Source organism: Petromyzon marinus, chromosome 77 (genome assembly GCF_048934315.1).
Source record: "Petromyzon marinus isolate PM22_M1 ecotype Great Lakes invasive population chromosome 77, UKy_Petmar_22M1.pri1.0, whole genome shotgun sequence".
In the NCBI taxonomy this organism is placed as follows: Eukaryota; Metazoa; Chordata; class Hyperoartia; order Petromyzontiformes; family Petromyzontidae; genus Petromyzon; species Petromyzon marinus.
The window spans coordinates 4,668,764-4,740,852 of NC_133743.1; the positions used below are offsets into that span (position 1 = coordinate 4,668,764).

At 52.7% G+C, this 72,089-nt stretch overlaps 1 protein-coding gene and 2 long non-coding RNA genes across 4 annotated transcripts in view; all 3 read right to left on the reverse strand.

The window, feature by feature from the left end:
* Positions 1-9,735, reverse strand: part of LOC142907320 (uncharacterized) — a 13,276-nt gene extending 3,541 nt beyond the window's left edge. Inside the window, exons 1-2 of the long non-coding RNA XR_012930945.1 lie at positions 9,639-9,735; positions 3,113-3,245 (exon numbers count right to left, since the gene is read on the reverse strand). This is a non-coding gene — a long non-coding RNA (uncharacterized LOC142907320). The remainder of the gene's footprint in view (positions 1-3,112; positions 3,246-9,638) is intronic.
* Positions 9,736-15,811: 6,076 nt separating this feature from the next.
* Positions 15,812-25,682, reverse strand: LOC142907321 (uncharacterized). Its single transcript, XR_012930946.1, has 2 exons — positions 23,593-25,682; positions 15,812-16,533 (listed from the first exon to the last, which is right to left on the reverse strand). It is a non-coding gene; the product is annotated as an uncharacterized LOC142907321 (long non-coding RNA).
* Positions 25,683-64,370: 38,688 nt separating this feature from the next.
* Positions 64,371-72,089, reverse strand: part of LOC142907322 (E3 ubiquitin-protein ligase TRIM47-like) — a 14,032-nt gene continuing 6,313 nt past the window's right edge. Inside the window, exon 6 of one of the 2 annotated variants that reach the window (XM_076056718.1) lies at positions 64,371-70,346. In XM_076056718.1, the coding sequence (XP_075912833.1) occupies positions 70,222-70,346 (125 nt within the window). In that variant the 3' untranslated portion in view covers positions 64,371-70,221. The remainder of the gene's footprint in view (positions 70,347-72,089) is intronic. The other variant, XR_012930947.1, reaches the window with a different exon arrangement.

Sequence of the window (72,089 nt, forward strand, 5' to 3'; positions counted from 1 at the left end):
AAGAGATCCTACCCACAGCCTGGTTACCAAAACGAACAAAATCATCTCTGATTCAACAGCATTAATTGATCAGACCAAACAGTTTTCGTTGAAACCCTCTGCTGCCAGACCACCAAGATTATATGTCCTTCAAAAGATACACAAAGAAGATATACTCCTTCGTCCCATCGTCTCTACTATCAACTCCCCCACCTATTAACTGGCACGTTTTCTTGCTGATATACTGCGACTTTTCACTGGAAAAAACACCTCTGCGGTACTAAATTCTACTCACCTGGTATTGACAATCAAGGGTATTTCCCTGTCCCCAGACGACCTGCTTGTCAGTTTTGATGTGGTGTCCTTGTTCACCAAAGTCCCGGTACCTGACACCATCGCTATCATTGAAGACCTGGTTCATCAGGGACTGCATACTGATGTACCCCCCCTGGTAAGACATTGCTTAATCAACACATACTTCACCTGGAATGGAACTTTCTACAAACAAACTGAGGGCACCCCAATGGGCTCCCCCCTATCTCCGGTTGTAGCCAACGTATTCATGGAAAATTTTGAAACTGACGCCATCCAGTCTGCCACTCTATGCCCGACCTTGTGGAAGAGGTACGTGGATGACACTTTTGTCATCTGGCCACATGGCCAGCCTGCTCTAGACCAATTCCGCGACCACATCAATTCCATACACCCAGCCATCAGATTTACCATGGAGGTCGAAAAAGATGGCAAACTACCCTTTTTAAATGTCTTAATTAAATGGAGACATGATGGTTCAATGAGCCACTCTGTCTACACCCAGCCAAGGTTCCTGTACCTGACACCATTGCAATCATTGAAGACTTGGTTCATCAAGGACTAAACACTGAGGTACCCCCCCCTGGTGAGACACTGTTTAACCAATACATACTTCACTTGGAATGGAACTTTCTACAAACAAACTGAGGGCACCCCAATGGGCTCCCCCCTTTCTCCAGTTATAGCTAACATTTTCATGGAGAAATTTGAGACTGACGCCATCCAGACTGCCACTCTGCGCCCAACCTTATGGAAGAGGTACGTGGATGACACTTTTGTCATCTGGCCACATGGCCGGCCTGCTCTAGACCAATTCTTCGACCACATCAATTCCATACACCCAGCCATCAGATTTACCATGGAAGTCGAAATAGATGGCAAGATACCTTTTTTGGATGTCCTAATTAAAAAGAGACCTGATGGTTCAATGAGCCACTCTGTCTACAGGAAAGCTACCCATACGGATGCTTATCTGAAACCGGATTCCCACCACCATCCATCACAGAAGAATTCTCTCATCAAGACTCTGTATCATAGAGCCCAATGCATATCCGACCAGGAACACATAAGCAGTGAACTCAAGCACGTACACCAAGCTCTTAGGGCTAATGGTTACTCCGACTATACAATCCGCAAAGCTATCACTCAAACCATGAAGAAGAACCCTCTTGAGGAGCCTTTCAAAACCATCACTTTACCCTACATTGCTGGGATCACAAAAAAGATCTCCAAAATCTTGAATAAACACAAGATCCAGGTCCGTTTCAACACATTACATAAAATCCGTGATCTGGTTCCGTCTGTAAAAGATGTGATTCCGGACATACAATACCCTGGTGTCTACAAACTAAGTTGCCTCTGTGGTAGTAGTTACATTGGAGAAACCAAACGCCATGTCTCGGACCGCATTCGTGAACATAAAGCAGACCTTAAACACGGTAGGACCAACACCTCGGCCGTAGCAGATCATTGTTCTAATTCAGTAGGCTCACATGCCATTGACTTTTCCAAGACGGAGGTTCTTTGTAAGCCATCTGGCTTCCATGAGAGATTCGTTCATGAGGCTATCCACATATACAAGCACAGAGACAATTTCAACCGAGAAGATGGATTCTATCTTAGCAATCATTGGAAAGATTTGATAAATCATTTCAGTTCTTGATTGATTGTTCATGCTTACAGTGGCTTTCAGACAGCATACATTATAAAAAAATTTCGTCTCCCCCCCTCCTCTTTTCAAAAAAATAGATGGACTAGTCCTGGGCAAACTGCCAATCGCTGCGCGTGACGCCAACGTTTTTTTTTATTTTTATAAATAAATAAATGTGCCGTTTAAAAATAAATTTATGCAAACCAACACACCTGATGATGACCGTTTGAGTTATGGTCGAAACGTCGTGAGAATTTTTTATTGTTTTATATATATTTTGTTATTTTGTTGTTTCTCTTCAATGTGACTTTACCGAAAAAACTAAGAATATGAATTACTGCAGTCACGAAAGCTTTAAATCAAAATTTTATACTGGGCATGTTTATTGGGTTAAATTTTACCTGTAAAAAATGTAGGGGGCCCAGACATTTTGGTTTCCATAGGGCCCAGAATTTCTGGCGGCACCTCTGGCTACGACAACCAAGAAAACAAATACATCCCTCTTATGCTCACAGAGACACCCACAGAGACCCAGAGAGACACCCATACAGATCTACAGAGATACCCATAGACTCACAAAGGCACCAATCGAGACCCACAGCTACATCCCAGTGAGATGCACAGACACAGAGACACCCACAGAGACCCACAACTATATCCCTGTGAGACTCGCACAGACAGTCACACACAGGACCAGCACCAATACCGCTTCGAGGTGCAAGAGAAGATTGGCGAGGGAGGGCAGGGAGTGGTGCTGCGGTGCGTGGAGCACAATACGGGATTCCTGGTGGCTGTCAAGATGCTGGCACTGCCCATCAAGTGGGTTGGGGCAGGGGTGATGGGGTTGGTGGTGGTGGTGTGGGTGGGTGCTGGTGGTGTTGTTGGTGGTGGTCTTAACACAGCGGCCACAGTCATAATTAGAAATGAATACAATAATAGATAATAAATGGAAGTAAATACATAGTTACAAAATAATGAGTATAATAGTAAACAATAATGATAATAACCTCCGAAAAACTCTCTAACTATAAACTGAAACTATCTCACTAAGATAATTACCGCTGTAAAACTACTATGACCCACAGACACACATAGAGATTCATGGACACCCATAGACACCCATAGATACCCACAGAGACCCACAGACTTGCTGTGTGCACGCAGCCCTACCAAGATGGAGATGCAGAGGATGGAGCTGAAGGTGATCACGGAGCTGCAGGGGGAGGGCAGTGCTGAGCTGCATGGCGTCATCCGCGTCCTGCTCTCGTTCCACTTCCGCGGACACAACTGTATCGTGCTGGAGCTGTTGAAGAATGCATCATCACCATTGTTATTATCGTCATCATTATCGTCATTATCATCGTCATTGTGATCGTCATTGTCATCGTCATTGTCATCGTCATTGTCATCATCATTGTCATCATCATCTTCATTATCGTCATCATCGTTATCGTCGTCATTGCTGCAGCTGCCGCCGTCGGGATAGCCTCTACGACTTGAGCAAGCGAGCGGTGATCTGGCGCATCGACGACGCCGCGTTGAGGTCGTACACCAGGGGCATCGTCCACTTCCTGGCCCACGCCAAGTCCCACGGCATCGTCCACGCGGTCATCCAAGCCGGTGAGAGCGGAGGGCACTCTGGGGGCGCGCACGCTCCCCACGACGCTCTCACGCTCGCTCCTGGTGTAGCGGTGGTGTAGTAAACATCGCCCAGTGGGGGAGACAAAGGCGGCCGGGCGTGGTACTGGCCACCCACCCCCTCTGTGTGTGCAACAGTGACAGCCTTCATAGGCAGTGCTGCTACTCGCTACTAACAGCACTTGGCCCTACAGCCTGCTAGCAGCTGCACGAGGGGACCTTTGCCTTTGTCGTTGTTCGTGGTCGTGCTGTGGTTCGATCCACTGCTGGCTGACCGCTCTCAGGGCAACCTCTGAGCGTGACCTCCCCTCGCCTCCCTGTGTGCGTCCAGGACAACGTGATGCTCTCTCAGGCCGGCCACATGAGAGTCACCGATTTTGGTTGCAGCTTCTATGTGGACAATCAATGTGAGTGGCCTGACATGTGTGTGTGTGTGTGGGTGCCTGTCCGGCAAAACAACCCCTACCTCCTCACGGTGCCGGACGGGCAACTCTATCGTGGACAGTGCTTTGGGGGGAGGGCTAATTCCGAATGGCTCCTCCCCTCATGGCGTCTGTGACCACCGCAGGGGTTAAACGGGGGCTCTGGACAGGTGTGAGGGGCTGGTAACCCCTCCACCTTCAAAAGATTACCACGAAACTACGACTTAAATATGTAACTAATAAGCTTGTGCTGGAGGCCCCGGGGGGACAGGCGTCTATGACGTCTCCTGGCCAAACCCCAATTGGCGGAGCGAGGAGATTGAATGTCTACCCTCGGGGTTCCTCCAGAAACAATGAAAAGCCACTTCGTTTGGCCACGTGGAATATTCGAACGTTCACTGCGGAGGAGGGGCTGCCACTCCTCTGTCAGGAGCTGGACCGGTACCGCCTGAATATCTGTGGCATTCAGGAGGTCCGGTGGACCAGTTCTGGCTCCTGTCACCATGAGGGGTGGACAGTCCTCTACTCGGGGCAGCAGACTGCCAAACAACAGGGCGTGGCTCTTCTTTTGAACAGAAGAATGAAGGGGGCGTGGGAGCGTGGCGGTGAGGTGTGGGGAAGCTGTAAGCCCCAGGCTACTTTGGGCTCGCCTTCCCATCAATCGGAGGCGAGGATTGGTGGTCGTGGTTACTTATGCCCCCACCGAAGACGAACATCCGTGGAGGGATACAGGCAAAGCCGATGAGTCAGATGCCTGCTATTACCTCCTGTCACAGGTGCTAGCTAAAGTGGCCCCTCGGGATAGAGTCATCTTGTTGGGTGACTTCAATGCCCGAGTTGGTCATGATGCTGGCACCTGGTCTGGAGTGATTGGAGGGCATGGGCCAGATCAGCTAAATAACGCTAGGAGGCTGCTAGATTTTTGTGCAGCCCATGGGCTTGTAATTACCTACACATTGTTCTGGCATTGGCGCATCCACACAACATCATGGATGCATGCCGGGTCCAGGCAAGAACATCTGCTGGACTACATAGTGACGGACCAGTGGATGCCCATGTACTTGACACCAGGACCTACCGTGGAGCTGATCTGCCCTCTGACCATCGACTAGTCATCTGTAAGATGCACCTGCCATTCTTCCACTCCGGTGGTGGGTGTATACCCAGGACCCCATTCCAACCTAAAGTGGCCTGGTCTCAGCTGATGAAAGTTGCAAGTGAGAATTTCATCACCGCGTGCGGCTGGGGTTGGCATCGTCCCCTACTCCTCCTGATGTCGAGGATAAATCGGCGAGGTTTAGGACTGTGACTCATGCAGCTGCAATGGCTGCTTTGGGTACGCGGTCCAGACCTCCCCAGAGACCCTGGCTGACAAAAGAGGTGTTCAGGATGGTTGAGAAAAAGCGACAGGCCCACTCTCATCGGCTACAGCATTCCACGTCTGAGAATGATGAGGCTTACCGCTTTCGCTCGGAGGTTCGGAGAGCCGTGAGGCGCTGCAAGGATGGGTGGTGGTCGCGGGTTGCTACGGAGATGGAGTCTGCCTCAGTGGCCCGCGATCACAACTCCCTATTTAACTCCATCAAAAAAGTAACCTGCAGCGCCACACCAAATTACCATCATTAGGGGAAGAAATGGTGATCCAATCTCCGACCCCCAGGAACAGGTTTGCAGATTTGCTGAGCATTTCTGTGAGGCCCCCCCACGCATCAACGGGGTTTTCACCTTTTTTCTTATGTATGGCCGTGACAACGAACCCCCTGTTGAGGCCCAATTGGGCTTGGTCCCCTCCAAAGATGCTAATAGAATCGAGGAATCGCTCTGGTTCAACCTCGATAGGCTCCGGGAAGCACGGGAGGCTGCATTGACGAACACGACCAAGAGGCAGCTCGCCAATGAATGATTGACGGGCCGACATACCTCCAACCACAAATGGACCGTGCGTCACAAGGCATGGCTCCACTGTGGGCTGCGGCTGCACTTGCCTACAACGACAGGCAACCCAGAAGCGGGGGGGGGGGGCCTGTGGGGTGGTTCTAGAATCCCCCGCAGCCCCTCTCAACGGGTGGGGGCTGTGGGGTGTTCTACAATCCCACAGAGCCCTGCCCCTCGGCTGAGAACCGTATATAAGGCGGACCTCTGCAGAGGTTCGTGGCAGTTGAAGACTGAAGCCTGAAGACCTGCTAGAGTAGGACCTTGGACCCCTAACCCCGCTGTCCTTGAAAGAGCCGGGGCTCTGTGAGGCCAGTGGTGGACCCTGGGACTCTCTTACCTGATGTCCTTGTAAGGGCCAGGTCTGAGGAGCCAGTGGTTGGACCTGTACCTTGGCTGGGTCAGGTTAGACTGCCTCCCGTAAGGTATCATAGCCGGAGGACCTGGAGCGTAGTCGGAATAGGCATGCTACGTAGGCGGCATATGATAGGCTGTGTGGAAGAAATACGTGAGATAGGCTGTACGAGTAGTTAGTGTACAGTAGTTAGTGGGGTGTGTGTAATAAATACGTGGAGTCTACAAGTGTCTCCGGAACTCACTACACAAGTACATTATCTCAGATTTTTCAAAAACGCTGATGTGAATGGGGTGCAATATGTGCAATAGCTATGAGAGCCCCAGTTTTTCATGTCCAAAGGGGTGGAAGCCATTTGGAGGATGTTACATTTTGACCTTCTCCTTTGGCTGTACAGTCTGAACTAAACATTGTTATTGCTATTTCAGGATGCTGATGAAGACTGTGTCGCAGGACCTTGCTCTACAAAGGATGAAAATCTACAACATCAAGACTAATACTTCAGAAGGTCCCGAAGACATCGGTATCGTGGTAGAGGGCATGAAAGTTCTGACTGCTCTGGGTAACTTTCCAAGGACTTGCTTCATGCTCGTTGGGTTGGCTTATGCATTGAATCTTGCCTATCACAAGGAGCTCAGCTACACATTGGAAGTCTTCCAGAAACTCCTCCTCGAGCTGGATTGTTCAAAGCTGTCCCCAAAAGTGAACAGCCTCAAGAATAAACTACTAGCTTTAGAAAAGCGACCCTTGCAAAATGAAAGGGAATTGTTAAGTCACTGTTCTAACTGTTCAGGTCGCTGTTTTTACGGGCCTATTCAAGCAAAGGAGCGAGAGGTCAGTGCAGTAGTAGACAGCGCTTAAAAGCTTGTTATGCAGAGGTAGCTTATAGTTTCTAATAACCGAGTCTGACTGTCAAAGTTTTGCGTTATAGGCCTATACATCTGATAGGCTATCAGAGAATGCACCGATTTGTCATTTAAAGCCATCTTTATTTTTGTTCAATGTTTGCGTAAATTTTTTGGCTGTTTCTTTGGTGTTCTAACATTGTGCTTTCTTCTGATGTGACGCTGACCTAGGCCATTGCAAGTGTTTGTTCGAAAGGAATAGATGTAAGATGCAAGGAACATCTGTAGGCTGTGCTAGTTTACTTGTTAGGAAGCCATGCTTGTAATTGTGCATGTTAAAAAAGATAGGTCCACCTGGATTGTGGATCAATTCACGTGATGTTTTAATCTCTTTTAGCTGTTTTATAAACACATTGGCCCTTAGGATTTCAATTTGCGCACATAAGAAAGAAATATTATGAAAGTATCTTTACAGATTTTTTTTAAAGATTGTCATAATTTAAGTGCACTAACAAGACTAAAACCTTGAATCACATCCAAAAAAGTAATCTGTGCCTGTAATGCCCACAAATCATTAATAGACTTCAGGTATTGTATCCCTATTGTACAGATACATGATTTCTGTCTGTTTTTTCATAGCCCCTCTTTATTTTGTACTTGTAATATGTTGGATAAACATGTTGAGACACAATTGCACAAATAAATGTTAACCTGCTGTTCCTTTTCATAGTTCTTATCTTTTTCATGGTGCTCGGTTGACTTAACGTAAGTGAATTGTGGCACCATGAAGGCATGCTAATGGGTGGATTAGAAATATAAATGTTATGGCAACAGACAATAAGTATTTTATTTAATAAATCCAAATCATTGATCCAGATATTTAGTAAGCTTATATCAATTTCACCCAGACAATTAGTACATGTAAATCAATTTCACCCAGATCATTAATAAATATTAATCAGATTCCACCAAATATTTAGTAAATCTAAATTACCATTGCTCAGATATTTAGTAAATATAAATCACTTTTCCTTGTAAAATCTATTTGTATTTACCATATTTTTCAGGCTATATAACTCATCATTTGGCATGCCATTACTAAATCCAACACATTTTAACTGTTGCTTTTATTACCATGTGTCACTTCGTTGCCACAATTTTTTTAAGTAACAATGGGTCACTCATTATAGACACCCAGAGAGACCTACAGATTTGCACGGTTGGCTACGTACGGCGCTAAAGAGGTTCAACATACAGGTTGGTGCTGATGAATTCTGACTAACCAATAAGTTGTATTTGTATTCTTGGGTCTTTCAGTAAAGTCACCACGTAGATAGGTTCAAAGAAAGTAGCAAAAAATAACAAAAAACTACGACGTTTCGATCGCAACAAAAGCGGTCGTCAAAGACTTTAAAAACGGCCTGCATCAGCAGCTTTCCCCCTCCTTGTTTCCTCCTGATGACGATTGCTTGTGTTTTGATCGAAACGTCGTAGTTTGTTTGTTATTTTTCTTCACCTATCTACGTGACTTTACCAAAAGCCCCAAGAATATTAATTCCTGCAGTCACGAAAGCTTCAAGTAAAGATGTAAGTTGTGTGTAGAGACAGTCCCCCGGGCTACGGAAGGGTGAGGAGGTGCCCCAGATCCGTAACCCTAATGAGAGACGCAGACTCCAAATATACAGCAGCAGGCGTCAGGGTCGGCATCGCACCTACGACCTCCTGGATACCAGGTGAGGTAGTTAACATCTCATCGACGAGGTGAGGTGATGGGTGAGGTGAGACGAGGTGAGGTGATGGGTGAGGTGGGAGACGAGGCGATGGGTGAGGAGAGAGACGAGGTGAGGTGATGGGTGAGGAGTGACGAGGTGAGGTGATGGGTGAGGTGAGACGAGGTGAGGTGATGGGTGAGGTGGGAGACGAGGCGATGGGTGAGGAGAGAGACGAGGTGAGGTGATGGGTGAGGAGAGACGAGGTGAGGTGATGGGTGAGGTGAGACGAGGTGATGGGTGAGGAGACAGACGAGGTGATGGGTGAGGAGAGACGAGGTGAGGTGATGGGTGAGGAGAGACGAGGTGGGGTGATGGGTGAGGAGAGACGAGTTGAGGTGATGGGTGAGGAGAGACGAGGTGATGGGTGAGGAGAGACGAGGTGAGGTGATGGGTGACGAGAGACGAGGTGGGGTGATGGGTGAGGAGAGACGAGTTGAGGTGATGGGTGAGGAGAGACGATGTGAGGTGATGGGTGAGGAGAGACGAGATGAGGTGATGGGTGAGGAGAGACGAGGTGAGGTGATGGGTGAGGAGAGACGAGGTGGGGTGATGGGTGAGGAGAGACGAGGTGAGGTGCTACGTTAGGAGAGACGAGTTGAGGTGATGGGTGAGGAGAGACGAGGTGAGGTGATGGGTGAGGAGGGGGACGAGGTGCTGGGTGAGGAGGGGGACGAGGTAAGGTGGAGGTTGACGAGGTGGTGAGGAGCAGCGAGACGCGCAGATCCCCCTCACCGATGTCGATCCGCGTGGCCCCGCGGTGCCCGAGGCGCCATCGCGGGCGGAGGAGGCCGCGAGGACGACTCAGAGACAGCCGCCATTGCTGGGGCGAGACGGGGATGGGGGGTTTCCCGCGCTTTTGAAGACGCGTGACGTCACCCCCCTTGCCCCCCCCCTCACCCCCTCTCGTCACGAAGCCACGGTGACGTCACCACGGCGCGTGCTGTGCCGGGCGAGGTGCAGCAGGTCACGTGACAGACCCAGCAGGTGACATGGGTTGACTGCTGCTGCTGCTGCTGTGCCAGGCTATGTGCAGGAGGAGGTCACGGGACAGACCCAGCAGGTGACATGGGTTGACTGCTGCTGTGCCAGGCTAGGTGCCGGTGCCGCTGGTGGTGGCCTCCTTCCCTAGGTCGACTCGGCCTCAAATGAGCCACCAGGTGCCGTGATGCGTAGCGGTGGACGTCGTCGCTAAGGGGAGAGAGACAAAGGCGGCCGTGGCGCGGTGGTGGTGACGACCACCCTCACCCACCTCGTGTGCCCACAGTGGCGGCCTTCATAGGAAGCGCTGCTCGCTACTGACAGCACTTTCCCCGACAGTCTGTGCAGGCTGTCCTGTGGGAACCTTTGTCTTTGGGTGGGTGAGTGAATGAGTGGGTGGGTGAGTGAATGAGTGGATGGCTGAATGAGTGAGTGAGTGGGTGGGTGAATGAGTAGTTAGGTAAGTGAATGAATGGGTGGGTGAATGAGTGAGTGGATGAGTGGTTGGGTGAGTGAATGGGTGGGTGAGTGAGTTAATGAGTAGATGTGATAGTGAATGAGTAGATGGGTGTGTGAGTGAAAGGGTGGGTGAGTGAATGGGTGGGTGAGTGAATGAGTGGATTGGGTGGGTTAGTGAACAGAAGGATAGTTGTGTGAATGAGTGGATGGGTTGGTGAATAAGTGAGTGGGTGGGTGAGTGAATGAGTGGGTGGGTGAGTGGTTGAGTTAGTGAATGAGTGGGTAGGTGAGTGAATGAATAGTTGGGTGAGTGAATGTGTGGGTGGGTGGGTGAGCGAATGAGTGGGGGGGGGGGGGGGGGGCGGTGAATGAGTGGGTGGGTGAGTTAATGATTAATGGGTGAGTGATCGAGTTGGTGGGTGAGTGGATGAGTAGTGGGTGAGTGAAATAGTAGGTGGGTAAGTTGATGAGTGTATGGGTGAGTGAATGAGTGAGTGGATGGGTGAGTGAATGAGTGGGTGGGTGAGTTAATGAGTGGGTGATTTAGTGAATGAGTGCGTGGGCGAGTGAATGAGTGGGTCTGTAAGTTGATGAGTGTATGGGTGAGTGAATGAGTGGGTGTGTACCTTGATGAGTGCGTGGGCGAGTGAATGAGTCTAATTGCGGTTTGGGGAAGGCTCCTGAAATCTAGGCGGGGGTTGTTGGATCACCACACACAAGATGAGTGGATGAGTTGGTGAGTGACCCCACCCTACCTGGCCATTATATACTCATTCTACCGGCCAATTATGAACCCAACCTTTCATTATCACCAGCACCAATAATAATAATCATCATCATCACCAGCACCAATCATCATCACCAGCACCAATAATCATCACCAGCACCAGCACGAACCATTATCATCATAATCAGCACCAATAATCATCATCATGGCCAGCACCAATCATCATCATCATCATCCCCAGCACCAGGACCAATCATCATCATCACCATGACCAGCACGAACCATCATCATCATCATGACCAGCACCAATAATCATCATCACCAGCACCAATCATGATCATCTTCACCAGCACGAATTATCATCATCATCATCATAACCAGCACCAGCACTCATCATCATGCTCATCATCATCACCAATCATCATCACCAGCACCAATCATCATCACCAGCAACAATCATCATCTTCATTACCAATCATCATCACCAGCATCAGCAATAATCATCATTGTCATCACCAATCATCAGTCGTCATCACCAGCACCAATAATCATCATTATCACCAGCACCAGCACGAATCATCAGCGTTATGACCAGCTCCAGCATCAATCATCATCATCATCACCAGCACCAATCATCATCATCACCAGCAGCAATCATCATCATCACCAGCACCAATCATCATTATCATCAACAGCACCAATTATAAATCATCATCACCAACCACCCACCACCACCCACCACCACTCACCTCCACCACTCACCACCAACCACCACCACCACCCACTACCCACCAACCACTAGCCACCACCACCAACCACGAGCCACAACAACCCACTACAAACCACGCACCTCCACCACCACCCGCCACCCACCACCACCAACCACCACCCACGACCAGCCACCACCAACCACCCACCACCACCCACCACCCACCACCCCCCACCACCATCCACCACCACCTAGCACCACGCACCACCCATCACCACCCATCACCACCCATCACCACCCACCACCACCACCACCCACCATCACCCACCACCCACCATCACCCACCACCCATCTCCACCAACCACCCACCACCACCAAACCACCAACCACCTACCACCCACATCCACCAACCACCCACCACCACCCACTACCACCTCCACCACCCACCAACCACCACAACCACCCACCAACCACTACCATCCACCAACCACCACCCACAAACCACCACCACCACCACCCTCCAACCATCTCCATCACCCACCAACCACCACCACCACCCACCAACCACTACCATCCACCAACCATCGCCCACAAACCACCACTCACCAACCACCATAACCACCACTACCCACAAACACCCACCAACTACCACCTACCACCAACCACCACCACCCACCAAACACTACCACCACCCACCAACCACCACCACCCACCACCACCCATCCCCACCCACCAACCACAACAACCCACCACCACCCACCACCACCCATCCCCACCACCAATAACCCCCACCCACAACCAATCACCACCAACCACCACCATCCACAACCAACGACCAACTCATCCAACCACAACCACCAGCAACTACAACCACCACCAACCACAACCACCACCTCCCCTCATCATCACATAATCATCATCCATCATCATCATCGCCACACAACATCACCGTCACACATCACCACCCATCATGACCACCATCCTTCATCACAACCACCCATCACCTATCATCACCACCACAGACCCATCATCACCACCACCCATCATGATCAATCACCCAATATCACCAACCACCACCATCCACCAACCACCACCACCAACCACCACCACCCACAACCACCCACCCACAACCACCCACCCACCACCACCCTCCAACCACCACCACCCACCACCACCCCCAAGCAACCACAACTGCCACCCAAGAACCACCAATCACCACTAATCGCCAAATACCACAAATTACCAATCACCGTTAATCACCAATCACAACCAATAACCACCAACCGCCAAACACCAATCACCACCAATCACTGTTAATCACCAATCACCACCAAACAACACCAATCTCCAAACACCAATAACAACCATTCACCACGAATCACCAATCACCAACAATCACCAATCACCACCACTCACCATGAATCACCAATCACTATCAATCACCACCAATCACCATGAATCACCATGAATCACCAATCACCACCAAACACCATCCATAACCACCAATCTCCAATCACCTTTCACCACCAATCACCAATCACCACCAATCACAAATCACCACCAATCACCAATCATCACCAATCACCACCAATCACCACTAATCACCACCAATCTCCAATCACCACCAATCTCCAATCACCACCAATCACCACCAATCATCATCATCACCCATCATCACCACCCATCATGATCACCACCCTTCATCACTACCACCCTTCATCACTTCCAACTATCAAAACCACCACCAATCAACCATCATTATCACCATGACCAATCATCAGCACCACCCATCATCACTTTTACCTATCATAACCACCACCCATCAACCATGATCATCACTATGACTAATCATCACCACCACCCATTATCAGGGACCACCATCATCATCATTGCCACCAACCACCCAACATCACCATCACCCATCATTATCCTCACCACAAATCAGCATCATCACCCATCATAATCACCACCCATCGTGATCACCACCTTACATCATTAACACCAATTATCAGCATGAACACCCACCATCATCACCAACCATCATTATCACCATCTATCACAATCATCACCACCGATCATCATCAACCACCTATCAACACCACCACCACCGACCATCATCAACACACATCATCACCCATCAACCATCATCATCAACAGCCATCAGCACCAATCAAAATCACCACCCATCACCATCTATAACCATCATCACCACCCACCATCATCAACCACCACCACCCATCATCATCACCCATCATCATCACCACCCACGGCCACCACCCGCACTGCACCACGTGGTGCGGCAGCTGTGCGCGTGGGGGCGAGGCCTCGCGGAATTGACGTCATTTCTGGTACGTCATAGCCACGCCTCCACCGCCAGTCGAGAGGAATGCGCACGAGGGAGCAGCTGCAGACGACGTTGGAGAGCGAATCCTCAACGAGGTGAGCGTCCCTGTTGACGATGAGTGTTGTTTATCTTTATTTTACATTTTGACCGCAAACTAAAGCCTCATTATTGTTGATATGTTGGTATTTTTATTTTCTGCAATCAAATTAGGACTGCTAGATAGGTTACTTGGCATTCCCTGATATGTTGCTTTTACTGTCACTGTTTAGACATAAGCGAGTCAGCATTTTAAAATTAATAACTAACTTGTTTAAATCTCAGAGTATGAATAACATGTCTACAATTATTGTTTTCTGATTGCTGGCACAATTGTGCCCTACATTTTATGCATTGAATGTTATTCAACATTGGGGAGGAGTCTGCCTTCATGTTCAGACCCCAGCTGCTGCCATAGTTGTCTCTAATCTGTGATGTCACAGCCACATGGGTGGTGTCTCTGACATCACGTGACCCACGACGTCATGCTCGGGTTATAACAAATAATTTAAGTAAGGTCATATGACCCTCATGACCTACAAGGCATAGTGGGGGGGGGGGGTTATCAAGAATTCGATTAATGCAAATGGGGTGTACATTAACATGCATGTGTGGATTAAATATCATTAAGTTTGGCGATTATGTTTAATGTAATAGGCTGGTGGAATAAACATGTTTGTGTGGATCGATGAGTGAGTGATCAGAAGTACGTATGAGTGGCAAACAAGTGCGGGCGTTGGCTTGAAAGCAACAGGCATGGAAGTGATGGGATTGGTGCAGTGAGTGGCCAAATATGTAATATTTGAGAGGATGAGTGATTCAAATTGTTGCTAAATCTTAGCGTTGTTCCAAACTCCACAGGCCATCCAACTTCACGCAGAATCTACTCTTTCCCAACAACATGGATAGCCAAATCAAGTGGGCTGAGATCGTGGATGACTATGAGGGTAAGTCCCAGATACCTGCATCACGTGGCTTATATACAGAGGAGGCTCGTTTATCAATTACTTTGAGAAGACATGGCTTGGTGGTGATGGGAAGACGTAATGATCGAGTGTTCCAGAAACGATGGGTTTATATCTGAATTTCAGTCATTTTTGTTTAAACTGGGGTCTCAAGCTTATGGAATTAATGGTCTCAGCATGCCCACAAAAACATGACTTGGAAAGTTTTACTGCCATGTGATGAATATTTCTCAATAGCAGCTCCTGTTGTGTAGAAAGAGCTAATTACAGGGATCTTAAAATTCGTTCTGTGAAACTCCATGTTCTTCGTTCTCTAATTCATTACTCGTCCTTTGAATTACCTGTCTGCTCTTCGCAGGCCGGGAATCGTCGCGCCAGTCGACCACCTGGGGTGACATTATGGATAAAGTGGACCCTTTCCCTGGCCAAGGTTACAAGCATCGCTCCCCAAAGGTGTGTATGGGGTCTGTGGGGGTCAAATACACAACATTCTCTACAAAACTAGCACACCATCTCTCCACATCACCTTTCTCACCACACCACCACCAATTAAATAGACCATCATAGAGCCTCATCATGTATCTATACCATCACAAGACACCATCTCTCTAGAACATTCCACGACCTCACCTCTCCATATATCAACACCAGCTCCAGACACCATCAACCAATCTCTCCACCATCCCACTCATGCATTGGTCATTTATTACCAATGAGGACAGAATGATATAAATCAGTCACATTAATTACGTCTGCTAGTTCAGTTGATTGGAAGTAGCCATTCCAGTTGCCCACTATGGGCACTGCGTGAAATTTGTCGAGATTATGGGCTACCAGATCTTTATAATGTAACATTCTGTGGAAACTATTGCCAGTGATGATTGTTGCCAACAATTGCTATGAAATATTCCCAGTCGATCACAGACTTAAGTGCATGTATGGGGTGTGTGAGGATATATGAGGATGTAACATGTATTTTGATTATGTAGGGGTTGGGATAATTAAGGGTTAGGGCTACACGTACAATGTGATAAAAGTATTGATGGATAAGGTGTTGTGTTATCAGGTGATTTTATATATTCAATCTTGATTTGAAATTTTCTTGACTGTGTATATTCATGCGAGTGTTAAAAGCGAGTTTGAATGAGTGAACGTGGATGTCTGCATCTGTAAAAAGATGTGTGAGTATGCATTTGTGTTGGGTTTATGTGCACGTTTATGTTTGCGTGCATGTGGGTATTAATTTTTGATTGCATGTGCATGTCTGAATGTTAATGTGGTGATCTTTGCTTGAACAGAGGATAATTGGGGAGTTGAAAGACTTCAGCGGGGTGAAGCGTCTCCAGGAGAAGGACCTTGGGACGGTGAAACGCCTCATGGTAGAGGAGCGCCTCTTTGAGGTGCAGCGCCTGGCAAGGGTGAAGTGCCGCACAGAGGAGACGTGCTTTAGAGACTATCTACTCAAGAAGGGACTCGTTAAAGTGAAGTGTTTCACGGATGAGAAGCGACTTCGTGAAATGAAGCTTTTTGATAAGAACTGTCTGGAGGAGGATGAGGAGAAGCACCTCATGGAGAAGAAGTACCTTGAGGAGGAGCAGTGCCCCGTCAGGACTGCTACCATCACCACCACTGCCAGCAACGCTGCCACCACCACCACCGCCACCACCGCCACCACCGCCAGTGACACCAACGCCACTGCCACCGCCACCGCCACCACTGCCACCCCCGCCACGACCGCCACCACCGCCGCCGGCACCGCCACCGTCACCGCCACCACCGCGGCAACCACCACCTCTGCCACCACCACCACAACTTACTCCACCGACAACGCCACCACCACCGCTGTCACCTCAGCCACCGCCAGCACCACCACCACTGCTGCCACCGACACCACCGACACCCTTGACGCTACCGCCACCACCCCCATCACCTCCACCACCAACGACCCCCCTGCCGCTAACGCCACCACCACCGCCACCGCCGCCACCTCCACCACCACCACCGCCATGGCAACCACCACCAACGCAACCAACACCACCACTACCGCCACCACCACCACCGACACCACCGCCACCACCTCCGAGGACGAGGAGGTTGCGGAGGATGAGGAGGAGAGAACGGAGAAAACAGAGAAGGGGGAGAAGATGGTGGTGGAGGATGAAGATGAAATGGAGGACGAGACAAAGGAGCAGGAGATGGAGGAGGTGCAGGTGGTGGAGGAGGTGATGCAGGGAAAGAAGAGGAAGCGAGGGGGCCTCGCTCACATGGCAAGAGCGATCACCTCATTCCTCCGCCGCGTGCTGCTTTGTGGTGGCATGTCCACCACTCAGTAGGGGTGATGGTGGTGGTCGTGGATTGGTGCCAACCATGACCACTATCACCATACTACCCACCCACCCCGTGATACATGCCACACACTTACCACACGGTTCCCCAAAGAGACGTTGCCACTGGGACCACAGCTGTTCAAGTGGAGAACGATTGCTACCAAGACACCACACACACACGGGACTAGCCCAAAAGCATAGCTGGCCCCACCCTGGGCCCCTTCCATGCTGGTTTTTATCCAGGCAGTCCTCATGGGATGACCTTGCCATGGTTTCCAGGACATGGAAGGGGCAGCTGACCCAGGGTGAGAGAGCTGGAGGGGTCTGGATCGGACAATGGAAGACACCTGCCACATGGCAAGCCCCAGGGCCACCCTGTAAATAATACGGTTAAATACCATTGTTGTTGTTTGAACTAGAAACTCTGTAAAATAAACCCATGATGACAAAATCTCGTTGAATTGCTTGCAAGCGCTGCCTGCGTTGGTTAAATGTGCCTTGGCTCGGGTGTGCGGTTTTCCAGCTGTGTGGAGGTACAAGGACAAATATATAATGAGAGCCGTTTTGAGAGATGGTCCTTCTTTAGAGCACATACAAATGTCGGTGGGAAAAGATATTCAGGTGATTCGCCTCCTTCACAACACTGCCACTCTACTCCACTGCCCCACTGATCCACTGCTCCACTGCCCCACTGTCCCACTGCTCAATTGATCCATTGCCCCTCTGCCCAACTGTCCCTTTGCTCCACTACTCCACTGCCCTACTACCCACTTGGCCCACTGCTCTTCTGCTCCGCTGTCCCAGTGCCCCACTGCCCATCTGCTCAATTGCCCTACTGCTCCACTACTCCAATGCTCCACTGCCCTTCTACTCCACTGCCCCTCTACCTCCCTGCTCCACTGCCCATCTGTTCCCCTTCTGTAACAGCAGTTGAAACAAACGTTTGAGTTTCTTACCCCCCCTGCCTCTGTCCACCAATCAGTAGAAATGGGCATGCCACAATCGAGCAGCAAGGTGCGTGTGGTGTGTTAAAGTGTGGGTACTCCTTCATCTTTTAAAATATCTGCTCAGTGTGGAAGAGTAGAACAAAACATCGTGTAAAGGGGCTCTCTAGAACTCGGTCTTGTAGAAATTATTCCTGCAACCAGAGGTATGATAAAGCAATTGCGAAATTGTGTCAGCACTCCACAATTCAAATTGTTTTGGCAGAGTATTCAAAGAATGCTGCTGCTCACGATACAGGTTGCTACTTATGTATTTAACATGGGGGGTGTTTAGAGGCGGCCCAGTGACCGAGAGGTCAGAGCACTGAAGTGGGACCACGGAGTAACTGGATTTGAATCCAGGCACCTGCCTGTGATCAAAGTGGGTTGTCAAGTCTAGCGAGTTCATGATCTCAGCCTGGTCGTCAATGACTGCGAAACATAAACCATCATATGGCAGTAATGTGGTTCTCTACTTAATTTGCGTGAGGAGGCCCTCGTAAAACCATGTTTTTACAAGGAGGTCTGCATTGTGCACACAGAATCGCCCCTTGGATACGGAGAATCGGAGCGACCGCCCAGGTCCGCGGGCATTGTGGGGGGCCCTGCGCTTCAATGTCACGGGGGTGTCAGATGTAATACTTGCGGTGGAATTTGAAGGCGTCGGAGGCCCACATGCTGGGATTTTCCCCTGGCCTAGCACCCCTATGGACGGTCCTGTGTGTACATTGTTCAAAGTCTCGCACAGGCTTTTGCCAAACTGAATTAGGGCAATAATAATAAAACGCATTACAGGACTGTGAAGGACATGGCATGTGAGCCCTGTAGCTCTCCCAAGTGCTTGTGGGTTGAACCGCGTGTTGTTCAGCAGGAATTCAGTGTTTTTGAAGGGAGGTGAGACAGTGAGACCCAGGTTAGTGTGGGTAGAGTGGTGAGTGTGACAGTAAGACAGACCCAAGTGAGTGAGTGTAGGAAGACAAATGAGTGAGACAGTGAAACAGACTCAGGTGAGTGTGTGTGGGTAGAGATGAGTGTGACATTGAGACAGACCAATGTAAGTGTCTTTGGAATGTGGTGTTAAAGTAAGACAGACCCAGGTGAGTGTGGTAGAGAGGTGAGTGTAACAGTGAGACAGACCCAGGTGGGTGAGTGTGACTAGTGATGTGAGTGTGACAGTGAGACAGACCTAGGTCAGTGCATGTGGATGAGGTGAGTGTGACAGTGAGACAGACCGAGATGAGTGAGTGTACGAATAGAGGTGAGTGTGACAGTGAGACAGACCAAGGTGAGCCCGGTCGTCCTTGACAGCACAAAGAAGTAAGAACATTGTTACGACCAACGTTACAGGAGGGAGGATCCTGCTCTTTATTACGTGGATGAGAGGGCACTTGAAAGGTACTCAGAAGTAGCTCCGTGATTACAGCTTCAGTGGGCCATTCTCTAACACAAGGCTTGCAATCTTCTGCTCGAGACACGAATGATTCGTTGTTTCCACGACAGGATGGCAACATCCAACCCAGGTTAAAATTTGGGTAAAATTAGAAACTGCAGGTTTACTAATAAAAGACGTCGCAGTTTGGTTACCAAAGCAGTGGCTTGTCGGCATGTAGCATGGAGGTAGGGTAGATGTGAAGTTTAACGTCATTGAGTATAAACTCAGAGTGAGCGTACATCCACTGTCGTTATGATCCACGTCTAGCGATACACGCAGAGACACGAGGAGCAGGAGGAACTCTATTTATTATAGCCTTCACAGGGTAGAAGGGGTCACTACACTTTCAGTCAAGAGAGCTAACACACTGCCTGTCTGACACCGCCGAGAAGATGCAGATGGTGACGATGACTCCAACAGTCCGACGGGATTCCACTCCAAGCAACAGCCCCAAACCTTTGCCCGGGATCCCCTTTTATCCTCCTAGCGTGGCTTCGCTAGGAGGATAATGCAAATCAAATTATAACATTTTTGACATGTTTTTTCTGGATGTTTTTGTTGTTATTCTGCCTCTCACTGTTCAAATAAACCTACCATTAAAATTATAGACGGATCATTTCTTTGTCAGTGGGCAAATGTACAAAATCAGCAGGGGATCAAATAATTTTTTCCCTCACTGTACTTGATATGTACAGGACCGGACAACATCACCTTAACAAATTAATATGCCACAGATTGCACATTAGATCAGAGCACAATTATTTGTTTTGTCATAGTTCTGAATGTTTCAACTAGGACCAAAAAAGTTAAACAAAGTTAATGTAATAAACAGTGCTTGTTAATATTTGTCTGTTGTTTAAAAGAAATAAGTTTCTGTTCCCAAAACTTATTTTCAATAAATTGTGCCATAGTTGTACACTTGAATAGTGTGCTGATCTTTAAAGGTGTATTGAATATTTTTTATATACTGCGACTCATAATCCTGCTGTTATGGAGTGACTCATACAGCCAGCTATGGCTGCAAAGTTTGGTCGTACATGTTATGTATATATCGTTTATTGTTAAATTTGAATCACAGTTCCTATGATCACTGTTACATTGTTTTTATTGCTTTATTTTGGTGATTTTGAAAACGTTTTGGTTTAGCCATGTTTGTTTTTTGTAGTACAGAGTTAGCCTGATAACTTTAATCTAAATTGTCTTGATTGTTATTATTCGACTTGCATCCCACCGAGATTTTTGCACACAGTGTTGATATACGGTGCTTTTCTGGAAGACTTTGCTGTCTTTTCCTGGATTTTTCTGTTGCGTGTAGTCGCTTTAAGATGTTCCTTGATCATGTTTTTGTTTGCTGCGGTTGCACCCGAGTCAAGAGCAACATAGCTCACAGGGTTATACCAAATAAATGAATCTGAAAAACTTAAATGAATTTCTGCTTGCATGTCTGAATATTCATGTGATTATCTTTGCTTGAACAGAGGATAATTGGGGAGTTGAAGGATCTCAGCGGGGTGAAGCATCTCCAGGAGGAGAAGGACCATGCGACAGAGAACCGCCACATGGTAGAGGAGCACCTCTATGAGGTGCAGCGCCTTGCCAGGGTGAAGCGCCGCACAGAGGAGAACTGCTTCAGAGACTTTCCTCAAGAAGCGCCTCGTTAAAGTGAAGTGCTTCACGGAAGAGAAGCGTCTGGAGGAGGAGAAGTGTCTCGCCAACGTGAAGAGCGTCGAGGAGGAGAAGCGCTTCATGGAGGAGGAGCGGTGCCTCGCCAGGACTACTACCATCACCACCACCAACGCTGCCACCTCCGCCCCACCACCGCTGGCGCCACCGCCATTACCGCTGCCGCCACCTCCGCTGCCACCATCACCACCATTGCCACCGCCACCACGGCCCTCACCTCCAGCAACTCCGCTGCCACCACCGATGCCACCGACGCCACCTCGGATGTTGAGGAGCATGAAGAGAGAATGGAGAAAACAGAGGAGGGGGAGAAGATGGTGGTGGAGGATTAAGAGGAGGTGGAGGAGGATGAGACAAAGGAGGAGATGGAGGTGGTGATGCAGGGAATGAAGAGGAAGCGAGAGGGCCTCGCTCGTGAGGCGAGAGCGGTCACCTCACTCCTCTGCCGCATGCTGCTTTGTGGTGGCATGTCCACCACTCAGTAGGGGTGATGGAGGTCGTGGATCGGTGCCTACCATGACCACTATCACGATACTACCCACCCACCCCGTGATACATGCCACACCCACACACACACCACATGGGTCCCCGGAGAGACCGCGCCACTGGGACCACAGCTGTGGAATGAAGCTGAGCAGCAGATGCCTAGACTACAGTGGAGAACGATTGCTACGAAGACACCGCACACCACACACAAACGGGACTAGCCCAAAAGCATAGCCGGTCCCACCCTGGGCCCCTTTCATGCTGGTTTTCATCCAGGCAGTCCTCATGGGATGACCTTGCCATGGTTTCCAGGACATGGAAGGGGCAGCTGACCCAGGGTGAGAGAGCTGGAGGGGTCTGGTACGGACAATGGACGACACCTGCCACGTGGCAAGCCCCAGGGCCACCCCGTAAAGAAAAAGGTTCAATACCATTGCTGTTAAATTTCGATTTAAAGCTATCGTGGCTGCAAGGATTCATCTTCTTTGGTTTTTTCGGTAAAGTCACGTAGAATGAGAATAAAATAATACATTGATCAAATAAAATACACAATAAAATTCTCACGACGTTTCGGCCACAACACAAGTGGCCTTCATCAGGTGAAGGGACGAGACTGTCTGGAGGAAAGCGCTGGAGCGAACACAGCCAAGCTCAGACCGCGACCTTTAAGCTGTGTGAGAAGAAACAGAGCGCCTTGACAAACGAATTAGCATAGAATTTAGCATTGAAATAGCTGAGTGATTAGCTTATGACTGGTCACAGAAATGGCTATGTTAAAGTCAAAGCCTACACATCCACAGAGGCACCTAGTACAAATCAAACAGGAGAATTTAGCATTGAAATAGCTGAGTGATTAGCTTGTGACTGGTCACAGAAATGGCTATGTTAAGTCAAAGCTTGCAAGCAGAAATATCCCTGTGAAACTCGCACAGATAGACACACACACACACGCAGATGCGCACACAAACAGGCACACAGGCGCACACAGACACTACTGCTACTAACTACTACTCAGTACTACCACTGCTGCTCCTACCACTAAGCGTTAAACATTCCCATCGTGATTGTGACTCCGACTGGCCGTGGCGGCGCTGCTGCTGCTGCTTCTTAGATACCCCAGGAGCAGCTCCAATGCCGCTTCGAGGTGCGAGAGAAGATTGGCGAGGGAGGGCAGGGAGTGGTGCTGCGGTGCGTGGACCACAAGACGGGATTCCTGGTGGCTGTCAAGATGCTGGCACTGCCCATCAAGTAGGTTGGGGCAGGGGTGATGGGGTTGGTGGTGGTGGTGTGGGTGGGTGCTGGTGGTCTTAACACAGCAGCCATGGTCATAATTATAAATGAATACAATAATAGATAATAAATGGAAGTAAATACAACATGGTTACAAAATAATGAGTATAATAGTAAACAACAATGATAATAACCTCTGCAAAACTATCTCTAACTATAAACTGAAACTATCTCACTAAAAAAGTAACCGTCATAAAACTACTATGAACTAGAGACCCACAGAGACCCACAGAGACCCACAGACTTGCTGTGTGCACGCAGCCCTACCAAGATGGAGATGCAGAGGATGGAGCTGAAGGTGATCACGGAGCTGCAGGGGGAGGGCAGTGCTGAGCTGCACGGCGTCATCCGCGTCCTGCACTCGTTCCACTTCCGCGGACACAACTGTCTCGTGCTGGAGCTGTTGAAGTACGCATCATCACCATTGTTATTATTGTCATCATTATCATCATTATCACCATCGTCATCATTATCGTCATTATCACTATCGTCATTAAAATTGATTAACACAGAAGTGTTGTGTTCTTTTCTGACATTTATGCATAAGAACTGTATTCTGTGCTGAGATCTGAACTTGGAGACCTGGCTGAACACACTAACACATACTCAGTAAATGTTAAAGCGAGAATAATTGTATTATACTGATCGATAGTACAAAGTTAAACAACACAGCCGAGTTTAATCTGCCATGCTCAAGTACCTGCATAACTGCATATGATTAATTGCATTATCCCGATTGATAACCGACCCTCGTCAACGAGGCGGGGCCTAATTATCATAACGGCTCGCAGTAGCATAATCACACATACACTAGCATAAATTAATACGATTATCTCTCGCATTCGCATAGTTTATGCGCATAAATTACACCAAATTAACATATTTTTGGATAATTATGCAAATTTCAAATTTCATTTAATTTTTATTATTTTCATCAAATTTTCATAACCTACATATACAACAGACCGCAACCTCACCCCAACCGTGACGCGTGTCGGAGAGCCCTCATGTCGTTGTTGTTGACTCCGTAGTACAGGTTTTGTTTGGGTTAGATCGCGTGAATATAAAAATGTTGTGTGGTTAAACCCGCCACCACCCGACACGGCCATCACCACAGAGAGACCCATAGACATCGTCACCACACAGAGACCCACAGACTCACCACACTGTCAACCACAGACTCAGCCCCTTTACCGTATTCACCTGATTAAGAGACTCAGTTTTTTATGTTCTTGTTACAACAAAGTATGGTTTGTGTCCTATAATCCGGTAGTAGGATAGATCGGATTGATTTAACTCACCCGTTTTGGGGTGCGTCTTACTTTACCCACTAAGCTATTCATTGTTGTTATGTTTGTGTTATATTTTAAATACAAAATGTTTACATTTGTGGGACCTCTTTGGCCCAGAATTACAATTACAGAATAAGGGATATGGCGTTACCACCTCGTGGAAATAGAAAAACTTCATCAGCAAAAAAGGAAAAGGAGGAGGGAGACACAGGGAGGAGGGAGACGGGGGAAGGAGGGAAACACGGGGAGCAGGAAGGAGACCGGGGGAGGAGGGAGACACAGGGAGGTGGAGGGAGACAGGGGGAGAACGAGGAGGGAGATGAGGGGGAGGAAGAGAAGGAGGTGCTGCAGCTGCTGACCGTCTTGACAGCGAATCTGATCGCCGGCTTCATGGCTCACCTAGCGACACAGACGGAGTGGCTGCAGGTGCAGGAGCAGCTGCAGGAGGTGCAGAAGGTTCAGCAGCTGCAGGAGGTTCAGCCAGCACAGCTGGTGCAGGAGGTGGTCAACTGCCTGGGAGACCTGTTCCTCGTGCGGTTCAGAGACTCCGTTCTGGACTTGGTGAGCCACACGGAGGAGCGGGTGGTGCACCGAGGGCCCCGCCGGCTGCTCGTGGACGTGGCCTGGGAGGTCCTCCGCGACGGCTCCGCGAGCTGGGGCCGCATGATGGTCCTGGTGGTGCTCTGCTCGCTCCTCCCTCGCGAAGAGGCTGGTGGACTGCTTACGTCTGAGCGACGCGGAGAAGACGGTGGCCGTGACGGACGCGGTGGCCGCCCTGCTGGTAAACGCGTGCGGGGCCTGGCTTGTCGAGCAGGGAGGCTGGGAGGGCTTCCGGCGAGAATTCGGGCTGGGGACGCCCACCTTGGAGAGCGGCCGCGGATGCCGAGCTCCGACGATTGGCGACGGTGGAGACAAAAAGAGAGGAGAGAGCGAGAACATCGCAGTTGGGAAAGGAAGAAACAATCCGCACGGAGGAGACGGCGCGACCGCACCCTCACCCCACCCGAGACGCGCGTCGGAGAGCCCTCATGTCGTTGTTGTTGACTCAGCCCCTTTACCGTATTCACCTGATTAAGAGACTCAGTTTTTTATATCTTCTTGATACAACAAAGTTTGGTTTGCATCCTATAATCCGGTAATAGGAGAGATCGGATTTATTTAACTCACCCGTTTTGGGGTGCGTCTTACTTTACCCACTAAGCCATTCATCATTGTTGTTATGTTTGTGTTATATTTTAAATACAACACGTTTACGTTTATGGGACCTCTTTGGCCCAGAATTAAAAAGACAGAATAAGGACACCCTGCAAGCCTCGCAGAGTGCCCTGCTACTGTGGAAGAGGCGTGTGGTAGCATTCCACCTGCCACGGCCCCTGGGGAAGGCCACATGGAGCCAACCATGGGCACCCGACTCTTGGCCCCCACATGCAGGGCATGGAAGCAAGAAGGGTGACTCAAATTATGACCTCCGTGTGGGTAGCGAAACCAGCCAGGTCTCAAAGAGGTCATCTTCGCGGGAACCGTCTTCTGCCAGGAAGACCTGTGGAGATTCTTCAAAGAGACCCACAGGAAGCCAAACAAGGTGATGGAGGCCTTGTCAGGATGGCGAGCCAGACGCCATAGAAGTCTCCCTCAGACGCATCCTAGGGGAGCTCGAGCAGGAAGGAAAACAATCGAGAGACCTGGAGAGGTCCAGGGTAAGGAGCCTTCTCAGCAAGGTGACTGATTGGAACAGGCGGGCCACTTGCTCACAATGACACTGCGCATCGCCTCCCTGAACATGAATGGGTGCAGAGGGGCGCTGAGAAGATACTACGCAGAGTCACTTGCAAAGCAGTATAATGTCTCTGTGCTGTTCGTGCAGGAGACCCATCTCGCCATGGACGATGAGGTTGCCTGGAGGACGGAGTGGAAAATGGGAGCCTTTTTTCAGCCACTTCAGCAACACCTCCTCAGGAGTAGCAACCGTGCTGTCACCAAACTTCACTCCCGACACCATCAGCCAGGTGGAGGTGATCAAGGGAAGGGTCCTGGACGTCCCGGCGCAGGTCGGCGACACCGCCATCCACCTCGTCAACGTGTACGCTCCCACCACTGACAGTGAGAGACCCGGGTTCCTGCAACTTCTGCGGAACCACCTCGGTGGCATTCCAGAGGACGAGTTTGTGGTCATGGGAGGTGACTACAACTGCACGCTGGATGCTCTGCACCGTACAGGGAAGGGGCACTGCAACGCCAATCTCCGGGGAGAGCTCCAAGCCCTTCTGGACGCCTCCGATCTGGTGGACGTGTGGCAGCTTCACCACCCGAGGCGGCGAAGCTTCACCTACACGAGGACAAGGGGCAATGAACCAGCCACCCAGTCCAGGATCGACCGCTTCTATATCTCCAGAAGTCTTGTCTCGAGCATTCTGCCTGCTGACATCAGGGCTGCACCACTAACAGACCACAGCCTGATCCTGCTGGACCTTAGGCTGCGTGGAACACCAAGTGGTGAGGCCTACTGGCACTTCAACAACGCCCTGCTGGAGGACAGTACGTTCACCGACCTCTTTAGGAAATTCTGGGCAGGCATAGACGTTTTATCAGGAGAGAAGAGGTCACTATAAAATTCCCAGGTTATTGATATTATGTCCTCACTCTTTGTTTTATGAGTGGAGGAGGAGGAAGAAGAAGGTGAGGGGGAGGAAGAAAAAGGAGGCGCTGCAGCTGTTGACTGTCTTGACAGCGAATCTGATCGCGGGCTTCATGGCTCACCTAGCGACACAGACAGAGTAGCTGCAGGTGCAGGAGCAGCTGCAGGTCCAGCAGCTGCAGAAGGTTCAGCCAGCACAGCTGGTGCAGGAGGTGGTCAACTGCCTGGGGGACCTGTTCCTCGCGCGGTTCAGAGACTCAATTCTGGTGAGCCACGCGGAGGAGCGGGTGGAGCACCGAGGGCCCCGCCGGCTGCTCGTGGACGTGGCCTGGGAGGTCCTCTGTGACGTATTCGCGAGCTGGGGCCACGTGGTGGTCCTGGTGGTGCTCTGCTCCCTCCTCCCTCGCGAAGAGGCTGGTGGACTGCGTACGTCTGAGCGACGTGGAGAAGACGGCGGCAGTGACGGACGTGGTGGCTGCCCTGCTGGTGAACGTTTGCGGGGCCTGGCTCGTCGAGCAGGGAGGCTGGGAGGGCTTCCTGCGAGAATTCGGGCTGGGGACGCCCACCTAGGAGAGGGGCCGCGGATGCTGAGCTCCGACGGTTGGCGACGGTGGAGACAAAAAGAGAGGAGAGAGCGAGAACATCGCAGTTGGGAAAGGAAGAAACAATCCGTACGGAGGAGACGGCGCGACCTCACCCTCACCCCAACCGAGACGCGCGTCGGAGAGCCCTCATGTCGTTGTTGTTGACTCCGTAGTACAGGTTTTGTTTGGGTTAGATCGCGTGAATATATTAATTTTGTGTCGTTAAACCCGCCACCACCCGACACGGCCATCACCACACAGAGACCCACAGACTCACCACACTGGCACCCACAGACTCAGCCCCTTTACCGTATTCACCTGATTAAGAGACTCAGTTTTTTCTATGTTCTTGTTACAACAAAGTTTGGTTTGCGTCCTATAATCCGGTAATAGAAAAGATCAGATTTATTTAACTCACCCGTTTTGGGGTGCATCTTACTTTACCCACTAAGCCATTCATGGTTGTTGTTTGTGTTATATTTTAAATACAACACGTTTACGTTTATGGGACCTCTTTGGCCCAGAATTAAAAAGACAGAATAAGGACACCCTGCAAGCCTCGCAAAGTGCCCTGCTAATGTGGAAGAGGCGTGCGGTAGCATTCCACCTGCCACGGCCCCTGGGGGAGGCCACATGGAGCCAACCATGGGCCCCCGACTCTTGGCCCCCACATGCAGGGCATGGAAGCAAGAAGGGGGACTCGGATGATGACCTCCGTGTGGGTAGCGAAACCAGCCAGGTCTCAAAGAGGTCATCTTCGCGGGCACCCATCTTCTGCCAGGAAGACCTGTGGAGATTCTTCGAAGAGACCCACAGGAAACCAAACAAGGTGATGGAGGCCTTCACAAGATGGCGAGCCAGACGCCATAGAGGTCTCCCTCTGACGCATCCTCACAGCGCTCCAGCAGGAAGGAAAACAATCGAGAGACCTGGAGAGGTCCAGGGTAAGGAGCCTCCTCAGCAAGGTGACTCATTGGAACAGGCGGGCGACTCACTCACAATGACGCTGCGCAACGCCTCCCTGAACATGAATGAGTGCAGAGAGGGCGCTGAGAATATACTACGTAGCGTTCTTTGCAAAGCAGCATAAGGTCTCCGTGCTGTTCGTGCAGGAGACCCATCTCGCCATGGACAATGACGTTGCCTGGAGGACGGAGTGGAGAGCGAAGCCCTTCATCAGCCACTTCAGCAACACCTCCTCAGGAGTAGCAACCGTGCTGTCACCAAACTTTTCCCCCGACACCGTCAGCCAGGTGGAGGTGATCAAGGGGAGCGTCCTGGACCTCACGGTGCAGGTCGGCGACACCGCCATCCACCTCGTCAACGTGTACGCTCACACCACTGACAGTGAGAGACCCGGGTTCCTGCAACTTCTGCGGAACCACCTCGGTGGCATTCCAGGGGACGAGTTTGTGGTCACGGGAGGTGACTACAACTGCACGCTGGATGCTCTCGACCACACAGGGAAGGGGCACTGCAACGCCAATCTCCGGGGAGAGCTCCAAGCCCTTCTGGACGCCTCCGATCTGGTGGACGTGTGGCGGCTTCACCACCCTAGGCGGCGAAGCTTCACCTTCACGCGGACACGGGGCAATGAACCAGCTACCCAGTCCAGGATCGACCGCTTCTACATCTCCAGAAGTCTTGTCTCGAGCATTCTGACTGCTGACATCAGGGGCTGCACCACTAACAGACCACAGCCTGATCCTGCTGGACCTCAGGCTGCGTGGAACACCAAGTGGTGAGGCCTACTGGCACTTAAACAACGTCCTGCTGGAGGACGGTACTCTCACCGAGCTCTTTAGGAAATTCTGGGCAGGCATAGACGTTTTATCAGGAAAGAAGAGGTCACTATAAAATCCCCGGGTTATTGATATTATGTCCTCACTCTTTGTTTTGAGAGTGGAGGAGGAGGGGGAGGAGGAGGACGAGGGGGAGGAGGAGGACGAGGGGGAGGAGGAAGGTGAGGAAAAGAAGGAGGCGCTGCAGCTGTTGAGCGTCTTGACAGGGAATCTGATCGCCGGCTACATGGCTCACCTGGCGACACAGACGGAGTAGCTGTAGGTGCAGGAGTAGCTGCAGGTGCAGGAGCAGCTGCAGCTCCTGCAGCTGCAGAAGGTTCAGCCAGGATAGCTGGCGCAGGAGGTGCTCAACTGCCTGGGAGACCTGTTCCTCGCGCAGTTCAGAAACTCCGTTCTGGTGAGTCACGCGGAGGAGCGGGTGGAGCACCGAAGGCCCCGCCGGCTGCTCGTGGACGTGGCCTGGGAAGTCCTCCACGACGGCTCCGCGAGCCGGGGCCGCGTGGTGGTCCTGGTGGTGCTCTGCTCGCTCCTCCCTCGCAAAGAGGCTGGTGGACTGCGTACGTCTGAGCGACGCAGAGAAGACGGCGGCCGTGATGGACGCGGTGGCCGCCCTGCTGGTGAACGCGTGCGGGGCCTGGCTCGTCGAGCAGGGAGGCTAGGAGGGCTTCCTGCGAGCATTCGGGCTGGGGACGCCCACTTAGGAGAGGGGCCGCGGATGTGGTGTTAAAGTGTAGGTACTACTTCCTCTTCTGAAACATCTGCCCAGTGTGGAAGAGTAGACCAAAACATCGAGTAAAGGGGTTCTCTAGAACTCCGTCTTGTAGAAATTCTTCCTGTCACCAGAGGTATGAGAAAGCAATTGCGGAATTGTGCCACCACTCCACAATAAACATTTTTTGGCAGAGTATTCAAAGAATGCTGCTGCCCACGATACAGGTTGCTGCTTATGTATTTGACATGGGGGGTGTTTGGAAGCGGCTCAGTGACCCAGAGGTCATAGCACTGACCAGGCACCACGGAGTACTTGGGTTTGAATCCACACCGCCTGTGATCAAAGCAGGTTCTCATGTCTAGCGAGCTAATGATCTCAGCCCAGTCGTCATTGACAGCACAAAATAAACCATTACATGGCTGCAATGTGGTTCTGCACTTAATTTGGATGAATTTAATCGAAAAGAACGTTGTTATGACCAACGTTACTCCTACTTAAAGGACAGGTGGGAGGGTGCTGCTCTTTACTGTGGACCAGAGGGCACTTGAAGGGTAATTAGAAGTAGCTCTGTGATATCAGCTTCGGTGAGCCATTCTCTAACACAAGGCCTGCAATGGTCTGCTAGAGACACGAATTAATAATTGGTTCCAGGGCAGGATGGCGACAGCCCAACCCAGGTTAAAATTTGGGAAAAATAAGAAAATGCAGGTTGATGAATAAAATGCGTTGCAGTTTTTTTACCACTGCAGTGGCTTTTCGGCATGGAGCACGGAGGTAGGGTAGATGTAAAGGTTCACGTCATTGTGTACCCCATGCGGTTTAACGACACAGTAAAGACTCGGAGTGAATGTACATCCACTGTCGTTACTATCCACGTACAAATACAGAACACATACAGTGCATGGAATTGTCCATGTCTCTGACAAGCTCGCAGGAACATTCTCCTGAAGCCGGTGCCTCGGATGCTTCCACTGCTGCAGTCGGTCGGTGCCGAGGGCGACACATTCACTGTGGAGCAGGTGTTCCACTACATGGAACAGTACATCAAGCGGAGGCGACTTTACGATGAAGAGAGGCAGTACCTGGTGAGGTGTGGAAGGGACCCCCTGGAGGAGGTGTTTGGTGTGGAGGGATTCTCACTCAGAGATCTCAGACACTCGGTGGCAGCGCTGCTCATTAAGTTATTCTCCGTAGTGACGGCCGACAACAGGCGAGCCGGTGCCAGCGTCAACACCACCTCCACCACTGCCTCTCCTTCTTACACTCCAGCCGGTAGAGGTGGTGGTGGCATGGGTAGTGGTGGTGATGGTATAGGTGGTGGTGGTGGTGTAGGTAGTGGTGGCATGGGTGGTGGTGCTGGTAGTGTGGTTGGTGGTGGTGGCGTGGGTGGTTTTGGTGTGGGTGGTGGTATAGGTGGTGGTGGCATGGGTGGTGGTGCTGGTAGTGTGGTTGGTGGTGTTGGTGTGGCTGATGGTGGTGGTGTTGTGGGTGGGTGCGTAGTGTGCCGGTGTGAGCCGCGTAGCTGCACGTTGGTTCACGGCGACAGCGGCCACCTTGCCACGTGCCGCCGCTGCGTCTTCGAGTTGCAGCGGTGCGGCATGGCTTGTCCACTGTGCCGCAGGGAGATTCACTCTGTGGTGCACACATTCCTGGCCTGACAGAACACACACACACAGACACACACAGACACACACACAACAACAACCGCCATTCGCCACTAAGTGGTGGTGAGACATCACCACGACGCTTGTGCCAGGTAATGTGCACCTTGAGGCCAAGTGAAGTGTCGAACGCTCACTGGCAGGTCACGGGGCAGACCCAGCAGGTGCCACGGGTCGACTGACTGAGACGAGAGGCTGATGCACCACCTGTGCCCCCTACTGTGCCAACTTGCTGTGCTTGTTGGTGTGTGCAAAAAACACTTTGGTTCTTTCGGTAAAAAAACAGTTAATAGTTTAGGTCACATGTGCAGTGATCCTGGCTCTCTTCGAGTCTCACCTGACCGAGCGCCAGGAGGAGGAGCTGACCGACGTCTGTGAAGTTTGGTTTGTCTCTATGGACGAGGGCAAATCCCGTGGTGGCATCTACAACGATGGCTACGACGACCAAGAAAACAAATACATCCCTGTGAGGCTAACAAAGAAAGAGTCACCCATAGATACACCCATTGAGACACCCATAGATACACCAATAACGACCCACAACTACATCCCTGTGAGGCTCACAGTGACACCCACAGAGACCCAGAGAGACACCCATACAGACACCCATAGAGATCTACAGATACCATAGAGACTCACAGAGGCACCAATCGAAACCAACAGCTACATCCCAGTAAGACGCACAGACACAGAGACACCCACAGAGACCCACAACTATATCCCTGTGAGACTTGCACAGACAGACACACACACACAGGCACACAGACACACACACAGACACTACTGCTACTACTAACTAATACTCACTACTACAACTGCTGCTCCTACCACTAAGCGTTAAACATTACCATCGTGATTGTGACTCCGACTGGCCGTGGCGGCGCTGCTGCTGCTGCTTCTTAGATACCCCAGGAGCAGCTCCAATGCCGCTTCGAGGTGCGAGAGAAGATTGGCGAGGGAGGGCAGGGAGTGGTGCTGCGGTGCGTGGACCACAAGACGGGATTCCTGGTGGCTGTCAAGATGCTGGCACTGCCCATCAAGTAGGTTGGGGCAGGGGTGATGGGGTTGGTGGTGGTGGTGTGGGTGGGTGGTGGTGTGGTGGTGTGGGTGGAAATGGTGTGGGTGATGATGGTCTTAACGCAGCGGCCGCAGTCATAATAATAATAATAATAGATAATTAATGGAAGTAAATACATGGTTACAAAATAATAATGAGTATAAGAGTAAACAATAATAATAACCTCCATAAAAATATCGCTAACTATAAACTGAAACTAACTCACTAAAATAATAACCGCCGTAAAACTACTATGAACTACAGACACCCATAGAGATCCATAGACACCCATCGACACCCACAGAGGCCCAGACTTGCTGTGTGCACGCAGCCCTACCAATATGGAGATGCAGAGTATGGAGCTGAAGGTGATCACGGAGCTGCAGGGGGAGGGCAGTGCTGAGCTGCACGGCGTCATCCGCGTCCTGCACTCGTTCCACTTCCGCGGACACAACTGTCACGTGCTGGAGCTGTTGAAGTACGCATCATCATCATTGTCATCATCGTCATCATCATTGTCATCATCATCTTCATTACCGTCATCATCGTTATCATCGTCGTTGCTGCTGCTGTCGCCGCAGGGATTGCCTCTACAATTTGAGCAAGCGAGCGGTGATCTGGCGCATCGACGATGCCGCGTTGAGGTCGTATACCTGGGGCATCGTCCACTTCCTGGCCCACGCCAAGTCCCGCGGCATCGTCCACGCGGACATCCAAGCCGGTGAGAGCGGAGGGCATTCTGGGGGCGCCCACGCTCCCCAAAACGCACTCGATCCTGTTGTAGTGGTGATGTGTAGTAAACATCGCCCAATGGGGGAGACAAAGGCGTCCGGGCGTAGTACTGGCCATCCACTCCCTCTGTGTGTGCCACAGTGTCAGCCTTCATAGGCAGTGCTGCTACTCGCTACTACTAATAGCACTTGGCCCTACAGCCTGCTAGCGGCTACACGAGGGGACCTTTGCCTTTGTCGTTGTTCGTGGTCGTCCTGTGGTTCGATCCACTGCTGGCTGACCGCTCTCAGGGCAACCTCTGAGCGTGACCTCCCCTTGCCTCCCTGTGTGCGTCCAGGACAACGTGATGCTCTTTCAGGCCGGCCACATGAGAGTCACCGATTTTGGTTGCAGCTTCTATGTGGACAATCAATGTGAGTGGCTACCCACCCATCGACCGACCCACCCACCCACCCACCGACCGACCGACCCACCGACCGACCGACCTACCCATCCACCCACCAACCGACCGAACCACCGACCCACCCACCGACCGACCCACCCACCCACCGACTGACCCACCCATCCACCCACAAACCAACCCACCGACCCACCCACCCACACCGACCCACCCATCCACCCACCCACCCACCCAAACCGACCCACCCACCGACTAACCCACCCACCCACCCACTGACCCAAACCAACCAACCCACCCACCCACACCGACCCACACACCCACCCACCGACCCATGCCGCCCTGACTGCACGACACGCGATGCTGATTGCGCGCAATGCCCGGCGACGGCACCACGGGCACGCGCTGCGCCACTCCGCCCAGCACGGCGCCCGCGGCGCTCCGAACGGCGCCGGTGACGCGGTCCGGCAACCCGCACTGGCTCCCGGGACGCAGGGAGCTGCTGTCGCGACTGCGGCCCTGACTGCGCGGTAGGTCTCTCCAGATTTCATCTTGGGCAGGCATAGACGTTTATCAGGAGAGAAGAGGTCACTATAAAATTCTGGCCAAAGCGCTATCCTCCAAGATGAAGACTATAGCGGCTCAGGTGGTGGGCAGTGACCAGGCCCACACGGTCCAAGTGAGAACAATTCATGATGGCGTCTTCCTCGTCAGAGACCTCATCACCCTCTCCGAGAGGAAGGGGGCTCCCACTCGCGCTTCTCTCCCTCGACCAAGAGAAGGCGTTTGACCACGGGTACCTAATGGGAACACTGAGGGCGTTTGGTTTTGGGACCAGCTATCTGGGACTGAACCGCCTGCTCTACACTGAAGTCCAGTGTTTAATCAAAGTCAACGGTACCCTCACTGCCCCTGTCAGCTTCAGAAGAGGTGTAAGACAGGGTCGTCCCATGTCGGGGCAGCTGTATACCCTCGTTGTGGGGAAACATACTAATTAACTGATTACTAACGTAGTATATAATTACAATAATACACATTACAACTAATTACTAATCTACAACTCATGACTAATCATAACATTTGACTGATTACTATCTATTATATAATTACAATACCCCCCACTCCGCCTCAAACCACTGCACCTGAATGAGTTAAATGATGACGTCACCCTGCTGCTCTATTTAAGACCTGGAGCGAGTGAGGGCTTCACCATTCTGGCGAATTGCCCGATGATGCTGGATGTAATTACCAGCGAAACGTCGTACTAAAATTTTTTAAATGTTGTGGATTCACTCTTCAACACACCAGTGGGCTAAAGTAGTGAAATATTTTGTCTTTTGTCAACGTGACACTTTTTTTACTGATTGGCCGTGTCGGGTGGTGGAGGGTTACGACACATTAATAACGCAATCTAACCCAAACACGTTTATTATGAATAATATTGGTCGCGAAAGCCTACGTGTTAAACTGACTAACCTCTATGGGGAGGATACTTTTCTTAAAACCAGAAAGTTGGAGAAGCTCCACATCAAGCGGATTGAATTGATATCTTCACTGGCGTTCCTCAAAAGGTGCAGAGATTCGAAGGTAATACCAAACGCAGTTAAAATAACACATCACATAAAGTCTGCTAAAGCTAACCAAATACTACACAAAGCTAGCAAAGTATTATTAATAGAGAGAATACAGCACAACAGGAGTGAATTATCTTACATTTCAGAATCTCTAAGGCAGTTGCACTTAGATATAAGCAAGTGGATCCATGCATTATTGGAATATAATTGAGACCATAACACAACAATCGGTTCATAATGTGTTTAATCTAACAAAAACTAGCCAAATGAATAAATTCTCTAGACTTCATAATAAACAAATCCCCACGAAAAACGAACAATTTACAAACAAAACCGTAATGAACTTGACTAACACTGTTTTAACCAGTGACATGATATCTGTCCTTTCTAAAGGCCTTAACTTTGCCGTTACCCCACGCACAATTCCAGTGGATGAGATAATTGCTGAGGTAGAATCATCGGTAAGACTCCTTCCACATGATGAGGCAGAGATGACCAGACACGAGGTTGCCAAAATAATTGAGAATAGCATAGTGCCAAAAGTAAATATTAGCTCGAACGAAGCAAAAGCTTCAAGAGAGATTCGTTTAAATAAAGATTTTAAAATCCTGGCAGCTGATAAAGGCCGCACTACTGTGGTGATGTCACGAGCCAAATATGATAATAAAATTAAAGATTTACTAGAGAAAAGTACCTACATTAAAATTAAACGAGATCCTATTAATACTTTAGAACGTAAGACTACAGCAATCATTGCAAATTCATTAATCCCTAAGAATGAGCAATACCGAATTATGCCAAGGGCCTCAAAACCACCTAGACTGTATGGGCTACCAAAGATTCATGCAATCGGCATCCCATTATGAACCATAGTCAGTACAATTGGCTCTGCCACATATAAATTAGCAAAATATATAACTAAACAAATACAGCCCTACATCGGGAGGATATCTTCATTCATAAGAAATTCAGAACATCTTGTGAATGTGATAAAAGATATTAAAACTTAACCCTAATGATATCCTGGTGAGATTTGATGTTATTTCTCTATTCACTAAGGTTCCAGTGAACGAGTAACTTAAATTACTTGATACACTAGTAAAGAATACAGGTTTAACAAAATAGATTCTGATACTCGCTCACCATTGTTTAAATAACACTTACTTCTTATGGAGGTGATTTCTTTAAACAAAAGGAAGGATCAGCAATGGGCTCTCCTTTATCTCCTGCTATAGCAAATCTGCACATGGAAAACTTTTAAACAAGAGCACTTGCCTCGAGTACGTTAAAACCATCTTTTTGGTTTATATATGTTGATGACACTTTGGTTGTCTGGCCACATGGTAAAGATACACTTAATGATTTCTAAATCATCTCAATGCACACAACCCAGTCATCCAGTTCACCATGGAAATGTAGGTGAATAGCACACTCCCATTCCTAGATATTTTGCTTGGACATGGGCTAAATGGTAAAAGAGCACAGCGTTTACATAAAGCGAATGCACACACTGATGCCTATCTGAATGCAGATTCATATCATCACCCAGCGCAGAAATCCTCTCTTATCAAGACGCTCATACATCGGGCTAAAACAGTGTCAGATGGTGAAAGTCTCGTGAGAGAGATTAAACACGTTAAAGAAGCACTACGACAGAATGGATACAATAATGCTCAAAATAACAGAGCACTGAATGCCAAATCATAATCGTAAAGCAACACTGCTGAAAGCGATCAGATTGTTAAAACAATTGAAATACCATATATCTCGGGAGTAACTGACAAATTGGCACGTGTTTTGCAAAAGCAAAATATTACAGTAGGAGGGAGACACAGGGAGGTGGAGGGAGACAAGGGGAGGGAGTGGGACACGGGGAGGAGGAATGAGACACGGGGAGGAGGAAGATGAGGACGGGGAGGAGGAAAAAGATGAGGGGGAGGAAGAGAAGAAGGTGCTGCAGCTACTGACCGTCTTGACAGCGAATCTGATCGCCGGCTACATGGCACACCTGGCGACACAGACGGAGTGGCTGCAGGTGCAGGAGCAGCTGCAGAAGGTTCAGCAGCTGCAGAAGGTTCAGCCAGCACAGCTGGTGCAGGAGGTGGTCAACTGCCTGGGGAACCTGTTCCTCACGCGGAGGAGCGGGTGGAGCACCGAGGGCCCTGCCGGCTGCTCGTGGATGTGGCCTGGGAGGTCCTCCGCGACGGCTCCGCGAGCTGGGGCCGCGTGGTGGTCCTGGTGGTGCTCTGCTCGCTCTTCCCTCGCGAAGAGGCTTGTGGACTGCGTACGTCTGAGCGACGCAGAGAAGACGGCGGCCGTGACGGACGCGGTGGCCGCCCTGCTGGTGAACACGTGTGGGGCCTGGCTCATCGAGCAGGGAGGCTGGGAGGGCTTCCTGCGAGCATTCGGGCTGGGGACACCCACCTAGGAGAGGGGCCGCGGATGTGGTGTGTTAAAGTGTGGGTACTCCTTCCTCTTCTGAAACATCTGCCCAGTGTGGAAGAGTAGACCAAAACATCGTGTAAAGGGGTTCTCTAGAACTCCGTCTTGTAGAAATTCTTCCTGTCACCAGAGGAATGAGAAAACAATTGCGGAATTGTGCCACCACTCCACAATCAAATTGTTTTGGCAGAGTATTCAAAGAATGCTGCTGCTCACGATACAGGTTGCTGCTTATGTATTTGACATAGAGGGTGTTTGGAGGCGGCTCAGTGACCCAGAGGTCCGAGCACTGAAGTGGCACCACGGAGTACTTGGGTTTGAATCCAGGCACCCGCGTGTGATCAGAGCGGGTTCTCAAGTCTAGCGAGCCAATGATCTCAGCCCAGTCGTCATTGACAGCACAAAATAAACCATCACATGTCTGCAATGTGGTTCTACACTTAATTTGGATACATTTAATCTATAAGAACATTGTTACGACTAACGTTACTCCTATTTAAAGGACAGGTGGGAGGGTGCTGCTCTTTACTGTGGACCAGAGGGCACGTGAAGGGTACTCAGAAGTAGCTCTGTGATACCAGCTTCAGTGAGCCATTCTCTAACACAAGGCTTGCAATGGTCTGACGGATGAATAATGAAAGAGAAACGAATTAATAATTGGTTCCAGGGCAGGATGGTGACAGCTCTACCTGGGTTAAAATTTGGGAAAAATAAGAAAATGCGGGTTTATGAATAGCAAAAGTTGCAGTTTTATTACCACTACAGTGGCTTTTCGGCATGGAGCACGGAGGTAGAGTAGATGTGAAGTTTCACGTCATTGTGTACCCCATGCTGTTTAATGACAAAGTAAAGACTCGGAGTTAATGTACATCCATTGTCGTTACTATCCACGTACAAATATAGAACACATACATTGCATGGAATTGTCCATGTCTCTGACAAGCTCGCAGGAACATTCTCCTGAAGCCGGTGCCTCGGATGCTTCCTCTGCTGCAGTCGGTGGGTGCCTAGGGCGACACATTCATGGTGGAGCAGGTGTTCCACTACGTGGAACAGTTCATCAATCGAAGGCGACTTTACGATGAAGAGAGGCAGTACCTGGTGAGGTGTGGCGGGGACCCCCTGGGGGAGGTTTTTGGTGTAGAGGGATTCTCACTCAGAGATCTCACACTCGGTGGCAGCGCTGCTCATGAAGATATTCTCCGTAGTGACCGCCGACAACAGGCGAGCCGGTGCCAGCGTCAACACCACCTCCACCACTGCCTCTCCTTCTTACACTCCAGCCGGTAGCGGTGGTGAATGGTGATGGTGTGGGTGGTGTGGATGGTGGTGGTGTAGGTAGTGGTGGCATTGGTGGTGGTGCTGGTAGTGTGGTTGGTGGGGTTGGTGGTGGTGGTGTGGACTGGTTTTGGTGTGGGAGGTGGTGGTGGTGTGGGTGGTGGTGGTGTTGTGGGTGATGATGTTGTGGGTGGTGGTGGTGTTGTGGGTGGTGGTGGTGTTGTGGGTGGGTGCGTGGTGTGCCGGTGTGAGCCGCGTAGCTGCACGTTGGTTCACGGCGACAGCGGCCACCTTGGCACGTGCCGCCGCTGCGTCTTCGAGTTGCAGCGGCGCGGCATGGCCTGTCCATTGTGCCGCAGGGAAATTCACTCTGTAGTGCACACATTCCTGGCCTGACAGAACAATGACAAAGATCACCCATATAGCCTTAACAGACTTGTGGGGCAAGTGCTGTTAGCGAGCACCTATGAAGGACGGAACGGTACACGAGGGGGTGGGTGGCCAGCACCACGCCCGACCGCCTTTGTCTCACTAGTGGCAATGTTTACACACTGCACCAGGTACTCATTTGAGGCTGAGTCGACCTAGGGGAGGCCCGGGACCGGTTCAGATAATCGTCAGTGGTGTTGGCCGTGAGTGGGAATTGAACCCGGGTCGCCAGGTTCATAGCACAGCGCGCCAACCGCTACACTATCGCTCCCCACTATCGCTGACAGAACACGCACACAGACACACACACACAGACACACACACACAGACACAAACACAGACACACAACAACCGCCAACTTGCTGGGCTTTTTGGTGTGTGTAAAAAACACTTTGGTTGTTTCGGTAAAGAAAAAAAAACATTCTTAGTTTTTTCGGTAAAGTCACGTTGAAGAGAAACAACAAAATAACAAAATATATATAAAACAATAAAAGTGAGAATTTTTTATTGTTTTATATTTATTTTGTTATTTTGTTGTTTCTCTTCAACGTGACTTTACCGAAAAAACTAAGAATATGAATTACTGCAGTCACGAAAGCTTTAAATAAAAAAAACATAGTTTATAGTTTAAGTTGTTGTTGTCACGTGTGCAGCGATCCTCGCTCTCTTCGAGCCTCGCCTGACCGATCGCCAGAAGGAGGAGCTGGCCGACGTCTGTGAAGTTTGGTTTTTCTCTATGGACGAGGGAAAATCCCGTGGTGGCATCTACAACGATGGCTTCGACGACCAAGAAAACAAATACATCCCTGTGAGGCTCACAGAGACACCCATAGATACACCCATTGAGACACCCAGAGACTCATAAATACACCCATAACGACCCACAACTACATCCCTGTGAGGCTCACAGAGATACCCACAGTGCTCATACAGACACCCATAGAGATCCACAGAAATACCCATAGAGACTCACAGAGGCACCAATCGAGACCCACAGCTACATCCCAGTGAGATGCACAGACACACCCACAGAGACCCACAACTACATCCCTGTGAGACTCGCACAGACAAACACACAAACACAGACACACAGGCACTACTGCTACTACTAACTACTACCCACTACTAACCACTGCTGCTCCTCCCACTAAGCATTAAATATTTCCATCGTGATTGTGACTGACTGGCCGTGGCGGCGCTGCTGCCGCTTCTGCTGCTGCTACTTTTTAGATACCCCAGGATCAGCACCAATACCACTTCGAGGTGCAAGAGAAGATTGGCTAGGGAGGGCAGGGTGTGGTGCTGCGGTGCGTGGACCACAATACTGGATTCCTGGTGGCTGTCAAGATGCTGGTACTGCCCACCAAGTGGGTTGGGGCAGGGGTGATGGGGTTGGTGGTGTGGGTGGGTGGTGGTGATGTGGTGTGGTTGGAAATGGTGTGGGTGGTGGTGGTCTTAACACAGCGGCCGCAGTCGTAATAATTATAAATGAATAAAATAATAATAGATCATGAATGGAAGTAAATACAACATGGTTACAAAATAATAATGAGTATAAGAGTAAACAACAATAATAATAATAACCTCCATAAAACTATCTCTATAAACTGAAACTATCTCACTAAGATAATAACCGTCGTAAGACTACTATGAACTAGAGACAGACACTCATAGAGATCCATAGACACCCTTAGACACTCATAGAGACCCACAGAGACCCATAGACTTGCTGTTTGCACGCAGCTCTACCAAGATGGAGATGCAGAGGATGAAGCTGAAGGTGCTGAGCTGCATGGCGTCATCCGCGTCCTGCACTCGTTCCACTTCCGCGGACACAACTGTCTCGGGCTGGAGCTGTTGAAGTACGCATCATCACCATTGTTATTATCGTCATCATTATCATCATTATCACTATCGTCATTATCATCATCATTGTCATCATCGTCATCATCATTGTCATCATCTTCGTTACCCTCATCATCGTTATAATCGTCGTTGCTGCTGCTGCCGCCGCCAGGATTGCCTCTACGACTTGAGCAAGCGAGCGGTGATCTGGCGAATCGACGACGCCGCGTTGAGGTCGTACACCAGGGGCATCGTCCGCTTCCTGGCCCACGCCAAGTCCCGCGGCATCGTCCACGCGGTCATCCAAGCCGGTGAGAGCGGAGGGCACTCTGGGGGTGCGCACGCTCCCCACGACGCTCTCACGCTCGCTCCTGGTGTAGCGGTGGTGTGTAGTAAACATCGCCCAATGAGGGAGACAAAGGCGGCCGGGCGTGGTACTGGCCACCCACCCCCTCTGTGTGTGCAACAGTGACAACCTTCATAGGCAGTGCTGATACTCGCTACTACTAACAGCACTTGGCCCTACAGCCTGCTAGAGGCTACACGAGGGGACCTTTGCCTTTGTCGTTGTTCCTGGTCGTGCCGTGGGTCGATCCACTGCTGGCTGACCGCTCTCAGGGCAACCTCTGAGCGTGACCTCCCCTTGCCTCCCCGTGTGCGTCCAGGACAACGTGATCCTTTCTCAGGCCGGCCACATGAGAGTCACCGATTTTGGTTGCAGCTTCTATGTGGACAATCAATGTGAGTGGCCTGACGTGCCTGGGATGGTGTCTGTGTGTGTGGGTGTCTGTGGGTGTGTGGGTGTCTGTGGGTGCCGGAGCAAGGAGATTGAATCTCTACCCTCGGGGCTCCTCCAGAAACAACGAAAAGCCACTTCGTGTGGCCACGTGGCATGTTCGAACACTCACTGCGGAGGAGAGGCTGCCACTCCTCTGTCGGGAGCTGGACCGGTACTGCCTGGATCTCTGTGGCATTCAGAAGGTCCGGTTGGCCGGTTCTGGCTCCTGTCACCATGAGGGGTGGACAGTCCTCTACTCGGGGCAGCAGACTGCCAAACAACAGGGTGTGGCTCTTCTTTTGAACAGAAGAATGAAGGGGGCGTGGGAGCGTGGCGGTGAGGTGTGGGGAAGCTGTAAGCCCCAGGCTACTTTGGGCTCGCCTTCCCATCAATCGGAGGCGAGGATTGGTGGTCGTGGTTACTTATGCCCCCACCGAAGACGAACATCCGTGGAGGGATGCAGGCAAAGCCGATGAGTCAGATGCCTTCTATGACCTCCTGTCACAGGCGCTAGCTAAAGTGGCCCCTCGGGATAGAGTCATCTTGTTGGGTGACTTCAATGCCCGAGTTGATCATGATGCTGGCACCTGGTCTGGAGTAATTGGAGGGCATGGGCCAGATCAGCTAAATAACAACGCTAGGAGGCTGCTAGATTTTTGTGCAGCCCATGGACTTGTAATTACCAACACGTTGTTCTGGTATTGGCGCATCCACACAACATAATGGATGCATGCCGGGTCCAGGCAAGAACATCTGCTGAACTACATAGTGACGGACCAGTGGATGCCCATGTCCTTGACACCAGGACCTACCCTGGAGCTGATCTGCCAGCTGACCATCGACTAGTCATCTCTAAGATGCACCTGCCATTCTTCCACTCCGGTGGTGGGTGTACACCCAGGACCCCATTCCAACCGAAAGTGGCCTGGTCTCAGCTGATGAAAGTTGCAAGTGAGAATTTCATCACCGCGTGCGGCTGGGGTTGGCATCGGCCCTTACTCCTCCTGATGTCGAGGATAAATCGGCGAGGTTTAGGACTGTGACTCATGCAGCTTCAATGGCTGCTTTGGGTACGCGGTCCAGACCTCCCCAGAGACCCTGGCTGACAAAAGAGGTGTTCAGGATGGTTGAGAAAAAGCGACAGGCCCACTCTCATCGGCTACAGCATTCCACGTCAGAGAATGAGGAGGCTTACCGCAGCTTTCACTCGGAGGTTCGGAGAGCCGTGAGGCGCTGCAAGGATGGGTGGTGGTCGCGGGTTGCTACGGAGATGGAGTGTGCCTCAGTGGCCCGCGATTACAACTCCCTATTTAACGCCATCAAAAAAGTAACCTGCAGCGCCACACCAATTACCATCATTAGGGGAAGAAATGGTGATCCAATCTCCGACCCCCAGGAACAGGTTTGCAGATTTGCTGAGCATTTCTGTGAGGCCCCCCACGCATCAACGGGGTTTTCACCTTTTTTCTCATGAATGGCCGTGACAACGAACCCCCTGTTGACGCCCAATTGGGCTTGGTCCCCTCCAAAGATGCTAATAGAATCGAGGAATCGCTCTGGTTCAACCTCGATAGGTTCCGGGAAGCACGGGAGGCTGCATTGGCGAACACGACCAAGAGGCAGCTCGCCAATGAACGATTGACGGGCCGACATACCTCCAACCACAAATGGACTGTGGGTCACAAGGCATGGCTTCACTGGGGGCTGCGGCTGCACTTGCCTACAACGGTAGACAACCCAGAAGTGGGTGGGGGCTCTGGGGTGGTTCTAGGATCCCCCGCAGCCCCTCCCAATGGGTGGGGGCTGTGGGGTGTTATACGATCCCACAGAGCCCCGCCCCTCGGCTGAAAAGCGTATAAGTCGGACCTCTGGAGAGGTTCGTGGCAGTTGAAGACCGAAGCCTGAAGACCTGCTAGAGTAGGACCTTGGACCCCTAACCCCGCTGTCCTTGTAAGGGCCAGGGCTCTGTGAGGCCAGTGGTGGACCCTGGGACTCTCTTACCTGATGTCCTTGTAAGGGCCAGGTCTGAGGAGCCAGTGATTGGACCTGTAACTTGGCTGGGTCAGGTCAGACAGCCTCCCATAGGGTATCATAACCGGAGGACCTGGAGCATAGCCGGGGTAGGCACGCTACGCAGGCGGCGTATGATAGGCTGTGTGGAAGACGTCGAGGCTCCTCAAGGATAAAAGGGGGACCCCCGTGACGTAAGCGGGGTCGTAGCTGGAGAGTAGGGTCTGAGGAGGGTGGAACGGGGAGCCAGTGGCAAGAGGGTAGGGATAGGAGAGAGCACAGTGCCAGGCTAGATGTGGCTGTGCTCCTCGGTCGGCCGTGTTGGTTGATCCCACAGCCGGAGCAGAGGAAACAGCACAGGGCAGCCGGCTGTGTCGGGACCTAGCCCGGGACCCCTAACCCCTGGGGAGTTGTTCACCCCTGTGTATTGTTAAAGATTTGTAATAAAACCTTGGCGGAAGCCCTTACCTTACCTTAGCCTCCGAGTGAGTCGTCGGGAACTCCTTTACAACTGGTGCCAGGAGTGGTTACGCTGCCGTCGCTATGCCTAAATCGGGCGGGCGGCGTAAGAATCCACCGGCGGGATGCGGGGAGAGTGCTGACGACGTCGGGGAGGCTCCGACTGCGACCCGGGGGCAGTCCGTCGCCGTGGAGATGGACTCGGCGGGACAGGTGGTGTCGGCGGCTGGGGGTCCCAGCGCACCACCGCCGGTGGTGGGGGGCGATGCCGAGGAGCGGTCACAGCTGCTCCTGCGTGCGATCGAGCAGCTCACCGCCGCCCTTACAAAGGTGGGAGCGCGGACGCACCCACCCGGCCCACACTCCGCGTGGCACCGGCGGATTCCCGCCGTTTTGCCGCCCGCCAATTTGGAAGTCGGCGCCATTTTTCATGCGCCGCCGAAGGTGGCGGCAATGTTGGTGGGGGAGCCGCAAGCGGACGTAATTTCCGCTGCCGGAAGCGGCAGCCATTGTTGCGGCCGTGGCTGCCGCGGATGCAGCTGAGGATGCCGCCGTGGCTCCGCGCCTCGCCGTGGTTGCGAGCTTGGCCGCGGATGTCGCTGCCGCGGATGTCGCCGCCGCGGCTCCGCGCCTCGCCGTGGCTGCGAGCTTGGCCGCGGATGCTGCCGCGGATGCCGCCGCGGCTCCGCACCTCGCCGTACCGGCGAGCCGGGCCGCGGATTCCGCCGCAATTGCGGGGTGGCTCGCGGGCACCGCTGCAGCTCCTAATCTCGCCGCGTCTGCGGCGTGGCCTGCCGGGACCGCAACGCCGCCGCACCTCGCCACGTTGGCGGGATGGGCCGCGGACGCCGCGGCGCCCCCCCACGCTGACGCTATTGCAAGGTGGGTCGCGGGCGGGGTGGGCGGCGGCCGCTGCTGCACCTCCGCACCTCGCCGCGTCTACGGTGTGGCCCAGGGGGGCCGCAACGCGGCCGCTGCTCGCCGCGTCTCTGGCGTGGCTTACGGGGGCCGCAACGGTGCCGCACCACGCCGCATCGCGGGAGGTTGCCGCAACTGCGGAGGCCGCCGCAAGCACGCACGCCGGCATCGCGGCTCCGTACGGCGCCGCGGACAGGTGGGTCGCAGGCGCTGTGGTGCCTCCACACCTCGCCGCGTCTACGGCGTGGCCCGGGGAGGCCGCAACGCCGCCGCCCCTCGCCGCATCACGGGAGGTTGCCGCGGCTGCGGCTGCAGATCGATCTGTCGCCGCGCCTGCGGGGTGGCCCGCAGGGGCCACCGCGGGGCCGTGTTATACCGCCGCGTATCCGGCGTGGCCTACGGGGGCCGCGACTCTGCCGCCACCCACCACGTCTCCGGCGTAGCCTATGGGGGCCGCGACTCTGCCACCACCCACCGCGTCTCCGGCGTGGTCTACGGGGGCCAAAGTGCCACCGCACCTTGCTGCGTCTTCGGCGTGGCCTATGGGGGCCGCAACGCTGCCGCACCACGCCGTGGTTGCAGGGTGGCCCGCGGGAGTCGGGGGGCTTCCATACCTCGCCGCACCGCGCAGCCAGGGGCTGCGCCGGTTACCCCACATCACGCCGTTTGTCACGAAAGTGGGCGACTGGTTGGCCTTCCAGGACCGGTTCGACACGGCGTATATGTCGGTCGGCTGGTCCATGGAGGAGGCGTTGGGGGCCCTTCCGACCTACCTGGTCGAGAAGGCGATGCAGGTCTTCAAGTCCATTCCCCCGGCCGATAAGGCGGCTGCAATTCCTACAATCGCCTACCGTCCTGTCTCCCTTGGTTGCCAGTGTGCGGGCCTTGAATAGGGCGGCGGTGACCGTGCCGCCGGCGTCACAAATCTTGCTACCCCTTAGGTTGCGCAGACCGCTCGAAGGGGGCTCCACGGAGACAGGTATCCTCCTGTCCCCGTCGAGTTACTTTTCAAGTACGATGGGATTGGTGGGCGCCTTAAAGGCCGTGTCGGGGGGCCAGGACCTTTTTCTACAGGTCCTCAATTCGGGGCCCACGCCGATCGTAATCCCGGCCGGTGCCGTCCTGGTGCACGCGACCCCGGCTCCCCCACCCGAGAGCGCTGCCCCGGATGGAGGAGTCGTGGCGGGCGTGATGCGCGCGGGGGACTCCGACGCATCGTGGATCGCCACGTTGTACGACGAGAATGCCTCGTTGTCCACCGGGGAGCGTCAGCAACTCCGCGAACTCATCGAGAGGTTCAACGATGTGTTTAGCCAAAGTAAGTTTGATCTGGGTCGCACTACTCTTTTGGAACACCACATAGATACGGGCGACTCAGTTCCTATTCGGCTTAATTTCCACCGCTTTAGCCCTGCGGAAAAGGAGCATGTCCGCTCGGCTGTCGACGAAATGTTGGCGGCGGACATCGTCTCCCCTTCCACTAGCCCTTGGGGTGCCCCCATTGTGCTAGTCAAGAAACGGGACGGGAGTCTCCGGTTCTGCGTCGATTTCCGTAAATTGAGCAAGATCTCGGTGGCTGACGCATATCCATTGCCTCGCATGGATGATTCCCTGGACGCCCTCTCGGGCGCGCGGTTCTTTTCGACTCTAGATTTGCTCTCCGGCTTCTGGCAATTGCCGCTGGACGAAGCCTCTAGACCCAAGACAGCGTTCCGCACGCCCCAGGGGCTGTTCAAGTTCAATCGGCTTCCTATGGGTCTTCATTCGGCCCCAGCCACCTTCCAGCGTCTCATGGAGATGGTTTTGGCGGGGCTGCAGTGGGAGTCTTGTTTAATCTACTTGGACGACGTTATTGTTTTTGGGCGTACGTTTGACGAGCACTTGCAACGCCTCGAGGCTGTGTTCGTCAAAGTGCGCGCTGCGGGCTTGAAATTTAAACCCCAGAAATGCCATTTGCTACAACCATCAGTGAAGTATTTGGGACACATCGTTAGTGCGTCAGGTGTCGCCACAGACCCGGAGAAAACGGCTTGTGTCCGGACGTGGCCGACTCCCACATCTGTCGCGGAGGTGCGTAGCTTCGTCGGCTTCGTATCGTACTATCGCCGGTTTGTCCGCGATTTTGCGATGATTGCGAAGCCGCTGCACGCCCTCTCCACCAAAGGCCAAAGGTTTTACTGGGGCGCGGAGGAGGAGGCTGCTTTTGCGATGCTTCGCACGGCGTTGGCGAATGCGCCGCCCTTGGGGTACCCCGATTTCTCGAAGCCCTTTCTGCTTGACACCGATGCCAGCGACACGGGCATTGGGGCAGTCCTGGCCCAGGTGGTCGACGGGGTGGAGAGGGTGGTAGCCTACGGCAGTCGGGTTCTGTCCCCGACGGAACAGCGATATAGGCCCTACTTGTACGGTAGGCGGTATACAGTGCGAACCGACCACGCGGCCCTGCAATATTCGCTGAGGATTGGTCAGCCCTCGGGTCAGCTGTCCCGCTGGCTCGAGGTGCTCCAGGATTACCCCTTTGACGTAATCCACAAAAGGGGGGCACTGCATGGAAATGCGGACGGCTTGTCCAGATTGCCAGCAGGTGGCGGGTGTGCTTGTGCCCTGGGCTCTAGCCGTTGCAAGGCCCCAGGGGACGTCGCAGCCCAGTTGGTCGCGTCGGCAGTGACGGCCACCCCCCCGGGTGCGGCGACATCCGGGGATTTCGGCCTGGGACTCCCCCGAGAGGTATGGTCCAGCTTGCAGATGGAGGATTCCTCTCTGCTGAAGCTACGGCGACGCATCGGACGTACGGCCCGGGGCTCAGCTTCGTCAGCGGCCCCAGCGATCGCCGTGCATGACGGACTCCTCATGCGTTGGGATGCCCAATTGGAACGCTATTGCGTGGTTGTGCCCACTAGCCTGCATGGTAAATTAACCCGAGCCATTCACGAGAAGCTTATGCACCTTGGCTACCACAAGACCCTATTGACCCTTAAGCGGGACTATTACTGGCCAGGTGTGGAGGGTGACATGGCACTGATTTTGAAGGGTTGCCATGACTGCGCACGGAGGGAGGCCCCAATTGTCCAGGACCGGGCCCCGCTGCAGTCCATCCGGGTTTCTCGCGTTAATGAACTCGTGGCGCTCGACATCTTGGGCCCATTCCCTGCATCCCAACGGGGCCATAAATATCTCTTGGTGGGCGTTGAGTACCTCACACGTTGGCCTGTGGCGTGGCCTTTGGTCGATCAGTCGGCCTCTTCTATTACTGAGGCGTTCGTCCAGGGTACGTGTTGGACAAGGGCGCGCCGGAACAATTGTTGACAAATCAGGGGCGGAATTTCTCGTCTAAGCTGCTCAAGGAGGTGTGTGACCTCCTTGGCACCAAGAAAATCCGCACCTCGCCCTACCACCCCCAATCGGATGGGATGGTAGAGCGCTTGAACCGCACCCTCACTTCCATGATGTGCCACCATGTGAACACGTCTCAATCGGACTGAGAACTGTTTGTCCCGGGGGTCTTGGCAGTGTATCGGTTGGCTCCTCACGCCTCAACGGGATTTTCGCCTTTTTATTTAATGTGCGGGAGGGAGCCGGAGCCCCCGGTGCACGTCCAACTGGATGTGGGGTCCTCCAGGAAGGGGTCGGCTGTGCCGGTCCCTTTGAAAGTCGCGCTTGACCGGCTGCGCGAGGCACGGTAGGCCGCTGGTGAGAACTCCGCCGGCCGGCAGGCGGCTAATGAGCGGCTGCCCAAACACCAGGCAGCGGGCCTCCCGTGGGTAGCGGGCCAGAAAGCGTGGCTGCATTGTCCCCAGGTCCCGGTTGGCACATCTGCCAAATTGCACCGCCCTTGGCAGGGTCCCATTGAGGTCGTGGAAGTCCCCCGGCCGCAGTGCGTCCGGATTCGGTTCAGACGCTGGCGGTGGATAGTGCACCCGTCCCGGCTCATACGCTATATTCCATCTACCCTGGGGGATCCACCCCCAACTCCGGGGTGGCCAGCGGGTGATGTGTCCGTCGTGCCTGTCCGGTAGGGTCCAATTGACGGGGGAGGCATTCGCCCTGTTTGTGTGTCCCCAGGGCCCTTCCATGTAGCGCCGGCGAGGACCCCCCGGCCACCGGAGGCTACGGCGGTGGGACTGTTGCCTGCGGACAGCCCACCTGCACCGGCGGCGGACGCCACACGGGGAAGCGGGCCGGCAGCACATACCCGTTCAAGGGGGATGCGGCTCCGGTGATGGCCTGGGCGGCCGTTCGTAGGGCCCAGCCCCGGCGCCCGCTCGGCCCTGCCGGCCGGGAGAAGCCGTCTTATTTTTTCCCGTTCATTTGGTTGTTGTTGTTATTGTGATGCCTGGGATGCCGTGCTGCCCTAAGGTTGGGGTTTTCTTGCAGCCGGGTCGGCTGTTTTTTTTCACGGGGGGGGGGGGGGGTAATGTAGAGGAGTAGAATGGGGAAGTGGCGTCACTTGTGCTGTCCAGGGCGATGACGTGACGTCATGCGCTCGGGGCAGCAGAGTGGATGTCACGGCTCCTCAAGGATAAAAGGGGGACCCTGTGATGTAAGCGGGGTCGTAGCTGGAGAGTAGGGTCTGAGGAGGGTGGAACGGGGAGCCAGGGGCAAGAGGGTAGGGATAGGAGAGAGCACAGTGCCAGGCTAGACGTGGCTGTGCTCCTCGGTCGGCCGTGTTGGTTGATCCCACGGCCGGGGCAGAGGAGACAGCACAGGGCAGCCGGCTGTGTCGGGACCTAGCCCGGGACCCCTAACTCCTGGGGAGTTGTTCACCCCTGTGTATTGTTAAAGATTTGTAATAAAACCTTGGCGAAAGCCCTTACCTTACCTTAGCCTCCGAGTGAGTCGTCGGGAACTCCTTTGCACAGGTAACGAGCTGAAATTAGGAGCACACTCTTTAAGGAAGTGCTCCTAGTCTCAGCTTGTTAGCTGTAAAAAAGACGCCTGTACACAGAAGAAATCAATCAGATTCCAAACTCTCCACCATGGTGAAGACCAAAGAGCTCTCCAAGGATGTCAGGGACAAGATTGTAGACCTACACAAGGCTGGAATGGGCTACAAGGCCATTGCCAAGCAGTTTGGTGAGAAAGTGACAACAGTTGATGCGATTATTCGCAAATGGAAGAAACGCAAAATAACTGTCAATCTCCCTCGGCCTGGGGCTCCATGCAAGATCTCACTCCATGGAGTTGCAATGATCATGAGAACGGTGATGAATCAGCCCAGAACTACACTAGAGGATCTTGTCAATGATCTCAAGGCAGCTGGGCCCATAGTCACCAAGAAAACAATTGGTAAAACACTACGCCGTGAAGGACTGAAATCCCGCAGCGTCCGCAAGGTCCCCCTCCTCAAGAAAGCACATATACATGCCCGTCTGAAGTTTGCCAATGCCCATCTGAATGATTTAGAGGACAACTGGGTGAAAGTGTTGTGGTCAGATGAGACCAAAATGGATCTCTTTGGCATCAACTCAACTTGTCGTGTTTGGAGGAGGAGGGATGCTGCTCAAGGAGGTGTGTGACCTCCGTGGCACCAAGAAAATCCGCACCTCGCCCTACCACCCCCAATCGGACGGGATGGTAGAGCGCTTGAACCGCACCCTCACTTCGATGCTGTGCACCATGTGAAGACGTCTCAATCAGACTGGGACCTGTTTGTCCCGGGGGTCTTGGCAGCGTATCGGTTGGCTCCTCATGCCTCAACGGGATTTTCGCCTTTTTATTTAATGTACGGGAAGGAGCCCGAGCCCCCGGTGCACGTCCAACTGGACGTGGGGTCCTGCAGGAAGGGATCGGCTGTGCCGGTCCCTTTGAATGTCGCGCTTGACCGGCTGCGCGAGGCACGGCAAGCCGCTGCCGAGAACTCCGCCGGCCGGCAGGCAGCTAATGAGCGGCTGCCCAAACACCAGGCAACGGGCCTCCCGTGGGTAGCGGGCCAGAAAGCGTGGCTGCATTGTCCCCAGGTCCCGGTTGGCACATCTGCCAAATTGCACTGCCCTTGGCAGGGTCCCGTTGAGGTCGTGGAAGTCCCCCGGCCGCAGTGCGTCCGGATTCGGTTCAGATGCCGGCGGTGGATAGTGCACCCGTCCCGGCTCAAACGCTATATTCCATCTACCCTGGGGGATCCACCCCCAACTCCGGGGCGGCCGGCGGGTGATGCGTCCATCGTGCCTCTCCGGCAGGGTCCTATTGACGGGGGAGGCATTCGCCTTGTTTGTGTGCCCCCAGGGCCCTTCCAAGTAGCGCCGGCGAGGAACCCCCGGCCACCGGAGGCTACGGCGGTGGGCCTGTTGCCTGCGGACAGCCCACCTGCACCGTCGGCGGACGCCACACGGGGAAGCGGGCCGGCAGCACATACCCGTTCAAGGGGGATGCGGCTCCGGTGATGGCCTGGGCGGCCGTTCGTAGGGCCCAGCCCCGGTGCCCGCTCGGCACTGCCGGCCGGGAGAAGCCGTCTTATTTTTTCCCGTTCATTTGGTTGTTGTTGTTATTGTGATGCCTGGGATGCCGTGCTGCCCTAAGGTTGGGGTTTTCTTGCAGCCGGGTCGGCTGTTTTTTTTCACGGGGGGGGGGGGTAATGTAGACGAGTAGAATGGGGAAGTGGCGTCACTTGTGCTGTCCAGGGCGATGACGTGACGTCATGCGCTCGGGGCAGCAGAGTGGATGTCACGGCTCCTCAAGGATAAAAGGGGGACCCTGTGATGTAAGCGGGGTCGTAGCTGGAGAGTAGGGTCTGAGGAGGGTGGAACGGGGAGCCAGGGGCAAGAGGGTAGGGATAGGAGAGAGCACAGTGCCAGGCTAGACGTGGCTGTGCTCCTCGGTCGGCCGTGTTGGTTGATCCCACGGCCGGGGCAGAGGAGACAGCACAGGGCAGCCGGCTGTGTCGGGACCTAGCCCGGGACCCCTAACTCCTGGGGAGTTGTTCACCCCTGTGTATTGTTAAAGATTTGTAATAAAACCTTGGCGAAAGCCCTTACCTTACCTTAGCCTCCGAGTGAGTCGTCGGGAACTCCTTTGCACAGGTAACGAGCTGAAATTAGGAGCACACTCTTTAAGGAAGTGCTCCTAGTCTCAGCTTGTTAGCTGAAAAAAAGACGCCTGTACACAGAAGAAATCAATCAGATTCCAAACTCTCCACCATGGTGAAGACCAAAGAGCTCTCCAAGGATGTCAGGGACAAGATTGTAGACCTACACAAGGCTGGAATGGGCTACAAGGCCATTGCCAAGCAGTTTGGTGAAAAAGTGACAACAGTTGATGCGATTATTCGCAAATGGAAGAAACACAAAATAACTGTCAATCTCCCTCGGCCTGGGGCTCCATGCAAGATCTCACCCCATGGAGTTGCAATGATCATGAGAACGGTGATGAATCAGCCCAGAACTACACTAGAGGATCTTGTCAATGATCTCAAGGCAGCTGGGCCCATAGTAACCAAGAAAACAATTCACTACGCCGTGAAGGACTGAAATCCCACAGTTTCCGCAAGGTCCCCCTGCTAAAGAAAGCACATATACATGCCCGTCTGAAGTTTGCCAATGCCCATCTGAATGATTCAGAGGACAACTGGGTGAAAGTGTTGTGGTCAGATGAGACCAAAATGGATCTCTTTGGCATCAACTCAACTTGTCGTGTTTGGAGGAGGAGGGATGCTGCTCAAGGAGGTGTGTGAGCTCCTTGGCACCAAGAAAATCCGCACCTCGCCCTACCACCCCCAATCGGACGGGATGGTAGAGCACTTGAACCGCACCCTCACTTCGATGCTGTGCCACCATGTGAACACGTCTCAATCGGACTGGGACCTGTTTGTCCCGGGGGTCTTGGCAGCGTATCGGTTGGCTCCTCATGCCTCAACGGGATTTTCGCCTTTTTATTTAATGTACGGGAGGGAGCCGGAGCCCCCGGTGCACGTCCAACTGGACGTGGGGTCCTGCAGGAAGGGATCGGCTGTGCCGGTCCCTTTGAAAGTCGCGCTTGACCGGCTGCGCGAGGCACGGCAGGCCGCTGCCGAGAATTCCGCCGGCCGGTAGGCTGCTAATGAGCGGCTGCCCAAACACCAGGCAGTGGGCCTCCCGTGGGTAGCGGGCCAGAAAGCGTGGCTGCATTGTCCCCAGGTCCCGGTTGGCACATCTGCCAAATTGCACTGCCCTTGGCAGGGTCCCGTTGAGGTCGTGGAATTCCCCCGGCCGCAGTGCGTCCGGATTCGGTTCAGATGCCGGCGGTGGATAGTGCACCCGTCCCGGCTCAAACGCTATATTCCATCTACCCTGGGGGATCCACCCCCAACTCCGGGGCGGCCGGCGGGTGATGCGTCCATCGTGCCTGTCCGGCAGGGTCCTATTGACGGGGGAGGCATTCGCCCTGTTTGTGTGCCCCCAGGGCCCTTCCAAGTAGCGCCGGCGAGGACCCCCCGGCCATCGGAGGCTACGGCGGTGGGCCTGTTGCCTGCGGACAGCCCACCTGCACCGGCGGCGGACGCCACACGGGGAAGCGGGCCGGCAGCACATACCCGTTCAAGGGGGATGCGGCTCCGGTGATGGCCTGGGTGGCCGTTCGTAGGGCCCAGCCCCGGCGCCCGCTCGGCACTGCCGGCCGGGAGAAGCCGCCTTATTTTTTCCCGTTCATTTGGTTGTTGTTGTTATTGTGATGCCTGGGATGCCATGCTGCCCTAAGGTTGGGGTTTTCTTGCAGCCGGGTCGGCTGTTTTTTTCACAGGGGGGGGTAATGTAGAGGAGTAGAATGGGGAAGTGGCGTCACTTGTGCTGTCCAGGGCGATGACGTGACGTCATGCGCTCGGGGCAGCAGAGTGGATGTCACGGCTCCTCAAGGATAAAAGGGGGACCCTGTGATGTAAGCGGGGTCGTAGCTGGAGAGTAGGGTCTGAGGAGGGTGGAACGGGGAGCCAGGGGCAAGAGGGTAGGGATAGGAGAGAGCACAGTGCCAGGCTAGACGTGGCTGTGCTCCTCGGTCGGCCGTGTTGGTTTATCCCACGGCCGGGGCAGAGGAGACAGCACAGGGCAGCCGGCTGTGTCGGGACCTAGCCCGGGACCCCTAACTCCTGGGGAGTTGTTCACCCCTGTGTATTGTTAAAGATTTGTAATAAAACTTTGGCGAAAGCCCTTACCTTACCTTAGCCTCCGAGTGAGTCGTCGGGAACTCCTTTGCACAGGTAACGAGCTGAAATTAGGAGCACACTCTTTAAGGAAGTGCTCCTAGTCTCAGCTTGTTAGCTGTAAAAAAGACGCCTGTACACAGAAGAAATCAATCAGATTAAAAACTCTCCACCATGGTGAAGACCAAAGAGCTCTCCAAGGATGTCAGGGACAAGATTGTAGACCTACACAAGGCTGGAATGGGCTACAAGGCCATTGCCAAGCAGTTTGGTGAGAAAGTGACAACAGTTGATGCGATTATTCGCAAATGGAAGAAACACAAAATAACTGTCAATCTCCCTCGGCCTGGGGCTCCATGCAAGATCTCACCCCATGGAGTTGCAATGATCATGAGAACGGTGATGAATCAGCCCAGAACTACACTAGAGGATCTTGTCAATGATCTCAAGGCAGCTGGGCCCATAGTAACCAAGAAAACAATTCACTACGCCGTGAAGGACTGAAATCCCACAGTTTCCGCAAGGTCCCCCTGCTAAAGAAAGCACATATACATGCCCGTCTGAAGTTTGCCAATGCCCATCTGAATGATTCAGAGGACAACTGGGTGAAAGTGTTGTGGTCAGATGAGACCAAAATGGATCTCTTTGGCATCAACTCAACTTGTCGTGTTTGGAGGAGGAGGGATGCTGCTCAAGGAGGTGTGTGAGCTCCTTGGCACCAAGAAAATCCGCACCTCGCCCTACCACCCCCAATCGGACGGGATGGTAGAGCACTTGAACTGCACCCTCACTTCGATGCTGTGCCACCATGTGAAGACGTCTCAATTGGACTGGGACCTGTTTGTCCCGGGGGTCTTGGCAGCGTATCGGTTGGCTCCTCACGCCTCAACGGGATTTTCGCCTTTTTATTTAATGTACGGGAGGCAGCCGGAGCCCCCGGTGCACGTCCAACTGGACGTGGGGTCCTCCAGGAAGGGATCGGCTGTGCCGGTCCCTTTGAAAGTCGCGCTTGACCGACTGCGCGAGGCACGGCAGGCCGCTGCCGAGAATTCCACCGGCCGGCAGGCGGCTAATGAGCGGCTGCCCAAACACCAGGCAGCGAGCCTCCCGTGGGTAGCGGGCCAGAAAGCGTGGCTGCATTGTCCCCAGGTCCCGGTTGGCACATCTGCCAAATTGCACTGCCCTTGGCAGGGTCCCGTTGAGGTCGTGGAAGTCCCCCGGCCGCAGTGCGTCCGGATTCGGATCAGATGCCGGCAGTGGATAGTGCACCCGTCCCGGCTCAAACGCTATATTCCATCTACCCTGGGGGATCCACCCCCAACTCCGGGGCGGCCGGCGGGTGATGCGTCCATCGTGCCTGTCCGGCAGGGTCCTATTGACGGGGGAGGCATTCGCCCTGTTTGTGTGCCCCCAGGGCCCTTCCAAGTAGCGCCGGCGAGGACCCCCCGGCCACCGGAGGCTACGGCGGCGGGCCTGTTGCCTGCGGACAGCCCACCTGCACCGGCGGCGGACGCCACACGAGGAAGCGGGCCGGCAGCACATACCCGTTCAAGGGGGATGCGGCTCCGGTGATGGCCTGGGCGGCCGTTCGTAGGGCCCAGCTCCGGCGCCTGCTCGGCACTGCCGACCAGGAGAAGCCGCCTTATTTTTTCCCGTTCATTTGGTTGTTGTTGTTATTGTGATGCCTGGGATGCCATGCTGCCCTAAGGTTGGGGTTTTCTTGCAGCCGGGTCGGCTGTGTTTTTTCACAGGGGGGGGGGGGGTAATGTAGAGGAGTAGAATGGGGAAGTGGCGTCACTTGTGCTGTCCAGGGCGATGACGTGACGTCATGCGCTCGGGGCAGCAGAGTGGATGTCACGGCTCCTCAAGGATGAAAGGGGGACCCCGTGATGTAAGCGGGGTCGTAACTGGAGAGTAGGGTCTGAGGAGGGTGGAACGGGGAGCCAGTGGCAAGAGGGTAGGGATAGGAGAGAGCACAGTGCCAGGCTAGACGTGGCTGTGCTCCTCGGTCGGCCGTGTTGGTTGATCCCACGGCCGGGGCAGAGGAGACAGCACAGGGCAGCCGGCTGTGTCAGGACCTAGCCCGGGACCCCTAACTCCTGGGGAGTTGTTCACCCCTGTGTATTGTTAAAGATTTGTAATAAAACCTTGGCGAAAGCCCTTACCTTACCTTAGCCTCCGAGTGAGTCGTCGGGAACTCCTTTACACAAGTAACGAGCTGAAATTAGGAGCACACTCTTTAAGGGAGTGCTCCTAATCTCAGCTTGTTACCTGTATAAAAGACGCCTGTCCACAGAAGAAATCAATCAGATTCCAAACTCTCCACTATGGTCAAGACCAAAGAGCTCTCCAAGGATGTCAGGGACAAGATTGTAGACCTACACAAGGCTGGAATGGGCTACAAGGCCATTGCCAAGCAGTTTGGTGAGAAAGTGACAACAGTTGATGCGATTATTCGCAAATGGAAGAAACACAAAAGAACTGTCAATCTCCATCGGCCTGGGGCTCCATGCAAGATCTCACCTCATGGAGTTGCAATGATCATGAGAACGGTGATGAATCAGCCCAGAACTACACTGGAGGATCTTGTCAATGATCTCGAGGCAGCTGGGCCCATAGTCACCAAGAAAACAATTGGTAACACACTACGCCGTGAAGGACTGAAATCCCAGTTTCCGCAAGGTCCCCCTGCTCAAGAAAGCACATATACATGCCCGTCTGAAGTTTGCCAATGCCCATCTGAATGATTTAGAGGACAACTGGGTGAAAGTGTTGTGGTCAGATGAGACCAAAATGGATCTTTTTGGCATCAACTCAACTTGTGTTTGGAGGAGGAGGGATGCTGCTCAAGGAGGTGTGTGACCTCCTTGGCACCAAGAAAATCCGCACCTCGCCCTACCACCCCCAATCGGACGGGATGGTAGAGCGCTTGAACCGCACCCTCACTTCGATGCTGTGCCACCATGTGAAGACGTCTCAATCGGACTGGGACCTGTTTGTTCCGGGGGTCTTGGCAGCGTATCGGTTGGCTCCTCATGCCTCAACGGGATTTTCGCCTTTTTATTTAATGTACGGGAGGGAGCCGGAGCCCCCGGTGCACGTCCAACTGGACGTGGGGTCCTCCAGGAAGGGATCGGCTGTGCCGGTCCCTTTGAAAGTCGGGCTTGACTGGCTGCGTGAGGCACGGCAGGCCGCTGCCGAGAATTCCGCCGGCCAGCAGGCGGCTAATGAGCGGCTGCCCAAACACCAGGCAGCGGGCCTCCCGTGGGTAGCGGGCCAGAAAGCGTGGCTGCATTGTCCCCAGGTCCCGGTTGGCACATCTGCCAAATTGCACCGCCCTTGGCAGGGTCCCGTTGAGGTCGTGGAAGTCCCCTGGCCGCAGTGCGTCCGGATTCGGTTCAGATGCCGGCGGTGGATAGTGCACCCGTTCCGGCTCAAACGCTATATTCCATCTACCCTGGGGGATCCACCCCCAACTGCGGGGCGGCCGGCAGGTGATGCGTCCATCGTGCCTGTCCGGCAGGGTCCTATTGAAGGGGGAGGCATTCGCCCTGTTCGTGTGCCCCCAGGGCCCTTCCAAGTAGCGCCGGCGAGGACCCCCCGGCCACCGGAGGCTACGGCGGTGGGCCTGTTGCCTGCGGACAGCCCACCTGCACTGGCGGCGGACGCCACACGGGGAAGCGGGCCGGAAGCACATACCCGTTTCAAGGGGGATGCGGCTCCGGTGATGGCCTGGGCGGCCGTTCTTATGGCCCAGCCCCGGCGCCCGCTCGGCACTGCCGGCCGGGAGAAGCCGTCTTATTTTTTCCCGTTCATTTGGTTGTTGTTGTTATTGTGATGCCTGGGATGCCGTGCTGCCCTAAGGTTGTGGTTTTCTTGCAGCCGGGTCGGCTGTTTTTTTTCACAGGGGGGGGGGGGGTAATGTAGAGGAGTAGAATGGGGAAGTGGCGTCACTTGTGCTGTCCAGGGCGATGACGTGACGTCATGCGCTCGGGGCAGCAGAGTGGATGTCACGGCTCCTCAAGGATAAAAGGGGGACCCCGTGATGTAAGCGGGGTCGCAGCTGGAGAGTAGGGTCTGAGGAGGGTGGAACGGGGAGCCAGGAGCAAGAGGGTAGGGATAGGAGAGAGCACAGTGCCAGGCTAGACGTGGCTGTGCTCCTCGGTCGGCCGTGTTGGTTGATCCCACGGCCGGGGCAGAGGAGACAGCACAGGGCAGCCGGCTGTGTCGGGACCTAGCCCGGGACCCCTAACTCCTGGGGAGTTGTTCACCCCTGTGTATTGTTAAAGATTTGTAATAAAACCTTGGCGAAAGCCCTTACCTTACCTTAGCCTCCGAGTGAGTCGTCGGGAACTCCTTTACACAGGTAACGAGCTGAAGTTAGGAGCACACTCTTTAAGGGAGTGCTCCTAATCTCAGCTTGTTACCTGTATAAAAGACGCCTGTCCACAGAAGAAATCAATCAGATTCCAAACTCTCCACTATGGTCAAGACCAAAGAGCTCTCCAAGGATGTCAGGGACAAGATTGTAGACCTACACAAGGCTGGAATGGGCTACAAGGCCATTGCCAAGCAGTTTGGTGAGAAAGTGACAACAGTTGATGCGATTATTCGCAAATGGAAGAAACACAAAAGAACTGTCAATCTCCATCGGCCTGGGGCTCCATGCAAGATCTCACCTCATGGAGTTGCAATGATCATGAGAACGGTGATGAATCAGCCCAGAACTACACTGGAGGATCTTGTCAATGATCTCGAGGCAGCTGGGCCATAGTCACCAAGAAAACAATTGGTAACACACTACGCCGTGAAGGACTGAAATCCCGCAGCGTCCGCAAGGTCCCACTGCTCAAGAAAGCACATATACATGCCCGTCTGAAGTTTGCCAATGCCCATCTGAATGATTCAGAGGACAACTGGGTGAAAGTGTTGTGGTCAGATTAGACCAAAATGGAGCTCTTTGGCATCAACTCAAGTTGTCGTGTTTGGAGGAGGGATGCTGCCTATGACCCCAAGAACACCATCCCCACTGCCAAACATGGAGGTGGAAACATTATGCTTTGGGGGTGTTTTTATTCTAAGGGGACAGGACAACTTCACCGCATCAAAGGGACGATGGACGGGGCCATGTACCGTCAAATCTTGGGTGAGAACCTCCTTCCCTCAGCCAGGGCATTGGAAATGGGTCGTGGATGGGTATTCCAGCATGACAATGAACCAAAACACATGGCCAAGGCAACAAAGGAGTTGCTCAAGAAGAAGCACATTAAGGTCCTTGAGTGGCCAAGCCAGTCTCCAGACCTTAATCCAATAGAAAATCTATGGAGGGAGCTGAAGGTTCGAGTTGCCAAACGTCATGCGTTTTTCGGATTTTTGTGTTGCTATTCTCTCTCTCACTGTTCAAATAAACCTACTATTAAAATTATAAACTGATAATTTCTTTGTCAGTGGGCAAGCGTACAAAATCAGCAGGGGATCAAATACTTTTTTTCCCTCACTGTAGCCGTGTAAGAATGCGTCCGTAATGGATGCGGCCGACTGATCTGGCAAAGGCCATGTCACCAGCCACCAGGACAGGTACTCCACCCCGACTAGCAAAACTTTGCTACCCCTCGGAGTGGTGGGAAATGTACCGAGAATGTTGAGATCAACGAGCTCGTTCATACGGGATACCTCGATGGATTGCAATATTGCGCTGGGCCTGCCTCAGTGGGGGATTTTGGCGAGCGCACTCAACACAATCCTTAAGCATGTTGTGTACATCCTCTGACAGAAGTCGCGCTTCAAGGTCAATAAGGTTTTCCGCACCCCAAGGTGCATGCTCCTCACATGGAAAGCCCGAGTAACTCTACCCCGCTGAGCAGTTAGCACGACGATGCAGTAACGCTGCACCTCCTCATCCCACCTCATCAGTAGCCCATCACGAAGGACCATAAGGGACATTCCCACTGGCACCTTTCTACCACCCTTCGTTGCGACGCGACGCCACAATTTTAACAGGGAGGCGTCTTCCACCTGGAGGTGTCCCCATTCCGCGTGCGTGAGACCAATCGTGTTGTAGCAGGGAACATTTGCTGTGGGTGGTGAAACGTCAACCGGCGCTACGACAGTGCACTGCAATCCTGCAACCACAGGTTTACATCGGCCGGCACTCAACAAACATGCACATTGACTCCTCCGCGGCAATAGGGACAAAGCGTCCACATTACAATGACGTGTAATTTTTCTGTAGGTGACCGTGAAGCAATAATCTTGTAAAATTTCCAACCAGTGGGAGAGCTGGCTAGACGGCTGGTCAAACCGCAGCACATATGGAAGAGCTGCGTGATCCGTGCGTACGATAAACTGTCTACCGAAAAGGTACGGACGGTAATGTTGTACGAAATTTACAATAGACAATCATTTGTGGTGCATCACACAATAACGCTGCTCTGCCGGGGACAGTACACGGCTCCCATGAGCTACAACCCTCTCTACCCTGTTCACCACCTGTGATATCACAATGCCGATTGCGGTGTCACTGGCGTCCGTGTCCAGCACAAATGGTAAAGAAAAATCGGGGTACCCAAGGGGAGGTGCGTTAATGAGGCCATCGCACAGTGCGACAAACACGGCCTCCTCCACCAGCTATACACTTCTAGCCCTGCCTACTTCCCCCCCCCCACAGCCTCACTTACTCTTCCCCTAGCGCTCACGCAGCCCACCTCCTTCCCCTACCCCCCCCCCCTCTCTCTCCTCCCTTGCTCCTCCCTCCTTTCTTACCCATGTAACCTTTTGCCACAGTGGCCCTCTCGCCCACTTCAGCATTTTTTCTTGCTGTGATGATGATTGCTTGTGTTGCGATCGAAACATCGTGACAATACTTGTGGACAGAATGCAAAAAAAAACATACTCTGATTATATATGCATTGTCTTTGAATCTGATTAGTCCACACCATATACAGCTTTCTTTTGAGCCTCGTCTCAAACGGTGTTATACCAGAGGATGCCAAAAAGCATAGTTGACCGTAAGTATTGTGGTTAATGCAGACATGATTCCTTGTGAAAGGTTGTTTTGTTGCCAGAACAAAGGGGAAAGATCCTATTCTCATATTTTGATACTGGCAAATGAGGTCCCATGACGTGCAATGACAGTCGGGTCAACCTGCGGTGTGAGTGGACTAGTGGCCACGGGAGGTAATGACAGAGGAGTCAGCCTGCAGTGTGAGTGGGCTAGTGGCCACGGGAGCGGGAGGTAGTGACAGGGTAGTCAGTCTGCAGTGTGAGTGGACTAGTGGCCACGGGAGGTAATGACAGAGGAGTCAGCCTGCAGTGTGAGTGGGCTAGTGGCCACGGGAGGTAGTGACAGGGTAGTCAGTCTGCAGTGTGAGTGGACTAGTGGCCACGGGAGGTAATGACAGGGGAGTCAGCCTGCAGTGGGAGTGGACTGGTGGCCACGGGAGGTAATGACAGGGGAGTCAGCCTGCAGTACCAGTGGACTAGTGGCCACGGGAGGTAATGACAGGGGAGTCAGCCTGCAGTGTGAATGGTGGCTACAGGAACGATCGACAATTGGAGCGTGGCCAGATAACGTAAGAGGACAGTGAAATCTGGTCTTAAACCAGCAAGAAGGTTTGGGAATGGGGGATTGGCTTTGGACCGTATATAAGAGAGATGCGAGGGAGACTCGGGGCATTTGCACTGGGGTCTCCGCCTGTCCGAGTGTGAGCACTGGCTCCTTAATAAAGAAAACCTTCCCAGGACAAGTGCATCGAAGTCGTCATTACATATGCATATATTTACGTATACATATATAGCATTTAGTATGTATACAAATATTCATATATTTACATGTGTATATATATAATTATTGCCCATAGCTCTGTCACTGGAAGAAGTTCACGCGTGGTGGTTGTTGTGGTGGTGGTAGTCGTGGTGGTGATGTTTGTTGCTGCTGCTCTACCGCCTTCTCCTGGCGAGCACCAGGGCCACGTGGTGCCTCATTGACTCGCCCTCGTGGGGAGTTCACAGCATCGTCAGTGCGTGATCCACCAACCCCCCCCCCACCCCACAGTGCTGGGTCACAGCGAGGCTGCAGGTTGCCCCTCAGTGTCTCTGTTTTGTTGTCGCCAACGAGGGACTCCCCCAGTGGCGGGAATCCAGAATGTCAGAATCTGTGTTTGTAGTGCAAGAGGAATCCGATGAGCTGTGAAGCTCTTTGTCACAGATGGTGCAGTGGTGAGGGGCGGGCGTGGAGGGAGCGCATGGGGGGAGGGGGGGGGAGATGGGGAGCGGTGACGTCACCGCGTTGGGGGAGAGTGAGTGGTGACGTCACCACGTCCATGACGCAGCAGCAGCAGATGACTAAAACAACTGGGACATTGTTGGGGCCTTTTGTGTGTTGGCATCATCTCTTTGTTTGTTTATTAATTTGTAGATTTAATTTGCTTGGCAGTGGCTGTGTAGAGGATTTGGTCCTCGTGTTTAATTAATAAACAGCGTTGTAGGATCCAATGAGCACAAATGACGCTGTAGACAACTACATTGTTGTTGTTTGTGCTCTATATTTTATTGTAGAATCGACGATCCAAGCGTTACAACGCCACTGTCGTACGCGTACATTTATATATTTTTTTAAAATTAACATTATTGTTGTTGTAGAAACACATTGTGGTGCCGCCGCAGCGGAGCCGCTCCGTCGGGGCTGTACCCACCGCCGCGACACCGCCACCGGTGCCTCGGATTCCCCGCCACTCTCCCGAGGCCGGTGCTCTCTGAGACATCCGCTTGTGGTGCCGCCGCCGCTTGTGGTGCCGCTCCATCGGGGCCGCACCCACCACAGTGACGACGCTGCGCGCCCTCGCCGCCCCCCCCCCCCCCCGTTGTATATATAGGTGTTATGAAAATTTATGAAAATAATGAAAATTAAATGAAATTTGAGATTTGCATAATTTATCCTAAATTATGTTAATCAGTGTAATTATGCGCATAAATTATGCTGATTCGAGAGATATTCGTATTAATTTATGCGAGTGGGCGTGGTTATGATAATGCAGGTCGTTAAGGATTATAAGGTCGAGCCTCGGTGACGAGGATTGTGTTATGAATTGGAATAACGCAATTAATCGTATGCAGTGACGCAGGCGTTGTGAGCGTGAATGAGAGAGAGTCGATTCGACTCTGCTCTTTAATTCCGTATTATCGATAAGGATACGATTACTCTCGATTGAACATTATGAATTATGTGTGTTATGGATTATGTGTGGTGATAGTGTGCTTATGATAGGTCCCCAGGATTCAGATCTCATACGCAGAACAATATTATGCAGAATTTCAGGAAGAATCACACACAACCTTTATGCTTTAATCAATTTTATTCTCTAGCTAACTTTAATTTTTGGATAATATGAAAATTCTCGACCTTGGAATTTCAACACAGCGTTAACATGATACCATCACGATTGCGTTGTTTCACCTCGATAGCGGCACCTGTGGTTAATTCCCGACGCGTAACACAATCAATCGGTTGTTGAGAGAGAGATTAAACATGCATACTATTCTATCAAAACCTTAACCTTATAATGTAAATTCGTATTTAAACATTGCCCACACAGTACCACATCCATTCATAGACCTTCAAGTCAATTCTTATCACGTTTTTAACAGTAGGGCGATTGGTTATTATGCAACTCAATGACAGCAGTATTTTTCGTTATGAATTGATTTTTAATGCACCACCTTGGAGTGGCAACCCTTCTTGATTATCCCGATATGCGTATCGTGTGTCTTCGTTATCACTGGTTCAATTCTTTGCGTAAAGCAGACGCTGAGGTTAGCATCTCGTGTGTCCAAAATGTGTTTCCTGTGTGTTGCGGTGCGGTGGGGGAGTGAGGGGAAGAGTGTGGGTGAGGGGTTTGGGCATACGAACGGCTGCCAGTTTCTGTCCACCGCTGGCTGGATGAGTCAGCACGACGCTCGCCGTCGTCGCGCCGATGGGTGTTGAGTGCGGGGCCGCTTCCCTCAGCCCTGGTGACGCGAAGTTGCGCGCTGTAGCACGCTGGTGGCACGCTGTTGGCACGCGCTGGTGCTGGTGCTGGTGGCACGCTGGTGGCGCGCTGTTGGCACGCGCTGGTGCTGATGCTGGTGCTGATGCTGGTGCTGATGCTGGTGCTGATGGCACGCTGGTGGCGCGCGCTCCCTCTCCTTGAAGATGCGCGAACGCGCCCGTGCTGGTTCGCTGACAGCAGTTTCTCTCCACTGCTGGCTGAGCTGCTGCACGCTCTTGCTTGGCGTTGCTGGCCGCGCTCTTTCTCCTAGAAGATGCGCGAACGCGCCCGTGCTGGTTCGCTGATAGCAGTTTCTCTCCACTGCTGGCTGAGCTGCTGCACGCTCTTGCTTGGCGTTGCTGGCCGCGCTCTTTCTCCTTGAAGATGCGCGAACACGCCCGTGCTGATTCGCTGACAGCAGTTTCCTCCACTGCTGTATGAGCTGCGCCGGTGCGCGCTCTTTCCGCTGCTGTAGTATCTGACGCTGCGCTCGCAGGCGACAGGTCAAGTTTTTCTTCTGCTGAGCGAGCCGAGTCGCACGCGCTCTCTTTGTTGAGGTTGTTGGCGGCTCTCTGACAGCAGGTTTCCTCCACTGCTGTATGACTCAAGTCGCACGCGCTTGGTCACTGGTTTGCTGAAGTTGTTGGCGGCTGCTCGTGCTTTTCCGCTGCTGGTTGAGCCACGTTGCACGTGCTTTCTTTGTGGAGATGTTCGAGCGCTCTCAGCGCTGATTCGCTGATACTTTGTTGGCGGCTGGCCAAGCTTTTTCTTCAGTTGAGTGAGTTGAGTCGCACGTGCTCTCTCTGTTGAAGTGCGCGAACGCGCCCGTGCTGGTTCGCTGACAGCAGGTTTCCTCCACTTCTGTATGGCTCACTTTTGTTGATACATCGCGACTCAGCGATCCTCGCTACTCAGCGAGGCTCGGAGCCAGCCGCTCCATGCGACTGCTCGTCCTGTGGACGTCTTGACTCGCTGATCTGTCTTGACTCTTGACTTAACTTCACTGACTTTTGAAAATGCGGCTGACCGTTATATTCAAAGACAATTCTCTCTGCGCAGTGGAAAAGGGGGGGGGGGGGTCTGTGTGTGTGAGTTCGTGTGTGTGTGTACAGATGGCTCCTGCGATAACGATCTGTTTGCCCTGGCATGAAATTCCTTTCTCGCGCTCTTCGGGAAAGACAAAGGTGGTCGGGAGTAACTATCTTTTTATACTTTCGACTTTATATTTCTCAAATACCATTTGGTCCCATGTTCGCCAAGACTCGTGTTTGTAACTACGTCCTCCCGACACCCCTCTCGGGTTACCGAGGTTCGCATTGATATGATGGAGTTATTAGAAAGAAAAATAATTTTCATCCTGAGTTTAAGAGGTCCGTTTCCAGATTGTTGGAATCCATATCCCTTGGTTCTGTAAGGTTCTATAATGGAATATCGTTTAAGGTTAACACGTTGTTATTATTAATAGTATATTGCAATTTTCTTTAAAACTTTGTTTGCCTGGTTGCCGTGTGTGGGGTGGGGTGTGTCTCCTCATCAAACCCGGCTGGCTTTTCCAGATGGCCCCTTGTGATAAGGTGTAATTCCTGCTTCTCCGCGCTGTGAGAGAGACAAAGGTGGTCGGGGTTGCTTGGGATATTGTTTAAACTCTTTCGTAAGTTTGCCCGTTCGCCTCATTCCTTCTCGATAACCTTTGATGTGACTCGGTATTTTGTCTCCAAGCTTTGTTTTAACAGTAAAAGTATTAAAGGTGAAAATCATTTGATAGCGAATTAATTATTGGATAATAATTCACTGATGTATCTGGTGGCCTGGTCTTGATTGGAGTGAGCGCGAGGACCGCTAACTTTAGCTTATTCTTGTCATTGCATTTTAAATTTGAACCGTTGTTTTAATGACAAAGGATATATATATGGTTTAACCCGTGGGCGTCCTCGTTTCTGGCTTGCGGAGGGCTTCCCTCTGCGTGACCTCCCTTAGGGCACATCAAACTCTTGTTCATCTGGAGATCTTCGCAGATAGCTGCTAACATCTCCGCCTCGAGAGTTTTATTATTTCTTTATTTTTTAATGGTCTGTTTATGATCGACATCTGGTTTTTCGTGTGCCTGGCTTACGGGTTTTATTGATTATTTTTTTTGTTTGTTAAAAAAAATATTATATATAACGCAAATATTGGAAATAGGAATAGGTTTTACCCTTTTAACTGGCACAAAAACTGACACCTTTATTCAAGGTATCATGTTTGCAATGACCACAACACAAGCAGTCAAAATGCAAACAAAAAAGACAACTCTGATAATAATATGCACTGTCCTTGAATTTGATTGGTCCACACCCGAGACAGCTTTTCTTAGTGTCTCGGGTGTGGACCAATCAAATTCAAGGACAGTGCATATTATTATCAGAGTTGTCTTTTTTGTTTGCATTTTGACTGCTTGTGTTGTGGTCATTGCAAACATGATGCCTTGAATAAAGGTGTCAGTTTTTTTGTGCCAGTTAAAAAGGTAAAACCTATTCCTATATCTTGTTTCTGGCAAAGGAGGTCTCATAATGTTAAAAACGCAAATATTGTTAATATCAATTTTTGAAAAGGCTCATATACAACACCCCCCCCCCCCCCCCCCCCCCACATGAATGCACGCACACCCCACGTAGAACCGGGAGGGAAGGTCACCTGGCCGACAGGTTTTTATCCAGAAGCCCCTAATGGGATCAAGCTTCATGGTTTCCTGCGGCTGGGAAATTGGGCGATCTACCCCCGAGGTTGACATACACCGCGGCACCGTGACCTGACATTAAAGTTACGTGGTCACAGCGGAGGCTGTTGAGCCACCGCGAGTGAAAACCGCACACGCACAAACACGAGTCAGTGGGCCGATAGCGGGAAGAACGGAGAGCGGACGTCCGAGAAACCACAACGGTGACGTCACCAGAGCATGATCAAAGTACCGGAGAAGGCGGGAAAATCCGGGCCTCCGATTGGGCAGGAGGCCAAGGGGCGTACGGAAATCAATGCCTGCTGTTATAGATAGCATTAGGAACTGAATGCCTTTTGTTATAGGTGAGATTACGGATCCAAATAACAACGGGACAGGAACATTCCGACATCTGAATAGACAGGGTGGCATGAGTGCGGAAGCAACTGAATGACTTTTGTTATAGATGAGATTACGGATCCCAAATGTCAAAGGGACAGAAATATCTCAACCTCCGATTGGTCAAAAGGGCACAGGCGAGCAAGTGCATGATTGAGACGGTAAAGACTGAGTTCTCCCAGTCATCGAAGTTCACAGAGAATCGGAGCCGGCCGTTCGGATCGTCCATGTGACAAGTTTCAGCGCAGCCAGGCACGACCTTCTACGGAGACGACCCACAGCATCGCCCTTCTACAACTTCCAGCGCATCAGAGTGGAAGTAAGCGTGAGTAAGAGAGAGAGGTGAGTGTGGGGCTATTTAATCGAGGGTAGAAAGCGGAGCGATAGGCAGGATAAATTGAGCCTAGGATTCCCGAAGGATAAGCTAGGAGGGCCTGCTGACTCACACAGACACACGCAGTTATGCGGGATATTCGGGGGGAATAAAACCGCTAATAGAGGATAAAACTGTGTCATGGTCGCTGTGAGTATGAAGAGGGAGGCGGAGTGTTTTGTGCTCGCGCGCATACGCGGCTGTTTGCGGCGAATAAGGGAGTGTAGCGTCTGGTGATCGCGTGCACGCACGGTTGCTTACAACGAGGCGGAGTACTTAGTGTGCGCATGCCTACGCGGCTGTTTACGGGAGTGCTTGGCGTTTGCGTATCCGTGCGACTGTTTACGGGAGGGTCTTGCGGTCGCGTGCACGCGCGGTTGTTTGTAGCGAAGCAGAGAGCTAAGCGCCTGGTGTGCGCGTATATGCACGGCTGTTTAAACGGCCCTTTAAATTGGAGCGGAGTGGCTCCCTCCAATCAGCGGCGCGCGCACGGCAAACGCCCTTTCCCTCTCACCCCCGACCCCAACTCCCTCGAGTGTGATTGGTGTACGGGGCTGGGCAGGTAGCGGCGTCGGGTTTGCTATTGCCTGGGTGCGTAGAGCGTGTGTGTGAGGGAATCACGCGTCGGCACACCGCACCCATTTGTTTGCGTACGGGAGTCACGCATCGGTATGCCGTGCCCATTTGTTCACGCGCGGGACGGAGTCCTGCTTCACGAACACGCTCATCGCAGCACGCCGCCATTGAACCCGCATAGCGCGCCGCAAGCGTAAAGCGTCCAAGCCCACTAATTGAGCCATGCCTACGCGGTCGACAACACAGTCAGGGGTACAGGGGGGCGAGGAGTCGGGGGTCGGTAACCTGAATCCCACAGAACAGCTGGGGGGTAGGAGTATGAATGTAATGGGGGAGTCGGGGGACAGCGGCCCCGACAATTCGGTGATGGCGGGGGACGGTAGCCCCCACAACATCCCAGTTCACCATTGCTAATCACTGATACCCCTACACTACAGCTACACTCCTCTGACAGGGTGAATATATCCACTTTGGCTTCAAACACAGAGCAGTACTTATTTTATCACCCCCTTAGAAAAGTTGCGAGGATTGTTTACGCTCAGCCCCCCATTGTGATGGAAAGCCACACAGCCCCTCGCCACCGACAGCCACCAGCCAGTCACAGGCGTGGCACTGTGCGTGATGGTGATGAGGCTGACGAGCACCGTGCGTCGTGGTGTCTGTCCTCTACGCTGTTCACGTTCACCGCTCTCAGGACGCACCACTCAGATCGACAATCCTCACTGAGTCACCAAATTGACCCCACCCAACCAAAAGCCCAGGATGTAGGGGCTGAGCAAAGGTTTGGTGAAACGAGTGCAACGGCACCATGGAGTCGGCGCTGTAAAACGACAGCAGCCCCGCGTCCCAGTCGAGATGGACCCCGACTCTCCCTTGAGGCTCCGGCACTGACAGTGACGTCACTACCCCGCCATGATGCACTGAGAAGCTGTCGCCAAGTTTCTGTAGACACCAGGAGACGTCATTCCCTCCCAGGAGGCACTCATCACCACTCCCTCTCCGTGGGATCGTGCCGTACGCGACTCCAACTCGACACAACTCCACGCTCCCCACGTCCACCTCCCAGTAGTGCTGACCCGACGAGAAGCTCTCAGAGCACAGGGCTTGTCCCCAGACATCAAAGCGGTGTGGGTGATGGGGGCGACTCTGGGGGGACACCGCTCACCATCACCGTCCTGAGATCCGAGGAAATCTGGAGGCGGTTGTGGGCTGAGTTTGTGTCCAGAGTCGGTGAGCGTCCACCTGTGGTGAGGACAGCGACGACGCTCGCACAGCGGTCACGGCCACGTGGGCGCAGTAGCGGCACGAGCAGTGCAGGTGGCGTGTACACACACACAGACACGTGGCGTGTACACACACACACAGACACGTGGCGTGTACACACACACAGACACGTGGTGTGTACACACACACAGACACGTGGTGTGTACACACACACAGACACGTGGTGTGTACACACACACAGACACGTGGTGTGTACACACACACAGACACGTGGTGTGTACACACACAGACACGTGGCGTGTACACACACACAGACACGTGGCGTGTACACACACACAGACACGTGGCGTGTACACACACACACAGGCACGTGGCGTGTACACACACACAGACACGTGGTGTGTAAACACACACACAGACACGTGGTGTGTACACACACACAGACACGTGGCGTGTACACACACACACAGACACGTGGCGTGTACACACACACAGACACGTGGCGTGTACACACACACAGACACGTGGCGTGTACACACACACAGCAGACACGTGGCGTGTACACACACACAGATACGTGGTGTGTACACACACAGTGCAGGTGGCGTGTACACACACACAGACACGTGGCGTGTACACACACACAGACACGTGGTGTGTACACACACACAGACACGTGGTGTGTACACACACACAGACACGTGGTGTGTACACACACACAGACACGTGGCGTGTACACACACACAGACACGTGGCGTGTACACACACAGACACGTGGCGTGTACACACACACAGACACGTGGCGTGTACACACACACAGACACGTGGCGTGTACACACACACACAGACACGTGGCGTGTACACACACACAGACACGTGGCGTGTACAAACACACAGACACGTGGCGTGTACACACACACAGACACGTGGCGAGTACACACACACAGACACGTGGTGTGTACACACACACAGACACGTGGCGTGTACACACACACAGACACGTGGCGTGTACACACACAGAGACACGTGGCGTGTACACACACACAGACACGTGGTGTGTACACACGCAAAGACAAGTGGCGTGTACAGACGCACAGACACGTGGCGTGTACACACGCACAGACACGTGGCGTGTACACACGCACAGACACGTGGCGTGTACACACGCACAGACACGTGATGTGTTCACACGCACAGACACGTGGTGTGTACACACACACAGACACGTGGCGTGTACACACACACACAGACACGTGGCGTGTACACACACACACAGACACGTGGCGTGTACACACACACAGACACGTGGCGTGTACACACACACACAGACACGTGGTGTGTACACACACACAGACACGTGGTGTGTACACACACACAGCCACGTGGCCTGTACACACACACAGACACGTGGCGTGTACACACACACAGACACGTGGCGTGTACACACACAGACACGTGGTGTGTACACACACACAGACACGTGGCGTGTACACACACACAGACAAGTGGCGTGCACACACACACAGACAAGTGGCGTGCACACACACACAGACACGTGGTGTGTACACACACACACACAGACACGTGGTGTGTACACACACACACACACAGACACGTGGCGTGTACACACACACAGACACGTGGTGTGTACACACACAGACACGTGGTGTGTACACACACACAGACACGTGGTGTGTACACACACACACACACAGACACGTGGCGTGTACACACACACACACACAGACACGTGGTGTGTAC